This window comes from Carya illinoinensis, chromosome 8 (assembly GCF_018687715.1).
Source record: "Carya illinoinensis cultivar Pawnee chromosome 8, C.illinoinensisPawnee_v1, whole genome shotgun sequence".
Taxonomy (NCBI): domain Eukaryota; kingdom Viridiplantae; phylum Streptophyta; class Magnoliopsida; order Fagales; family Juglandaceae; genus Carya; species Carya illinoinensis.
This window is the reverse complement of record NC_056759.1, coordinates 28739568-28811656: the sequence shown is the minus strand read 5'-3', so window position 1 is coordinate 28811656 and position 72089 is coordinate 28739568. Positions and strand designations below refer to the sequence as shown.

General features: G+C 35.1%; 2 protein-coding genes and 1 long non-coding RNA gene across 6 annotated transcripts; 2 read left to right on the top strand and 1 right to left on the bottom strand.

Annotated features, from left to right (window-relative positions):
• The first annotated feature begins 21756 nt into the window (after nt 1–21756).
• On the top strand, nt 21757–22318 carry LOC122318980. The gene is made up of 2 exons (XR_006244964.1): nt 21757–21803; nt 22027–22318. It is a non-coding gene; the product is annotated as an uncharacterized LOC122318980 (long non-coding RNA).
• A 6037-nt stretch (nt 22319–28355) lies between these two features.
• On the top strand, nt 28356–31091 carry LOC122318979 (protein RTE1-HOMOLOG). Of its 2 annotated transcripts, none has more exons than XM_043136806.1 (3): nt 28356–28514; nt 29875–30152; nt 30512–31091. In XM_043136806.1, exons 2-3 carry the CDS (start codon nt 29883–29885, stop codon nt 30932–30934), a joined length of 693 nt encoding a protein of 230 aa, XP_042992740.1. In that variant the 5' UTR covers nt 28356–28514; nt 29875–29882; the 3' UTR covers nt 30935–31091. The 2 variants fall into 2 exon arrangements, with proteins under 2 accessions (XP_042992740.1, XP_042992738.1); XM_043136804.1 differs by having other exon boundaries at nt 28358–28514; nt 29866–30152.
• Nucleotides 31092–31357: 266 nt separating this feature from the next.
• LOC122318978 (protein WALLS ARE THIN 1-like) lies at nt 31358–34771 on the bottom strand. Of its 3 annotated transcripts, XM_043136802.1 has the most exons (8): nt 34648–34771; nt 33961–34436; nt 33526–33866; nt 33328–33390; nt 33131–33247; nt 32645–33044; nt 32322–32473; nt 31358–31994 (listed from the first exon to the last, which is right to left on the bottom strand). In XM_043136802.1, exons 3-8 carry the CDS (start codon nt 33711–33713, stop codon nt 31817–31819), a joined length of 1098 nt encoding a protein of 365 aa, XP_042992736.1. In that variant the 5' UTR covers nt 33714–33866; nt 33961–34436; nt 34648–34771; the 3' UTR covers nt 31358–31816. The 3 variants fall into 3 exon arrangements, with proteins under 3 accessions (XP_042992736.1, XP_042992735.1, XP_042992737.1); XM_043136801.1 differs by lacking the exon at nt 34648–34771 and having other exon boundaries at nt 33961–34593; XM_043136803.1 differs by lacking the exon at nt 34648–34771 and having other exon boundaries at nt 31851–31994; nt 32322–32487; nt 33961–34596.
• Between the last annotated feature and the right edge of the window lie 37318 nt (nt 34772–72089).

The window sequence follows — 72089 nt, the reverse complement described above, 5'->3', positions numbered from 1 at the left end:
TGTAGTGTACAAAATACAACTAAAACGAAGTAGTTTGGTCTTAAACCAAATGACATCGTTTTATGCATAATGTATGAAAAAAATATAAGTGGAGCAATGATGCTTGTTTTGAAACCAAACAACATTGTTTCGAAATTAGATCGTCTTCTTCCCTCCCATCTTTTTTCTCGATTCACTTTCTTTCATCCTCTCTCTCCTCTGCAACACTCTCTCTCTACTCTTTTAGACAACCATCACTATTAGGGTAACCAAGAATTGTTGAAGTTGATACAACTGGTATTTCTCCCCCCCCCCCTCCCCGTCCCCTCCCCACAATTAACTAGTATAGTTGGTTGCTCCATGTCATTTTTTCTCATTGATCGGCATCAATTTTGTCTAAAAACTACGTAGAATGAATCGATTTTTACCCCTAATAGTTGGAGTTTAAAAACACGGCTAATCGTACTCCATTCCCACCTGTGCGTGGAATTGAAGGTATTCTACAATTAAAGAACAAGGATACGTACCTATAATTCATCGTCTCTATTTTTAATTTACTCCATCGCTCGTTGCGTAGTCCAATCAGTTTAATGGGACTTTTGTACTCACCATCTCACTCGTTTTTGTATATTTGATTTATTTTAATGCTGGTTTGATTAGAAAAATGGGTTTGTTCTATAAATTATATATACAGAATAATTTTATTTATTATTCTTATACATTACACACTATATTTGTTTTAATTTTTTTTTATTTTTTCTATAACAAATATATAGTGTATAGATGATAAGTAAAACAACTCAATTAGTTTAATAAAAATAAAATAAAATAAAAATAATAAAAAATAATTTTTTAATATGTAAAATATGTAGTGTGGAATGATGAATAGCATCCCTTATATACATATATATATATATATATATTCTTTTATGTATTATAAAATATTATAAGAGTAATGTTAAGTATAAATTTTAAATAGGTAAATTTTGTATAAACATTTCATAAAAATTAGTGTATTCTTTTAAAAATAATAAGTTATTTTTAATACTATTCATAATAAGATATACTTTTTCAATAAAAAAAAATTGTACAAAATGTACTTATTTGAAGTTACTACGCATTATTACTGAGGTTATGAACTATTCGACTGTGCTCCGCACCCCAAAAAGAGTAATGATCATATGACCAGTTGATGAAGGGACCTTATAATTTATATAGTCTAGAAAAGAAAGGGAATAAAATTTTAGTTAAAGAGAGAATCAGATTCTGTCACTTGATTACAAAAAGTTGAAAGAGACAGAGAGGGAAATCGTGACAAAAGGGTTCCGCGTTAGGTCCAGGGTGATTCATGGCTTTAGGACTCAGGAGGCCGTTCGATACCCTAACAAGAAGACATAAAGGTCGATTGTGAAATTTCAATGTAATTCCCATCAACCTTTGGGGTCTTACATACAAAGACGTACAGCTAGGCTAGTTGTGCTACCTAACTATCAACTGTTAAATTCTTTCTCCTTTTCATAAATAAATGCTTTTACCTCTCAAAACTCATCAAATAAACTATCATTAAAACTAAATCCAAAGTCTTATTCTTTTTCTAATCATTGCATCAATTGTAATTGATGTTTGTTGAGAAACCTTATGTCTTCATGATCACCCTCTCCTATGTAACTACTCAACTCTTAAGGAATTGTTGCTGTTGCAATGAAAAAATATTAGATGGCGCGGTGACAATTTTCAAAATCGACTATTATACAAATAAGGTAAATATTACTTTCATAAAGAGATCACAACAAAATAAATTTACAAACTGATCATATGAGTTTATGTGATATTGATTGATATAGTCTATTTAAAGTTACTTTTTCTTTAAAGTAGATCTGATGTATCACATAAACTTATATGATCAATTTGTGAATTTATTTTTATGTAATTTATTTGTAATAAATAAAATATTTCTCTAAAAGTAAAAAAGAAAAAGAAAAAGAAAAGACTAGGCCAAAAATATTCTTTTGATTGTTGTCTTCTTATGGATGATTGTACCTATTGGATAACCGAAGGGAATAAGCAGCAACAATGCCAGATAGTTTCAATGCCACGTCTTGAATACCTTCTTCTTCTTCTTCTTCTTCTTCTTCTTCTTCTTCTTCTTCTTCTTCTTCTTTCCGAGAATTGCATGACCAAATCTTTATTAATTAGCAGGTGTGAAAAGAAAAATTATATTTATAAGTTGATATGATCAGTTTATACATCTTAAATGTCGGTGATTAGACATATTGCATATCACACTAGCAGTGTGGACGATGCATACCTCACATTAGCATGTAAGTACTAGAAAGACTCGTAAAGAAATGTATTTATGCATACCTCACATTAGCATGTAAGTACTATAAAGACTCGTAAAGAAATGTATTTGGAATAAGGTTAGACACCATACAAACACAATTCCAACAAAGAATCTGAGCAATGGGTGTGCATGACAAGCAAGGAAGAAAGCGAATTATAGGTGAGGTGAGCAATGAGAAGGCAAGCCAAGATCGAGGCAACAGGTTCGTAAGGCAAGCAATAGCTCAATGCAGTGGAAAAAGAGAGGAATACCAAACTGTTGCGGCAAGAAGAGGTATATGTTAAATATGATAAGACGTCTGAAGAGATGCATTAACGAGAAAATGCTTCTCCTGTGGTCATCGATGCAGAGTTTTTTATTTTTTTATAATTAATTAATTTATATTTTTATTTTTATTTTTATTTTAAAGGCATTTAAAGAGTTTAAAAAAGTGTCTAAAAAAATATAAAATAAAATAAAATAAAATAATTTTTTCTTCCTTTTAGATGACTCTCCCGATCAAAGAGTCATCTCATTCTCCAGGAATAGCGCCACCCATAACAAAATTGCTTGTAGCCTAATGCCAAACAACTTCACTAATGGTAGATGATTGACTGCACAATATCATTATTTGAGGTGATTTGCATAAAATGTAATTATTAAGTGTTATTTGAACAGTGAGTTGAGATAGGATGAATTGAGATAAAAGTTAAAAAGTGAATAAAATATTGTTAGAATATTCTTTTTTAATGTTATTATTATTATTTTAAAATTAAAAATTTGAATTATTTATTATATTTTATGCAAAAATTGAATTGTTTACGCCCATCATCCGATTCTTATATCTTGGTGCAATGGATCCCTGGAGTGCTTAGTCCATCTGTTATGCTAGACTTGATCACTCTCATGCTTAATTTCTCCCAACTTTTAATGGTAGTTACTACTGTTCTACAATGGTGAATGGGGGGGTGAAGAAGAACTATAAGCCATGGGGTCCAAGTGTACTGAATATATAGTATATAATGTATTTCCTTGTATAGAACAGAAAATAATATCAGTAGTACCAATCTTTATAAAAATAAAAGCACAACAAATTTCATGCGATATGCTGAGTAAGAAGAGTGGACATGAGTGATCGTGTATATGCATTCGTGACTTGAAAGAAACACATTGGTTTGTGAAATTACTGGAAACTGAACATATGAATCCCTTGAAACTGATGACAAGCATAAATGTCGAGATTATCTATTTCTAAGAGGCAATCAATGTGCAATTCATCTAAGTTGAGATGAAAACATCTCAACTCACTTTGTACGGAGAGTTTGTCCCGTATTTAGACGGTCAAGGTGAAATTATAAAGATGTTTTTAGATCCCAGTTTTTACATCACGACAAACTTTCACCTTTCTGTCAACTTTTTCTTGCTTTTTTAAAGGAAAGATAAATTCAAAGTAGCTTTTTCATGAAGGGATATTGACCGTCCAATATTTTTTTAACATTTTTAATTATTAAAAAAAATTAAAAAATATATAATTTTATTAATAATCACTTTCTTAATTTTTAAGTAAAAAAATATTCAAGAGGTAATTTTAAACGGTAACATTAAAGGGGCTAAGTAGCATTTTCTTTTTAAGAAATGAGAAAACACCATTCGTATTTTTGAACTCTTTCCCCTCACTCATCTCCGTGATCTATGAAGAGAGTTCCCAAACCTCTCATTTCTCTGTATGCCTGTGACGCCCCTCGACTCCCACATATAGAAATGTAGAAATCATGATGTCAGGATGCCGATAACGAGAGTCATGCACTCTAACGACAAGTGTAAAGCGTGTGCAAGTGCAACAAGTGTAAAAACAAAAGTTGCAGCGGATAAATTAAATTTAGTCAACTAAATACCAAAATTTTAAATACAAGTCTCCCAAAAATAAAATGCATTCGAAAGTTATACAGTAATCCGATAAAAATATAATACAAACCAAAGGTATACAGTAAAATAAGTAATAAATCCCCAAACCATGAAGAAGCAACCCCAGGTCACTCCTCTGGCAGAGCCAAACCCTCAGGCTTGACGTCCTCATCTGCATCAAAATCTATAATACTAAAAAATGATATTGCAGGATATTGAATACCACGTGAGAAATGAGTCTTAGTAAGTAATCAACCAAACAACCTATAAGATAAAAACATATTCAAACCACCAACATATATGCTGCACATGTTGAAATATGCATGAGCTCAAAACCATCATTTTTTCAAAATGATTATTTTTCAATGCACGCCAAAAATTCCATTTGGCAAAAAAAAAAAAAAAATCCATTAAAATATCAATCGTCATTTTTCTAGAAAATGGTCCAAGAAATAAACCACAATTTTTTCAAAAAATAGTCCATATATCCATTTATTAAAATCCGCCATTTTTTTTTTTCCAGAAAATGACTTATTATACAATTATCTTATATACACCATGATCTCCCTTATGGACCATTTGCATACCCTGACTCCCTTCATTACACTACAGGTAACGACTGTGCATATAACTTCGTAATGAGTGATGCCTAGTTTCACGCCCAGTGCGTTTGTGGCCAAGCATCTTCTAGCCCCCACCAGTAAAGGGGCCACAGAGTCGGCACCAGAGCGTTACCATCTCGTCCGATCCCATTGTCACCTAGCGACAATCCAGGGGACGTCACTCAGTGTATTACACTCTCGATTAACTAGAAGAGCTCCACCGAGATAATACCTCATCTCGACTTGAAATTGTGATACGAACACACCAAAAAATTCTTTCTCACATGAAAACCAAGTTTTTATTTACAATAGATGAGCATGCATGCAATAATACAATGAATAGTATGACATTAAACACAACAAATAACAACCTAAACACAATCCAATTTCACAGACAAATCCATTCTCCAATCCGATCCAACTCCCATACTTCTCAGATACAAGGCTTGACATAACCAACCAGACTGCAGAAAATCGTTAGTGCAAAAATATATTTAAATCTCATAAAATTCTTTGGAAAATCACTTATAGTGGTAGAATATAATTTTTGAAAAATCAATGAAGTGTTAAAAGTGGCGGCACAACAACGCAATAGTATATTTTGAATTTTGGTCGTGGGTCTAAAAATACCAAATTTTGAATAGGAACAAACGAATACTTGGCTGGTTAGGAAATGGTTTAAAGATGTTGGTGAAACCAAATAGTGGTGGTGGTTGACTATGGGTGACGACATGGGTGGCAGTTGGAGGCCAAAAAGCTCAAATTGAAAAGAGAGATGATGGGGCTTCAAATGTGGCAGATCGAGACTAAGGATGGGTGGGTTAGGTAGTTGGGGAGTAAACAGTGAGGTGGTGAAAAGATGGCGGCCAATGGTGGCCCCATGGCGGCGTTGGAACACAAGGACTGTGCAGCTTAAAGCCGTGCTCAGAGGCTAACGACAGCGCGAGAGGGGCAAAGTGTAACAGCCCGCTAGAAATTTAACGGTGAAATTTCTATTGGCTTTAGGAATCTCATGAAGACCCGATAAGTTTTCACTAATCTATTAATCGTATAGTTGATGTTATTACTCACTATGGTATCAGAAGTATGTTTTTGATTATTGGAGATAGTTAGAAAGTTTTAATAGGACACATGGAAAGATTTTAGCCACCTTACTCTTCCAAGTATACTATCCACTTTTGGAAAATAGCCTAAGCTGATTTTGTGGATATTATTGGATAAAAATAAAAATAAAAAGAAATATCTTAAGGTAATTTTCGTGAATATTATTGACTAAAAATATTTTGAGTTGATTTTTATAGATATTATTAGATAAAAATATCTTAAGTTGATTTTTTGTAGATATTATTGGATAGAATATTATGAGATAATCTTTTATAGATATTTTGGGTAGGAGAAAACTACACTCAACTCTCAACTCCAGCCTTATCATCTTCCTTATCTCGTTCATAAGTAGCTCCAGCCATCACCTACAAACTTATCTTCATTTACACGTTCCTTTAAAAGAATATCAAATACTTTCTCTCGGACAGCTTTTAGGAGTTCTTTTGTACGCCCATTTCGAAACTTTTGTAAGTGTTTTATCATAAAGTCTCCTTCATATAAGTTGTTCCTTTTTTAGTGTAGTTTACATGGATATCTTATTTTCCCCATTTGAAGATGATTTGGTCAGTCAAATATTATATAAACTATAGAAAGGTCATTCTAGGAGATAAACTGGAAAATATGTTATAGTTTGGAGTTTTTGACCAAGCTAATGGATAGATATTGGTCCGAAATTTTTATGGAGTATTGTTAACATGTATATGTGACTATTGGTTGAGGATTTTTGCATGATTAAAGGTTTTGATGAAAGATTTTCTTAGATTTAGAAACTTAGAAACTGGAAGAAGAAAAACAGTTTCTGTTTTGAAAAAGTTTAACTCTTTGGTGGTCTAAACCTATTCTAATGACTTTGATAATTTTATTGGAGGATCCTAAGCATCTTATATACATGTTATATTATTATTTTGAAAATATTTGATGTTAGGTTCAAAGATATGAAATTTTATGCAAAGAGATATTCAGATAAGCCAAAGTGTGGATATTCTTGACTAAATTTATGTTTTGGTTAATTTCTAACCATGTGATCTTGAATTAGAAGCTTATATATGTTTTAGGACATCTTTTTAAACCATGTGATGGTTTGGTTTGAAGATCATATATTTATAAGTCATAGATAAAGAGATTTATCAAAACTAGTTGAGGAAAAAGTTTCTGTTTTTGGACTAAGTGTAAAACCAAAAACTCCAAATGTTATTTTGTGATTTTGGTAACTTTAGTTTGATGATTTAAAGCATGGTTGATGTTAGGATGATATTATGAATATGTTAGAAGTAAGATTTGATTTTTTGAAATTCTTGGAGATGTTTTGATTTAAGGTCAAAACTTGTGATTCAAGTACTTGGATTTTTTTACAAAAAAAGTTTGGTGTTAATTATTAGCTTTTTCTAAATGGATGTTTTAAGTATGGTTTTGAACTTATGATTGGAAGATGTTTGTTGCAAAATTTTGGTTTAAGCATGAGTTTTGAAGTTGGAAGGAATTGCAACAAAAATCAAAGGAAATAGCCTATGGATGTTTCGGCCATAGTGTGTTTTTCATAGTTGTGTTTTGTTTTAAATTTTTCTGAGTTGATATTTATGTTTAGGATAAAATTTACATGAGGAATGTAAATTTTGGAAACTTCTGGAGTTAGTATGCAAAATCCTTAAGTTATGGATAAAACGGTCATTTTCCCACATGTAGAGAGTAAAATGAAAATTTTACTCTTTAAGTTAGTATTTTCCATATTTCAAATTATTAATGATTTAGTTCTAACTTTTAGAATCACTAATTATAGTTCCTCGTGATCGCACTTGAAGTTTTATAAGAAACGAGGAGATCGAGGTAAGTTAGCTTTTAACTTACTAGCAGTCTACTGTGTATGTGTGCTAAGTAAAGGAATTACAGTGTATGTATGTATGTTATCATATATGTCATGCCATGCCAAGTTATCACGTAATTGTCTATTATACAGAATTTATTCTGTCATCAATTTTTATCTGTTACATAATATATTCTGTCATGTATTACTGTACATTACAAGTATGTCATGTTAAATATGTTGTTTATTATATGTTATGCCATGTTACAAAATGTTTCTATCTCAAGTTGGTCATGTATTTCAAGTTATGTTCAAATCACGTTATGTTACGTCAGGGCTCCAGTCCTTTCGTATTCCAGTCACGGTTCATCTTAAGTACATTCAGTTTGTGTAGAATACATGGGGCCACAACAACTGTGGAGTATGTATTTAACTGCATTGTGATGTGTAGAATACATGGGGCCACAACAATTGTAGAGTATGTATTTACACGTAGAATACATGGGGCCACAACAACTATGGAGTATGTATTTTTCATGTTAAGTCAAGTTTGCATAGAATACATGAGGCCACAACAACTGTGGAGTATGTATTTACATGTAGAATACATGGGGCCACAACAACTATGGAGTATGTATTTTTCATGTTAATTCAAGTTTCAGAATAAGTTCATACTAAGTCAAATTTCAGATCAAGTTCATGTCAAGTCAAGTTCAGTTCATGTTTCAATTTAAGTTATGTCAATTATGCTATGTTGTACGCTAAGTTGTGTTTTAATTACTTATGAATTTGATTATGCATTTATGCTTTTACTGTCATCCATGCATCATTAGCATGTGTGGAAGTTTTTTGTTAACTTGCTGAGATTTGTAATCAAATCTCACTGTGGTAGTCCCAACCACCATTCCCCCTGAATGGTAAATCTTGTTACAGGACCTGAAAGAGGATCAGGAGCTGACCAACTAGACACAGTCGACTGAACGACGGTGCGTCGTTAATGTTAATATAGTAGTTAAATTATTACTTGTACGATGGAATTGCATCTCCAGTACTTTTGGATCATAACTATTTTGGACTAGTGTTGTGATCTTAGTTGTTCAATAGGTTTTTATGTATGAAGTATGTTTTAAGCATTTGGGATATTTTTAATTTGGTGCATAGTATTGCTAAAGAAAAAATTTATCCGCTGCGAATATTGCATATTGTTAGATGCATGTTAGGAACATTGCATCTTATATGTCATGAACGGAGGCAGGTAACCTTGTGTTGCATGTCTCGACGCTTCAAATGTCCGTTCGATCCCAAACAGAATTTGAAGGCGTCATACAAAGAATGGAGGAAGGGTGGTTGCCGACTAGTAGGGAAGAGAATGAGAGGGGCGGTGACAGAAGGGGGCGGCATGCGACGGGGTTGGTTGAGATAAATCGAAACACAAGGAAAAGGGGAGGGGAAGGGCTCGCACGAGGAGAAGGCAGGGGAGGAGAGAAAAAGAAATGAAAAGAAAGAAGAAAAATGAAGAAGAAAAAGAAAAAGGAGAAAAAGAAAAGAGGAAACGAAAAAAAAAAAAATGAGGTCCAGTCTTTTCAACCTGGATCTCAAAACTGATCCAACAAAAATGATTTCAAAAAGACAATTTAAATAAAATAATTTAAACACCGTAACTAAGTAAAATAAGATAGCAAAATCCAACATAAAAATAATTTAAAATAAAGAGTAATTTAAATAATAGACAATAATTAGTAATAAGAAAACACATTAAATTTAAATTTCACAGTTAGAAATCTTAAAATAATACCACGTAATTCATCTAAAATTTCAAACAAGAAAGTCTAAAATCTTAATAAATGAAATAATTATTTAATTAAAATACACGTAAATAAGGGATATCACAGTACCGATCAGTCCATCCAAGGCCAACTCTTAATAATGATATATTAAAATAAAAATTTCGATTTCTTTGAAATACAGCCCTCTATAAATTTTGTAAATACAAAAAATAATTGATTAATAAAAATTCAGTAATGTTAATTATGTGATTTGAAGATTTTTTGGTAGGTAATTAGTAATTACTATTACTTATTTATAAGTATATTTATAAATAAAACTCAATCATTATGAATACTATGCAATGATTGGTGAGACCTACAATTATTAAATCTTCAAAAAGTTAAAACTATCACATTCCACTTCCAAATCTAAACACACAAATTTTAAAAACTATCTCATCTCAACTCAACAATCTTATTACTATTTACAAATTATCTCAACTCACTATCTGAGCCTTCAACTCAATATACATGCAAACATTATAGCGCCAACAAAATTTTGAGATGCTGAACTATTAATCCTTTGAAAACAAATACACTTCAATGTTTTGATGACTAAACCTCCTTAATATGTTGTCCCGATCAGTATGTCCTTTGTGCCTTGCTCTCCCTCTCTGTGAGAAATACTTGGTCATAAACCCCCAATGAATGTATATTTATATCTGTCGACATTTAATAAAAGCCCGTTTGGCAACACAAACATATTTCAAGTATTCGCATATATTCAAATATTTCATTTCCAAACATTACTTACATACAAAATACTTTTTAATTTCAAATTTTTAACTTTTTCAGTTAATCATTACCTAATCATTACAATTTTTTCAAATTTAAAAAATATGCGCGTGTGTGCACTCACTCTCTCTCTCTCTCTCTCTCTCTCTCTCTCACACACACACACACACACACACACTGTGATAACCTGGTCTAAGCTAAATCCTTATTCTTATTAATTTTTTTTTTTTTGTTTTAATCCAAATAAACTTAAGCCTGATGATTTAAGGAGGTTAAGGGTGTGAGTTTGACTTAGGCCATGTTTTGTTGATGCAATAGGTGCCCAATCCCAAGGAAGAAGCCCAACACTTATTCATTTAGGCTCTTGTTGCATGAGAAACCATTAGGCTCCTAGGGAAAGGGAGTGTCATCTTTTCTAAGAAGCATCTGCCACTTGTACCTCATGCATAGAAGTCATAAAGCTTCTAAAAGAAGCCAAGTGAAAGAGAAAAGCCTTAGGATTTTGGCTCACCAAGGGAACACGCCAACCCTACCTCCTACCACGCCACTTGGCAACCGTGCAAATTCACACTATGAATTCATTGTATTTGAACTCAAAAGTGGAAGAAGGAAAGAAGAGAAGTGAATTTTGAAAAATGCAAGGGACACACGCTACCCTTATTATTTTTACCACATAGGAACACTATAACATCTACAAGAAAGCATAAAGTTTAAAAGGGTTGGTGCTGAAATAGCCCCTTGTGTGATAAATGAGGAGGACTAAAGGCCAATGAGGATGGAAAATAATATTGCTGCAGAGTAGTCATGGGGCCACACATGATTTTTAATAATCTTGCTGCACAAAAGTACTCATGATGGGGCCACATGACTTTTTACCATATGGTCAATGCAGATTGCATGGGACATGATCTCTTTTTGTCACATTATGCAGGCTCTAGGAATCCTATGGTATGTAAATGGACCAACATTTCGTCCTAAAATAATTAATTTTTATCTATAAAATAATGGTTTAATTACATGTTAGTGTTAGATTAAATGTATTAGTATACAAACTTCTAATCATAACAAGTTTAATGTCTCATTTACATGTGCACACGATGGATGTTTGCGAAAATGAACCATGTTCCATTAGCTTTGTTTATTATGATTTTCACTAGATCTGATATTTCTTATACGGCTAAATGATAATTCGGTAGTTAAAGATGCACTAATAATTATACCTGTATCATAAGATTACGACTATTATTTTAATATAAAAAAATTTATTTATTATTTATTTTTTCATCATTTTATGATATAATATTAGATTATTGGTTTATAAGTAAAATATAATTATCTAATGTAATAATATAATAAGTATAACCCCGATGAGTGTAGAAGGAAGTTAGCTCATATGATTATCATGGACAAGCTGCCTTTTCAGTTTGTGGAGGGTAAAAGGTTTCAAGAATTTGTCTAAGAGTTAGAACCGAGATTTGTACTTCCTTCTCGTCACACTGTGGCAAAGGATATTAAGAAGATGTACATCCGTGATAAAGATGTTTTGAGGGGCCAATTGGCGGGTTTGGTAGTTTGCCTACCTACTGATACTTGGACTTCTATCCAAAATATGAATTACATGTCATTGACTGTACATTTTGTTGATGCTGATTGGGTTCTGCATAAAAAGATTATTAAATTTTGTCAAATAACTGATCATAAGGGTGAGACGATTGGGAAGGCCTTGGAGGCTGCAATAAAGGAGTGAGGGTTGGAAAATGTTTTGTTTGTGTCAGTTGATAATGCGTCGTCTAATGATGTCGCCTTGGGATATCTAAAGAATTATCTTAAAGATGCAAATAAGACATTCTTGGATGATGAATATTTGCATGTTAGATGTGCTGCACATATTTTGAATTTAATTGTGACTGAGGGGTTGAAAGATGTTGATGACTCGGTTGTACGAGTTAGAATGGCTGTGAAATGGGTGAGGTCTTCTCCTTCTAGATTGGAGAAATTCAAAGTTGCTGCAAAGGCTGCAGGCATAACATCGAATAAGGGTTTTTGTACTGATGTTCCTACCAGATGGAACTCAACCTTCTTGATGTTGGAGGCGGCCCAAGAATATAAGGTAACCTTTCAATTATTGGGTGATGAAGACATCCAATATGTCAAATACTTTGATGAGCATGGGGGATCACGAAAGCCTAATGATGATGATTGGGTGGTAGTTTATACTTTCGTCGATTTTTTTGGATTATTTTATGATGTCACATTGAATATATCTAGTTTTTTGTACCCTACATCCCATGAGTTTTATCAACAAATATGTAGGGTAAAAGAATAATTAGAAAATATGCGTAGGGGTTCCAATGAAAGGATGAGGGGGATGACAGTAACCATGATGCTAAAATATGACAAGTATTAGAGAGATTTGACTAGAATGAATATTTTCTTATATGTGGCTGTTATTCTTGATTCCTGTCTGAAAGTTTCAGGCTTGTTATATGGGTTGGGACTTGTTCACGATCAGGTATGGACTGAACTTATTGGTGAATTGGCCCGAGATACCCTAAAAAAATTGTATGATGAGTTTAATGCAATTAAAGGTCGTACTACATCGAAAACACATACACCGACCCCAACGCCTTCTACAGACACCTTGACCGGGCCTCCTACAAAAAAGTGCTAAATGTCGTGGATTAAGACCTTCGCACAGAATCTCACACTAGTCTATCAATCTACGGAGATCGTTTCTGAGTTAGACAACTATTTGTCAGCAGATATGGTCCAAGATAATTATGATAATTTCGATATATTAGGATGGTGGAAGAATACCTCAAAGAAATATCCCATCATTTTTTAGATTGCCCGCTGTATTTTGGCCGTCCCTATTAGCACCGTTGCCTTAGAGTCAGCCTTTAGTACCGGATGTTGTATATTGGATCCTTTCTATAGTTCATTATCTCCTACAACTGTAGAAGCATTGATATGCACACAGAGTTGGATGATAGGAAAGGATATTCATGTTCCAGATATTTTAGATTTTAAAGAGACCGATGAGGGTGGTGATCAGTCTGGATTTGGACCACCTGGTAATTGTTTTTTATTTTATTATTTTAATTTATTTATATTCATTTCCATTTCATCGTTATTAATTTTAATATTAATTTTTGTAATAACACATGAGACGTCTAGCACCTCTGCAACATAAAAATGTGCTCAAGCCCGGGCCGCCCCAACTGTCACACCCCTTGACTCAAAGACAAGTCACAGCTGACAAACCTCTTTAGAATATTTAATTTTTAATTATTTGTTCATATTTTGTATTCAATGATTTGTAATGCTGATACAATGTCCATTGGACACTTTTATGTTTGTAATTTTGTAATTGTTTAGTCTTTCAATTTTGTAATAGCTTAGTTATTATTATTAGTTTATTACGTATTAGACTCTTAGACTAGTAACTTTTATTAGCCATAAAATCAATTACCATTCATAACACTTTTTTTTTAATTTGGTTTTTAATTTTTTTTTACTTATAATTTTATGGGCTGAAAAATGAAAATGGCCTACAAGCTTTTTTTTGGGTCAAAAATACAACTTTATGGGTCATTTTTGACCAATTGTTGATGTTTTTGAGCCCACTTCTGGGCCATTTTTGGCCCAGAAAATGGCCCAGAAGGGGATGCGGGAGGGCGGACAAATTGCCCTCCCACACCGTACCCCGTCATGTGGGACGGGGAAAAATTTCCCCATCCGCCCCATGCGGGGGCGGGGGGCAGGGGGGTTTCTACCCCGCACCGTATGGTGCGGGTAGCACCCCTATAAAAAAGTGTTTGAAAAAAATATAAAATAAAATAAAATAATTTTTTTTTGCCTACTACGTGACTCTCTCGATCACCTCACTTTGTGGGAAGTGCACCACCAATAACAAAATTGCTTGTAGCATAGAGCCAAACAACTTCAAAATGATACATGATTGACCGCACAATATTAGTATTTGATGTGCTCCGCATAAAATGTAATTATTAAGTGTTGTTTGGACAATGAGTTAAAATTATATTAATTGGGATGAAAGTTAAAAATTAAATAAAATATTATTTTTTAATATTATTATTATTTTAAAAAAATTGAAATATTTATTATATTTTGTGTAAAAATTGAAGTGTTTGCTACCATCATCCGATTGTTAAGCATCATCCAATTGTTATGCATCTTGGTGCAATGGATCCCTTACTGGAATGCTCAGTCCATCTGTTATGCTGGACTTTATCACTGATCTCATGCTTAATTTCTCCCAACATTTAATGGTAGTCATTACTGTTCTACAATGGTGAATGGGGAGTGAAGAAGAACAATAAGCCATGGGGTCCAAGCGTACTGAATTTATAATATATAATGTATTTCCCTGTATAGAACAGAAAATAATATCAGTAGCACCAGTCTTTATAAAAATAAAAGCACAACAAATTTCATGCGATATATTGAGTAAGAAGAGTGGACATGAGTGATTGTGTATATGCAGATGGTACCTATGCATTCGTGGCTTGGAATAAACACATTGGTTTGTGAAATTACTGGAAATTGAACATATTAATACCATGAAACTAATGACAAGCATAAATGTCAAGGTTATCTATTGCTTATAAAAGGCAATCAATCTGCAATTCAGCTTAAGTTTGGATACATAATTGAGATCAAAACATCTCAACTCACTTTGTACGGAGAGTTCGTCCCCGTATTCAAACGGTCAAGGTGAAATTATAAAGATGTTTTTAGATCCCAGTTTTCACATCACGACAAACTTTCACCTTACTGTCAACTTCTTGCTTTTTCAAAGTTAATATAAATTCAAAGTAGCTTTTTTATGAAGGGATATTGACCGTCCAATATTTTTTTAATATTTTTAATCATTAAAAGAAATTAAAAAATATACAATTTTATTAATATTCACTTTTTTAATTATTAAGTAAAAAAATATTCGAGAGGTAACTTTAAATGGTAACATTAAAGGGACTAAGTAGTATTTTCTTTTTAGGAAATGAGAAAACACCATTCATATTTTTGAACCCTTTCCCCTCACTCATCTCAGTGATCTATGAAAAGAGTTCCCAAACCTCACATTTCTCTATGTGCCTTGACGTCCCCCCACATATAGAAATGTGGAAATCATGATGTCGAGATGCCGATAACGAGAGTCATGCACCCTAACGTAGGGGTGTCAAATCGTGTTAACGGGTCGTGTTCGTGTCGTATCAAAGTATGTATATTATACTATATAGCTCAACCATAACCCGACCCGTTAAGCTTATCGTGTCAAAATCTCAAATCCTAACACGACCCGTTAATATAACGGGTCGTGTCATGTCAACCCGTTTTGACCTATTAGTGAATGTTATGAAATAGATTAACATGATAATATACGACCCGTTTCAAACTATTTATGTAAATGGATTGAATATACCCAAATTAACTAGTTTGAACTGATTAAATTTATCATAATTTTATATAAAATTTAAAATCACAATATTTATAAAAATTATAAAGCTAATTACAAGTCTAAAATTAGAATCTAAACAATAAAAATATTGAAATTGAAATTCTAACAATTTTACTTTTAGGTATAAGGGTATAATTGTAATTTTAACTTTCTTAACGTGTCATAACGGGTTGACCCGTTAACAACCCGTTAAGCATTCATGTCTTAACGGGTCAACCCATTTTTACCCGAACCCATTAAGACTAAACCCTAATCCGCTATTATCATGTCGTGTTCATGTTGGGTTAACGGGTCTTGTAACATATTGCCACCCCTACCCTAATGACAAGTGCAAAGTGTGTGTAAGTGTAACAAGTGTAAAAACAAAGGTTGCAACGGATAAATTAAATTTAGTCGACTAAGTACCAAAATTTTAAATACAAGTCTCCCAAAATAAAATGCATTCGAAAGTTATACAACAAATTGATAAAAATATAATACAAACCAAAGGTATACAGTAAAATAAGTAACAAATCCCCAAACCATGAAGAAGCAACCCCAAGTCACTCCTTTGGCAGAGCCAAAGTCTCAGGATTGACATATTCATCTGCATCAAAATCTATGGTACTAAAAAATAGTATCGCATGGTATTAAATACCACGTGAGAAATGAGTCTTAGTAAGTAATCAACCAAATAACCTACAAGATAAAAACATATTCAAACCACTAACATATATGCATACACATGCTGAAATATACATGAGCTCAAAACCATCATTTTTCTAAAATGATTATTTTTCAATGCACGCCAAAAATCCCATTTGTTCAAAAAACAAATCCATTAAAATATCAATCGTCATTTTTCTAAAAAATGGTCCAAGAAATAAACTACAATTTTTCCAAAAAATGGTCCACATATCCATTTATTAAAATCCGTTATTTTTTCAAAAAATGACTTACTATACAATTATTTTATATGCACTATGATCTCCCTTATGGATCATCTGCATACCCTGACTCCCTTTGTCACACCATGGGTAACGACTGTGCATGTAATTTCGTAATGAGCGATGCCCAGTTTCACGCCCAGTGCGTTCATGGCCAAGCATCCTCTAGCCCCCGCCAGTAGTGGGGCCACTGAGTCGACATGAGGGCGTTACCATCTCATCCGATTTCCTTGTCACCCAGCAACATCCAGGGGATGTCACTCAGTGTATTACACTCCCAATTAACTAGAATAGCTCCACCGAGATAATACCCCATCTCGACTTAGGGTTGTGATACGAACGCACCCAAAAATTCTTTCTCACATGAAAACCAAGTTTTTATTTACAACAGATGAGCATGCATGCAATAATACAATGAATAGGATGACATTAAACACAACAGATAACAACCTAAACACAATCCAATTTCACAGACAAATCCATCCTCCAATCCGATCCAACCCCCATACTCCTTGGACACAAGGCCTGACATAACCAACAAGACTGCAGAAAATCGTTAGTGCAAAAATATATTTAAATCTCATAAAATTCTTTGAAAAATCACTTACAGTGATAAAATATAATTTTCAAAGAATCTATGAGGTGTTAAAGGTGGCGGCACAACAACACAATAGTATATTTTGAATTATGGTCGTGGGTCTAAAAATACCAAATTTTGAATGTGGACAAACGAATACTTGGGCTGGCTAGGAAATGGTTTAAAGATGTTGGTGAAACAAATAGTGGTGGTGGTTGACTGTGGGTGGTGGCATGGGTGGCAGTTGGAGGCCAAAAAGTTCAAATTGGAAAATGAGATGATGGGGCTTCAAATGTGGCAAATCGGGGCTAAGGATGGGTGGATTAGGTAGTTGGGGAGTAGACAATGAGGTGGTGAAAAGATGGCGGTGTCTGAACACAAGGACCGCGCAGCTTGAAGCCGTGCTCAGAGGCTAACGGCAGTGCGAGAGGGGCTGAGAATGGAGGGAGGGTGGTCACCGGCCGGTGGGGAAGAGAATGGGAGGGACGGTAACAGAAGGGGGTGGTACATGACAGGGTTGAAAGAGATAAATTGAAACACGAGGAAAAGGGTAGGGGAAGGGCTCGCACGAGGTGAAGGCAGGGGAGGAAAGAAAAAGAAATGAAAATAAAAAAGAAAAATGAAGAAGAAAAAGAAAAAGGAGAAAAAGAAAAGAGAAAACGAAAAAAGAAAAGAAATAAATGAGGTCCAGTCTTTTCAACCTGGATCTCAAAACTGATCCAACAAAAATGATTTCAAAAAGACAATTTAAATAAAATAATTTAAACACTGTAACTAAGTAAATAAGATAGCAAAATCCAACAATAAAAATAATTTAAAATAAAGAGTAATTTAAATAATAGACAATAATTAATAACAAGAAAACACATTAAATTTAAATTACACAGTTAGAAGTCTTAAAATAATACCACGTAATTAATCTAAAATTTAAAACAAGAAAGTCTAAAATCTTGATAAATGAAATAATTAGTTAATTAAAATACACGTAAATAAAGGATATCACAGTACTGATCAGTCCATCCAAGGCCAACTCTCTATAATGATATATTAAAATAAAAATTTCGATTTCTTAGAAATACAACCCTCTATAAATTTTGTAAATACAAAAAATAATTGATTAATAAAAATTCAGTAATGTTAATTATGTGATTTGAAGATTTTTTGGTAGGTAATTAGTAATTACTATTACTTATTTATAAGTATATTTTTAAATAAAACTCAATCATTATGAATACTATGCAATGATTGGTGAGACCTACAACTATTAAATCTTCAAAAAGTTAAAACTATCACATTCCACTTCCAAATCCAAACACACAAATTTTAAAAACCATCTAATCTCAATTTAACAATTTTATTACTATTTACAAATTATCCCAACTCACTATCTAAGCCTTCAACTCAATATACATGCAAACATTATAGCGCCAACAAAATTTTGAGATGCTGAACTATTAATCCTCTGAAAAAAAAAAAAATACACTTCCATGTATTGATGACTAAACCTCCTTAATGTGTTGTCCATTTCAATATGTCCTTTGTGCCTTGCTCTCCCTCTCTGTGAGAAATACTTGGTCATAGACCCCCAATGAATGTATATTTATATCTATCGACATTTAATAAGCCCGTTTGACAACACAAACATATTTCAAGTATTCTCATATATTCAAATATTTCATTTCCAAACATTACTCAAATACAAAATATTTTTTAATTTCAAATTTTTAACTTTTTTAATTAATCATTATCTAATCATTACAACTTTTTCAAACTTAAAAAATACGCACGTGCGTGCACTCACACACACACACACACACAGTGATAACCTGGTCTAAGCTAAATCCTTATTCTTATTAAATTTATTTTCTGTTTTAATCCAAATAAACTTAAGCCTAATGATTTAAGGAGGTTAAGGGTGTGAGTTTGACTTAGGCCATGTTTTGTTGATGCAATAAGTGCCCAATCCCAAGGAAGAAGCCCAATACTTATTCATTTCAGCTCTTGTTGCATGAGAAACCATTAGGCTCCTAGGGAAAGGGAGTGTCATCTTTTCTAAGAAGCATCTGCCACTTGTACCTCATGCATAGAAGTCATAAAGCTTCTAGAAGAAGCCAAGCGAAAGAAAAAAGCCTTAGGATTTTGGCTCACCAAGGGAACACACCAACCCTACCTCCTACCACGCCACTTGGCAACCATGCAAATTCACGCTATGAATTCATTGTATTTGGACTCAAAAGTGGAAGAAGGAAGGAAGAGAAGTGGATTTTGAAAAATGCAAGGGACACACACTACCCTCATTATTTTTACCACGTGGCATTCATGCATAGGAACACTATAACATCTACAAGAAAGCAATCATAAGGAGAGTTCAGTTTTCTAAGAGGCACGACACTTAGCAAGCATGCAAAATAGGTAATGAAGTCTTTAGAAGGCCCTAGGGTTTCGGCCATGTGATGTACACGTCAATCATGTGTAGCTTGTAGAACAATCTTTGAGGATTTTAGGAATGCTAAGAGCCACACGCCCACTCCATGACATTGGCAACCATGCATTGCTTAACCTGAGGTTCATTGCAACTAGACACAAAGAGGAATAGAAAAAAGGCTTAAGAATTCGGTAAGGGAGGCACCACATGTCCTCCATGCAAGGGAGACCCTTAGGTTCCCAAGGGAAAGCAATAATGAGGAAGAAGATGAAGGGGCATTCGACTAGGCTAGAAGAAGAACCCACTTGGCTCCTATCCAAGGGGTTTCTAAAGACTTTTCATTTTTTTCATAAATTAGGAGAGAGAATAAGTGGGGAACACAGAGAATTTATAAGATGGGCATTGAATGATTGGCACCCCTTACCCATGCTAAAGGAAACCAAGAATCATTTTGCTTCACTTCAAATTTTTTTTCCCTACCCTCTCCTCTCTATCTTGCCTACACTAGAAGAAGAAACTAAACAAAATTTTTCTTCCATCCAAACACCTATTTCGTGCAAGCAAGAATTCGAGATTCAAGATTACTTTGTGGGAAAGGATTGCACGGTAAGAACTCTAAAGCTTCTATAAAATTTCCTTCTCATGAACATGCATACACTTGTGAGGGTTTGGGTCAAGAGATTCAGCCTAAAGGAGTGGAAAAATAAGTGTTTTGGCCTTGTTATGAAGTCCCATGAGACAAATGAGATATTTCATTCGACCACAAGAAGGCAACCATGCATAACCTTGTTTGGCATGGTTTGTCTAGAATTTTCTTTCCAAAGAACTCAAGCTTGATGGCGAGATGGGAAAAAAGGAGTGGAGATATTTGGTCATTAAGGTTTTGTCGAGTGAGAACACCCTTCTCTTACACTCACAATACACACTTGTGATCTTCAAACCATATATATATAACTTATAAAAGTAACAAGAAGAGCTTGTAGCCGATTAGGGTTAAGAGTAGGGCCGCAAATGAACAGAGCCGCTCGTGAACAATTCGAGATCGATTCGTATAAATTCGACTCGGACTCGGTTCATTTAATAAATGAATTGTTCATGAACATTAATATTGGCTCGAATATTAAACGAGCAAAACTCGTATAATCTCGACTCAATTCGGTTTTGGCTCGTGAACAATATTCGTATAAACTCGATTCAACTCGTTTTGAGCTCATCACAGTACTCGTAATATTTATACATATATATATTAATATATATTTACATATATACTTACATGTATTCTTTTATTATATATATTTTATACTTATACATATATTATTTTTTATACTTTATATATATGTTAAGTAATATATATATAAAATAATATATGTTGTTAGTTTAAGTTTATGTATAAGTAACATGTTTTAGTATTTTACAATAATAATGTATTATTGTAATTAAATGTTTATAATAATAAACAACTCTAATTGATTGCGACACTTTCTTAACTAATCATATTTTGATTATTTGGCTATATTTAATATTATATTAAGGATAATTGAATACTTTAATATTAAATTAATAGCTTTATTATGTAATTTTTTAAATGACTTTAATGTATTAGGCATTCTTGATGCCATATGCATTTTTATTTATTTCACTATTAGTAGTGACTAGTAGTGAAATTTTTTAATTTTTTAATTTTTTTCTTAGTGATTAAAAATAATAAAAAAATACTTGACAAAAATAAAAATTTTAATTACATTTTAGTTTATAATTCATGACTCTATAGAAAAATAAAATAGTACAATCTGAAATATATTAGAATATTTTTCCTTTTCCTTTTAGACTGTTTAGCACCTAGCGGGTTTAGTTTGTTTATTTCCCTTATTTTGAATTTTGGTTATTTGCACGGCGCTGTTCTCCAGCAGCTCCTTGGTGGGACGTTTACGGCTTGAGAAGATGGATAGCCGTCGAGCTTCTCAGAAGTCAGACTGCAAAGCGAGAAAGCGTGCCATCTACAGACTTGAAATGTTCCAAACTTGCACGGTTCCAAACTCCAGTTCCTCAGCTCATCAAGCAAGCACGGTTCCAGTTCCAGTTCCTCTGTTTCTTCGGTAGTTTTTGGATTGGTAAGAGGTATTGCTCTGTTTTAAGATGAAGGCTGAAGCTAACACAGTTACACAAACATCTTTGTGTGATAGTGCTCTGTTTTAAGATGAAGCTCACACGTAGGATGCTCTGTTTGGATTTCCTCTTTTCCCTTTATATTTCTTCCTCATTAATCTGATTTCCAGTGAAATATATCTAAGGAAAACAAAAGCAGAGGGTTTTGAAGCAGCAAATTCATCTTCTTTTGTAGATTGAGTGATCTTCTTCTTATTCTTTTCATCATCAACCGGAGCCAAAGCCAAGAGCCAAATCGTCTTAGAGGTAGAGCTTTTCTGATGGTGGCTGTTGGGCTTTGAAGAAGTAGAGCTTTCTTGTGGGGGCTACTGAGCTGCATACTTCACAAGTTTGAGAATGGCATAAGGAGATTTTTTTTTTTTTAACTCATCCATTGTTATGCGTTGGCAAATTAAGAAGGTTCATAGATGTCTGATCTTTCTTAAGTTAACAAATTTCCATTTTGTTTTAAGATTCTTAAGTTGGTATTTGATAATTCTTATAGTTTTACCTTTTCCATAATGATAAAACATTTGGATTTGCTTCTGCTGTTGTGAAGTTGGGGGGGAGATCTGGAACATTGGCTCGAGCGAAGTGTCAAGCGAAGGTCTGCCGACACATTCTATCTGAGTTCACTCAAGCTTAATGTCGAGCGCGTGTCGAGCGTTCAACTCTGCCTGAGTTCGCTCGAGCTCAGTGTCGAGCGATTAAATCGCTCGACACTCGCTCGACACTGAGCTCGAGCGAACTCAGGCAGAGTTGAACGCTCGACACGCGCTCGACACTTCGCTCGAGCGAACTCAAGCAGAGTTGAATGCTCGACACTGCGCTCGAGCGAACTCAGACAGAGTTGAACGCTCGACACGCGCTCGACACTGCGCTCGAGCGCCCTATTGAGCAAAGACATCTGTTTTTATTTTTATTTTTATTTTTTTACTCTAGCTATTTGTAGCTACATTTTCTTCTTAAAAAAATATTAATCTGCAATATTTGTGTCTAACATTGCCACTACTTGTCTAAAATTTTTTGTTTAGACATGTCTGAACAAGTACCAACTGTTGAATGCTCATCTGCAAGTCCACTGGTAGAGATTGAAGTTGATAGTATTACTGGTAGAGAAGAATTTAATGCTATAAAGTGTGATAGTAATGATGGGAATAATGAAGTTGATGGTATTATTGGTGGAGAAGAAAACCCAAGTGCCCCTATAGATCCCCAAAAATATGCATACCAAAGGAAGCCTAGGAAGAAAACTTCTGCAGTTTGGAAAGATTTTAAAATAGTGGAGAAGAATGGTGTCAAGAAAGCTGAGTGTAACTTTTGCAAAGATCTCTTGTCTATTTCTTCATCAGGTTCTACAACTCACTTTCATAGGCACTTGACTAGTTGTCTTCCACACATAGCTGCTTCTAAGAGACAAAAGGTTTTGACTATTGACATGAAGGATTCTGAATGTGTGAATCTTGTAAAAAATTTCTCGTATGATATGGAAAAGGTAAGAGAACTAGCTTCTCACATGATACTTTATCATGAGTATCCTTTTTCCATGATGGAACATGTGGTGTTTAATAAATTTATGAGAGCTAATACTCCTTATTGGCAAAAAATAAGTCGTACTACAGCTAGAAATGATTGTCAATCCACTTATGAGATTGAGAAAAAGAAGTTGAAGACAATATTGAGAGGTGTGAATAAAGTCAGTATAACAACCGACATGTGGACTTCAGGTCAAAAGATCTTATATATGGTTATTACCTGTCATTTTGTTGATCCTGATTGGCATTTACAAAAAAGAGTCTTAAATTTTTGTAATGTCCCACCACCACACAACGGGGTTATTATTGCTGATGCTCTTCAAAAGTGTTTCATTGATTGGGGAATTGAGAACAAAGTATCTACAATAACAATGGACAATGCTAGATATAATGATGTAGCTTTAAGGGTTCTCAAAGATGTTTTCAGTTTGAAAAAGAAGTTATCTATCGGGGGGCAGCTTTTTCATGTGCGTTGTTGTGCACATATAACAAATTTATTGGTCAAAGATGGACTAAGTAAGATTGGTGAAATTGTCGACTGTGTTCGAGAAGGGGTGAAGTACTTGGTTGCATCAGAAGCTCGTATCAAGCAGTTTAATGATATTGCAAAACAATTGCAATTACCAAGCAAGAAACTTTTTTTGGATGTTCCTACCAGATGGAATAGCACTTATCTAATGCTAGCTGCAGCCTTAGAGTTTAGGGAAGTCTTTCCGAGATATGGAGATAGAGATCAAGGCTTTAATTATGTTCCAAGTGTTGAGGATTGGACCAAAGTGGAAAATGTCTGTCAAATTTTGGCAGTTTTTAATGAGGTTACAAACATTATCTCAGGAACTGAATATCCAATTGCTAACTTATTCCTTCCTGAGGTATGGAGAATAAAAGAGGTGTTGAACAAGAAGTCTCTTGACCTAAATGATTACATACGGGCAATGGTTGTGAAGATGAATACAAAATTTGATAAATATTGAGGGGAATGTAATTTGCTTATGGCAGTGGCTGCTGTTTTGGATCCAAGGTTCAAGATGATGCTAGTTCAATTTTGTTTTCCAGTAATTTATTCAGAACCCGAAGCCACTAAAAACATAGACACCATCTTGAGAATCTTATATGAGCTGTATGATGAGTATGCTGAAGATTATAATTTAGCTAATGTGGAGTCGAGTGGACATGAAAATGCTCGAGACATAGGTTCTTCTTGTAGTGGCTCTATCAATGTTGTGGGGAAGAATGTGATGAGTGGCAAGTCTATATTTGAATCATTCGTTAGAAGGAATGATACCATTCGTCCAGTGAAATCTGATTTGGATGTTTATTTAGAGGAAGGTGTCTATATTTGTAGTGAGGATTCAAATTTACATTTTGATGCCTTGGAGTGGTGGAAGGTTAATTATCTAAAATACCGCATTTTATCTAAGATGGCACGTGATATTTTGTCAATTCCAATTACTACAGTTGCTTCAGAATCCACATTTAGTGCTGGTGGTAGAGTAATTGATCCTTATCGCGCATCAATGTCTGTTGAAACAGTAGAAATGTTATTATGTGGGGCTGACTGGGTTCGGGTACTTCATGGTTTGAAAAAATCATCGAATGTAAGTATAATTTTATTTAATAATTTTTTATTGCCATCTATAACTTGTCTTAACTTATTGAGAACTTGTCTTAACTAATTTTTTCTTTTATTTTCTAGAGAGAAGAACCAACTTATGAGGAGATTTTACTGCCTTGATGGGGAATCAAGTGACAAGTTGTATATTTTTGCCTTTTAGTATAATGCTATTTATTTTTGAATTGTTATTTTGTTATATCATGTTGCTAATTATATCGTGTGTGTTTTGCATTATAGGTTGATGGTGATTGGCATTTGGCTAGTTTTTAATCTCTTTTTCTTTTTGTGAATTGATCTAGTAGAAATACTACAAGGAACAATGATAGAACATGTTATTTAAGACAAAAGTTGTAATTATTTTTGTGGATCAAACTTATTGACTCATTGGAGGTTGGAGGCTTGAAGCTGTCCAACTAGACAAGGTTGGGAATTTGGGATTTTTTGGAAGCTTGGATCTAGGTGATTTCATTAATTGAATATCTGACTTACTTGAATTGTAGCCCTAGTTTTTTGTAAAAGTATAATTGTGTTGAATGGAGAAATATGGATAATTATAAGAAGGTATTTTGTAGTGTTTCTTTTTGTACTTGGTGATCAAAGAAATGGAATTTATTATTTGATAGAGATTTGTAAACAAAGGTAAGTGGGCTTGTTTTTTAATATTTCGTCTAATTTTTAGTCAGATTTCTGAATGTATGCCATGGAGGCTTTGATATTTTTCTATCAATCTACTAATTTATTTATAATAATTTTTTGTTTATTATTATTTGTCAAGCTCTAAAGCTACTAAGAACTAAGTCATTGAATTGTGTTATATTTGTAATGGGCATTATTTGTAAGTTTGTAAGCTTTTGAAGCTACTTAGTTTATTCTTTTAGTAAATTTGCTCGAAATTGTAACTGTAATTAGTGATTTATCATTTGAAGTTATAATTTATTATTTTTGTAAGTTTGCTAGATTTTGTAATTGTAATTAGTGATCTACCATTTTAAATTGTAATTTATTGTGATACGATATCTTATATGTTGGAATTATTATTTTACCTATTTGTAAGTTTTAATTATATTGTGGTAAGTGATGAATCATTGATTTATGTCTAATAACTATTAAGAACTCAATTTAATATATATTATCATAATTCTAGTTAAAGTTCATTAGGAGAAATAATCTCATTTTTACTTCAGCCAACAAAAATAAAAAACAAAAAATTGTGGGTCTGATTTAAATCGAGCTCGAGTCGAGCTACTCGAGCTCGTATCAACTCGAGTATTTTTTGTACTCGAGTTCGAATCGAGTTCGATCAGAATTTTCACTAGACGAGTCGAGCTCGATCAGAAATTCTCAATCTTTTTCGAGCTCGAGTCGAGTTCGAGTAGATATATATGCTAAACGAGCTCTTGACCCCCTGTTCGAATTCGACTCGATTCGGTTCGTTTGCAACCCTAGTTAAGAACATAAAACCCAGTACACACCACCCCAAGTTTGGTTTAATGTTTGAATCCAAAATCTAATCGTTTGAAAACATACAATATCATCTTGCTTGATCATTGACACTTTCTTTACATCAGGATATTTGTAAGTTAGTCTCTAACTTACTCTTAGATAATATAGTTATGTTTATGTATAAACTCTACATCTTGATTGTTTAAATTGGATTATGGAATTGCTACTTGTTATATGCCATGATTCATATCTCTTATGTGCATGCTGTGCTCAAATGTTTGTCTCATGTTTTTGGGTTGTGCATTAAAAAAATAGTTTTGTCACGACTCGAATGCTAGGATAGGAGAATATCCTAGTAGAACTCTTATGTCCACTCTAAAGTGATTAAATCAGAGTGGTGACCCTTGGGTTAATAAAGTATAGTCAACGAACTTTGAATGAGTTATTTTTAAAAGATTCTAGAGCAAAGTAGCTCCACCTAATGCTGGTGGGTGCAATAAATTGATAATGTGGTGAAGGCGAATTGAGAACTGTGTGAATTGCGAACTACTGTATCATATGGTCTCCAACGTACTCACACCCGGTCAAGAGAGTCGGCAAGGTGATATGGTAACTAGCAGGGGAGCTCACTGTTCCTAGGGGTAGCCGTGAGGTCTCCACCCACATTGTTATATGACTTAATGATTACAAGTGATTAATATGAAATGAATTGCGATATTTTGTTACATGGTCATTTCGTTACCTTGTTACATGATTACAAGGTTAAAGATTTTGAAAAAGAATACGTATAAGAAAGAAGTAAGTTTTTCATTCAAGTTCACATCAATGCTCATGCATTTATATTCATGGTTTACCTTATACATGCTTATGTTGTCTTCTTATATGTTATTGATTTAACTTGCTAAGATTTATTAAAATCTCATCGTGGTGGTTTCTACTACCATTCTCTTTGGAATAATAGAAGTTGTGACATAAATAGATGATAATAATGGAAAAATACGAATGTGAGGTTCCCCTAAAGGTTAAGGTTGCTCTGAAGAGCCCCGAGTGCTTTATGGTGAGAACTTTATATGTGAAGTATTGAAGCTTTTTTAGGGCTGACAAAAGATTTTGAACAAGGACAAGGGCAAATAGAACCCCTTTTTTCCAATTCATGTTAAGAAACAATATAGACTTTCATTAGGATGGTTGATATCAAGGATTGTGGTTTAAACCCTCTATTTTGTATTGGAGGATATTTTGAACAAGTATTTTGGGATTAATGTTACTTTCACGAACGAAAGGTGTATCGAATAAAGGGTTGCAAGATATTTTGCAAATAAAAGCAAGTAGAGTGAAGTTGTGTACAATGATGTAGTGAATAAAAGTTGTATACAAATATAAGGACAAAAGTACAATAGAGGGATGGAGCATAAAAGGTGGAAAGAGAGATACTAAAATATCTTTAGATGGATGAATGGTGCAATATTGACTATTTACATAATCCAATATAGTTTATTTATTTTGCATTTTTATGAAAAATGACTAACAACGTGACAAAACATGTTCTCTATTGGATTATGTAAAATACATATGAGCTAAAATGTTTCTCTATATTTAACATGCACTATTTATTTATGTAAATATATATATATATATATATTTTATTTAGTGATTAAGAAAATATTTTTAAATGATTTTATGAATTTTTTTTAAATTATTTTAAAATATAAAAAAATATATGAAAAAGCAAGAAAAAAATTGTGACTGTAGCATCATCTTTTAAGATTGATTAGGGAAATAGAATACTCAAAATCCTATTGATTTTAAGTAGCAATTCAAATTCAAACATCTCAGTATTCGTGATGGTAAAATAGAATATTCTTTGCATAATTTTACAACAACAAAAAATTTATAAAAAAAAAGGTTGGAAGAAAGAAACAGCACTTTCCATCAATCACCAAGACGTGCAAAACAATCTTGTGGTTTTGGTGGATTATAATACTTCCCTCACCACACAGAGAGCCCATAACTATTGGACCGGAGCAAAGGCTCGTCTTTTCCAACGTCTAGCCCTCCCCACTTCAACCTCCAAGGGAGAAGTTTCAACGGGTAAGCCGAGACCGATTATTCTCTGCTCTCTCCTCTTCCTCTCTTACTTCTTGTTTGTATTTTCTCTTTACATGTATATATGCATTCCCATTTTACAGGATTTAGGATATCTGATTGAAAGAAACCCAAATGGGTATCCAAATTAGGCCAAAAGCTAGGTTTCCTTTCTTCTTTTGATTTCTTTTGGGGTTCCGATTAGATACAGTGACTGCTTTTTTTTTTTTTTTTTTTTTTTTTTGGGGACTGTTAATATTTTTATGAGATTTGTTTCTTGTATTTATAGTTTGGTATAATGGGTCAGCTTAAGATTGTGTCTCTGATCCGATTTAGAAAGGATTTGTTAACTTAATCCTTAATCTTGTTGCATACAGATATGTGGGTGCTTGGATACCAGTGACCTTTATTCTTTAATCAACTTCTATACGTAGAGGTTTACCTATGTACGTAAAATTCTAGGTGCGATGTAAGGGAAATTTGGGATTGATAAATTTTTGAGTACTTCCCCTTGAGGATTCTTTTTCAAAGTGAGGAGGGCGGTGGACGGTTGGTTTATTGGATCTAGGCTTTAGTTGAGACTTGAGAGTGGCCAAAATGTGTCGATTTGAATATTGTTAAGGTGATACGTGGAAGAACCAAATTTATTAGCTTTATTACCAGACATCACGAGCAAGCTGAGAGGTCATGCAAAATGGATGTGATTGTTCATATTCCTTATGATAAATGCAACTGAAACAATTCTTTGCATTTTTTTATATTTGCTAGGAACATGTATGAGATTATTTAAAGTCAAATAAATGTGTAAAATACAGAGAAGAATTCCAGGAAAGTTCTGGGCACTGATTTTGAATTTCTTTGGTCTCCAGAAATCTTGCTTCGGCTAGTGATATTTTCTTTATCTTTTCTTTAATCTTTATGGATGAATTAGTTAATCTTTATGGATGAATCAGTTAATTCTGCTGACATACATGCCTGGTTGGGACGGTAAGGATTCTTTTTCTTAATGGTTGAAAAGATTTTAGGAGGTTGCAGCCTCGTTTTGCCATTTTTTGAAGAACTGAAGGTCCATAAAGCAGTTACAGATATATATGGTTGAGGAATCATTTTGAAATACCTTATCTTTTTACTTCCCCCTTTTGTATTGGTAAGTTACACAAGCATCCAATACGTCTTGAAATCTGACCCTTCACCCCATTTGGAGGAAGAAGCATCATTTAGCTTGAGTTCATTGGCTGTTTTACAAACTTTAGGTGTGGCAAAACCTAAGTTTTAAAATTAGGTGTTTTTTTTTTTCTTCACCTAAGTTTGTGGTTGTCTAGAAATCGCTAGTATTTATTGTGTTGAGGCAATTCAGATTGTGCAGCTTTGGCAATGGAAGCAAATACGGACACTGAGCATGTGATGACAATTGAGGGAAGGGTTTCACCAACTATGCAAATTGATCCAAGAAGAGCTCGGTTTCCATGCTGCATCGTGTGGACGCCCCTTCCTATAATTTCATGGCTGGTTCCTTTCATTGGCCACATTGGCATATGCAGAGAGGATGGAGTAATCTTGGACTTTGCAGGGCCCAATTTTGTGTGTGTGGACAACTTTGCATTTGGAGCAGTGACCCGCTACCTCCAAATTAGCAAAGAAAAGGTATGTATTGGTTTTCCCATCTTAATTAATGGTCTTTCTTCTTTGTCATCATCTTTTCTAGAACAGCTGCTAACACCAGTATTGTACCCTGCTGGTAACATGGCCTCTTTTTTTTTTTTTGGTTTTTTTTTTCCTTTTTTGGGGGGGTGGGGGGGGGGGGGGGGGTGTGGGGGTCGAGTGTGGGGAATTTTCATTGCACAAAAGCATGGAAATTACTGCAAGACCCTTTTTTACCATGATTTGTGCATTTTGCTGGAAATTATATAAGCTGGCTGTTTGTGACAATCCTAGAAAGTAGTGAGGATGCTTTATCAGTCAATTCCTGTTCATTAATCGCTCTTTAAAATGCTTGCAATCAGTGTTGCATCTCTCCCGATCCGTCCTCATACGATAGTGAGAATGGATACAAGCAGGATACACCTGGACAAGACGGATTGACTTGGGATGATGCTCTACAAAAGAGCACTCAGGAATTCCAACATCGATCGTACAATCTCTTTACTTGTAATTGCCACTCTTTTGTAGCAAACAACCTAAACAGGTTGGGCTTTCATTCGGGTGGGTGGAATGTGGTGAACCTCGCCACTCTCATTTTCCTCAAGGGTCACTGGGTGAGTACAGCCTCCATGGTGCGATCTATTTTACCATTTGCTATTGTATTCACCCTCGGGCTCGCATTTGGAGGATCAACCTTCCTAACTTACTTGGCCTTTTTCACCTGCATTCTTGTTGGTTGGTTTCTGCTCGGTACTTACTTTTTTAAGAATTTGATTCAGTTGTAGAATTTCTGTTGTTGGAATATTTGATGTGTACAAACTGCAGTTCCAACAATTTTCTTTTAATTTCCATGTTGTATATGCAAAATTGCAAGAGAATACTTCCGACCGCTTGGACATCTTAGATAAGTAGCATTAATATTTTTTTAACCTTTTGAACCAATATTTCTTTGAGGACAACTTTACTTTTCCATCTTAGATCACGAAGCATAGGGCTAACATATTTAGCTGCTTATTGTCCTATGCTTTTACATGACAAATCAAAAGCTATAAATTCTCTTATTGTCCTAGGAGAATGATGGTAGTATCAGTACCATTCATTGAATTAAGATTTGAAGATAGGGTTGAAGCTTGTCTGAAAACTTGATGGTTTCAACACCAGCTTACAAGATATTTGGATCGAAAGACAATTTTCCACAAAACCGAAAATGTTTGTTATGCAAGCATGCCATTTGCGACTAGATGCGTTCATTTTGTCAAATCTAAAAGGTGAAGAAGTCTGTGCTATCATGAGGAGATATCAGTAACCCAGTTTTTCAATTATTTTTGAAATCTCTATATGGACGGATTATTGCCTTTGCAGCAAGCATAGTCGCCTTAATAAGCTACAAGAATCCTAGAAAAGTGTCTATTGAGATAGACCGTTTTCACCTTAATACGCCGCTACAAATACCTGACAAAGCTAACATGTTTATTTTTCTCACTCTCTCAAAGAACTACAAAAAACTCTTAAATCTTTGAAGATGAGACAACCAATCAATAACATCTGTAACTGTTTGAAATGAGCGGACCACTACTGTTCTCTTTCTCTTGGTTCGAAGAACAGGTTCTCTTGCTGTTGCTGTTTTAGGTCCATGCTGAAAAGTGTAAAGAAAGTTGTCACCATTTTCACTCTGAAAAGGAAGTAATTAATGGTTGGATGAGAGAAGGACTACTAGGGCATTTTCTCTTTTTATTCTCAGGCGTAGAGGGAATTACAGCCTTTTGCGTTGCGAACTTGCTCTCTTCACTTTTTCCCCACACAACAAGGTATAGTCCAGCCACAATCAACACTGCTCCAATGACCCTGAACAGTAAAACAAAGAACATTAACATTTTACAATTTGTAAGGGAAAGTCACATAACTTTCCAGTCTGATAATAATATAATGATAATAATCCCACATGATAGCCAAGAAGGGAATATTACAATCAATATGCCCGAGTCACCGAATATTTTACCGAAAATTGTTCACGAGAGACCATATGCCTGAATAATGTTTCATTAATATATTATGATATTAACTTTCCCTTGTTTGACTTTAGGAGGTGATAATATATATTTTTGCAGAAAATGTTTCCAGGATTAAAAAAAAAAAGAATGATTTGATAGGGCAATGAGAGTCGAGACACACCCTCCCAAGTAGAATTCTTCTCCTAAAACAACAGTGGCCATTACAGCTACAAGCAAGGTTTGTACAGGTAGATAGACTGAAACAAATACTGGTCCTGCCTTGTCAACGACCCAAGTTTGTACTGCAAATCCCATTGCTGAAGCCACCAGTCCCTGCAACCAAAAATCTGCTTTCTCATTCCCTTAGGAAATTATTAGGAGAAGAGAAAAAAGAAAAAATAAAATAAAATAAAAGCTCAACCGAAAGTCTGATGATCCTGAATTGATTTAGATCATAAGCTTCAAAAATTAAGAAATACGAGGTTCTGATTTTAAATTACTGACCGTATAGCAAATACTGAAAAAAGCACTGGAGTGAACTTGCCAGGCTTGAGAGTCTTTCTCAAAGTATGCTGCAATTGCCAGAAACTGCAAAACACTGAAGAAGCAAGAATATGAGGTGGCCGAAAGCCGAGCCGGATATTTCTTCAAGAGGGGTGCTTGTAAAACAATCCAACTGGACCAACATAGGCAGTGAACAATGAGATAGACGCAACCCAAGGTCCAGTTCTCCCCCTCGTCATCTCCTAAAGAATGCAAAACTCGTGATTGGTGTAAATGCGAATTTGGTGTATAAATGGCTGGCCCCTTGTAAAGGGTAATGAGTGAAGCTCCAGCAACAGAAGCAAGAGTTCCAAGCACCTTAGCTCTACCATCTTTCCTGTTCAAGTGCACTTGCTCTATTCTGCAACACAATCACAAACGTAAAAACCAATACCCAATAGTTTTATATTGGTGGATGATAACGCTTATATTTAGATAATTGCTTGCCTGAGTAGCGCAGCTATGAGAAAGGTTACAGCAGGAACGATGTTCTCTGTAGCAGAAGCAAAGGTAGGTGAAGTTTTGTCCAAACCCAGAAGATAGGATCCGTGATTGCATGTTATCCTGTGGGTACCAAAAAGCAAAATTATATAGCAAACTTCTCAATTCATATATATAGAGGATTTCTCCTTTAAAGATCATACCCAATAAATCCGAGGAGGAATAATTCTATCAAAATTGAAGTGGTTAATGGTGGCCTGTCATTCCTACATGGACAACGAAGAACAGACAATCCAATTAAAAAGGAACCCAAAAAAGTATTTAAACATTCATGCAGCTGAGAAACGACAACATTTATGGTGAAGTACTTCACATCTGTTGTATAAACCTTGGCTGCTTACTTTTCTGAAAAATATGCAAAGGGAGCCAGAACAAACAGTGCGATAGCATTCCGATAAAGAGGGAAAACTATCTTGCTTATTCCCATATCAAGTGCAGATCTCAAGATGATATGGTTCCCAGCATAACCTAACTGCCAGAGAGTCATGACCAAGTGCAGCTTGGCACGTTCAGGCACCATAGGCATCATTTTGGGGGCAGAGCTCCTGCCTCCTGTAACTTTGCTGCCTTTGCTTTGCCCCTTGGAGTTAAAGCGACCACAAAGGTTGCTTTCGGAGGTTTCTCACAAAGAGATGTATCCACCAATGGTTTATGGCAGAGCAGAGAGTGGGAGCTCAAAGATCTGTGATACAAATATAAATATTAAAAACAAGAAGACAAAAAGATTCCTGATATAATCACTGTCTTTGATCCCTTATTCTGAGTGTAGAACTTACCAAAATTGTTTTACAAAATTTGAGTCGGCTTTATAAATGCAGTACAATCATCTCCTTCAATTATACCTGAACTGGCTTCATCCTTATATATACTAACTTCTTTTGTTCATTGAACTTACCAGCATTAAAGTAAATTACTAGTTTTTTAAGCTAACAAACAAAGAAAATTGAACCAAAACTGAATATTATAAAATATAATTGCTTTGGATGACATTTACGTTTAGATATCTGCTATTAAATTTGAGACTTTGTGCCAAAACCAGCAGGAGTAAGAAGGAAGAGCATATATTAACAGAGGCAATTTCCCCATTTAAGGTGTCAGTATCAAATTAGCTATAATTTCAAAAGTGTAATGCTGGAAAGAAAATAGCTATTGATGAATCCCCACTGAGTGAATTTCCAATCAGAGACATCTTCTACTCTTGGTGGGTGGAGTGGCTCTTCCTTTAATTCCTGGGGTATATTCCTTGTGCAAACTATGAAGCAAGGAGAGAAAAAATAATAGATCAGCAAAGAAACATGACCATCATAACACGTTATAGCCAACAAACAAAAGGGAAATAAAAAATCCCTAATCCCTTTTGGAAGTTTCCACTTCAACGGAGATTTTAAAAGAGAAACAACAAAGAGTGAACTCTGAGTGTAGCAAGTATCAAGGATGAGGATGCAATTTTAAAAAGTACTAACCATGTGAGTCAGTAGTGACCAAGCGATTCAATAGCTATCAAACGTTAACTGGCAACCACGTTGAATTAAATTATTGATTTGTTTGAGTTGTGGAAGATGACAATGGCAGGAAAAGGAAAGCAACTTCCAATGCTAATTTTAGCATAAAAGACATCTTGTGAAGTTATATTAATAAGGCAAGAATTTTGATTATGTCTCTAATATGATCACGTAAACAAACCTGTAATATTGACAGGGACAAGATAAATCATTTAGATGTGGCAAAGCGAGTGCATCTGTTAGAATATTATAAGCCTATCTATATGCTGAGATCTCAGATAGAGTTAGATGCATCAACTCGTTTACTCATAGGCTTTCTTTTAAGATAAATGTTTTAACCATAAAAAGATTTCACAAAAGTAAATTCATAAATTGATGTGACTTATTTTTATTGTAAAGTAGATCTAACGTATTATGTGAAGTCACACCATCAATTTGTAAATATACTTTTGTGAAATCCTTTAGTGATTGTAACATTCTCTTTTTTTAATCCACTTAGGCTGTTTATCGTGGTATATAGATCTCAGAAAGTTAACAAGCAGTTGAAAAAGAAAATCCTCAAACTGAATCACGTTGCAAAAAGTTATTCTTTTTTATTATTTTGAACTTTTAAAGACGAGCTTTATTTGCCTTTACAACTTTCAACTGCAATGTGGTACAAAGCTTTGATCACTAGCAGTTTGGGGTAATTGATGAAGTCTATTGCTGTACCGAATAAGGAATCCCGGATCAAATTTCTAACTACAATTCATGATATGATTGATGATTTGCTTGGGACTAAGTTTGCCACCAAATCGGATTTGCGAGCTGATCTTATGAAATGATAAGTTTTGTAACACCCCCTTCCATTGAGCTAGGGATGTCACGTATTTACATAAATGAAGTCAGGTAAGAGATTTCCTAATTTAACAACATAAATATTTATTTCATAAAAAGAATTATTAAATAAACATGTATTAAAAAAAAGTATAATCAAAGTCTTCAAATAACTAAATTGGAAAATTTATGTCATAAAACTAACTAAAAAACCTAGAACTAAATCTTATCAGTCCGCTTCATCTATGTCTGGCCCACCTACTCGTACTCATCATCATTCTCATATGGGTGGTTAAAAACATGAAATAAAATTAAAATGAATTGAAAACTCAGTAACAAACCCATCACAATGTAACATAATATATATACATAAGATTTTTTATAAAATATTTCATGCAAGGGTTAAATCATGACATTTAACACCTATGATTATTGCATGTATGATTTGTCTTGAATCATCTTACTCATATAACGGGCCAACATTCTTAACCCTGTGTGCAAAAGTTCTACACCGGCCCTACATCCCATGGCCACAAGGAGAACCACTGATAATATTTTGGCATATTATAGTGGACCATGCACTACAACAAATTCTGGTTTTTGCCACAAATTTTTTTCCCGCAGAAGAAAAATTGCAGCTAATACGTATGTTTTCTCACAAAATTCACTTCTCCATAAATATCAATTGCATTTTATCAATAAAATTCGGTATTTTCGGCAACAAATATTCACCGAAGAATTTTTTGTCACAATAAGTCAAAATCTTCACGTTTTGGCTTTGTTGTAACGACATTTAGTCATCACGGAATGTGGTTCCCATTAATAAATGACTGAATCCTTTTGTGACAAATAAAAGTCGTCATTATAGTCGACTTATATAAATAGCCCCTACTTAGCGCCCGAGGGTCCTTTTCCCTCCCTTCTCTTCAGTCACGCGACCTTCTTCTAACTGGAAATTTTTCAGCTCCATATTTTGGGTGAAACTCACACCCTAGCTTCGAATCTGCCTACTTCTCATCCCTAGATTGTAAATGCAAGCCGTAATAGTTTAGGTGATGAACTAACAACCACTGAATCTCGGTCGATGGTGACGGCACAATCCAGCTTTTTGATTGATTTTGCTACCCTCGATTCGCAGTAGTATCTGCAGATTTTAAGGGTTTTAGCTGTCTCTGCTAGAAACCATCCCTTCCCCTTCACTGATCCTTCCAAAAATCTCCTGTATGTTGCGGGACCATTTATTATGACCTATCAACAAATCATCCATGGAAGCTATGGCCAGGTAAAGAAGTTTTCATTTCTTGGTTTTTTCTTGCCCCTGATATGCTATAAGTCTCTGTTTGTTCAGCTTTAATTTGTACACATATTAGCTTTTGGCTGGGTGATATTTCTTTCTAGTTTTAAATCACACGATCGTATATCATGGCATTTTATATACTTGAGAAATCCGAAATAGGCAATAGTCTGGGACACGGCATGAGTTAGAAGCTTTTATAACTGTGTTTTTGTGAGTTGTTGTCGTTGTAGCACTGATTATTGCTTGAAATGCTGAGTGAATATCCGGTTTTGAGCTATTTTTCAGCGTTCTAAAAACAAGTCTCTGTTTTTCTCTCCTTCTTCACCGGCATGTCTGTTTTCATTTCTTCAATTTTTTGTCTTGGCTTTAGAATTTTGGTTCCTGCAATTTACAGGGTGGATATCTTGATCAAACCTAAACCCTCTGTATATATTGTAAAAAATGATGCCTTGACTTCTTTCCGATCAAATCTTTAATCTTAGTGGTCTGTTATGGGGGTTTGTCCATTTTGTTTCCTAAGTTACAGTTTGCCTTTGGGAGATTAAAACTGGACTATTTATATTACATGTACCTTTATTGGTTCACTAATAGTCCTCGACAATTCTAGTTTTGGATATATATTTAACTAACATGTCAGTTATAACGACATATGGTACTGTTTTATTGTTCTATGTACCTCATGAAGTTTTCCATTTGATTGGTTGCAGAGTAGCGTGCAAGGGTTCGACATCGATATCCTCGGTTCCAATTCATTATACCCTTTGTGCTTGCTTGGGCTCTTGCCTCCATCATCGACATCTGTGTGGTTACATTCTTTCAAAACATCCTAGTTTAAGTGATATAATAGACCAAATAATATGTTGCACCTTGGTTTTAATTATCTTCAGTTGCTTCATTGATGTTTAATAATTGCAATGGATTTTCTGTTAGCATTTACATAATGAACTTAGTACTTCTATAAATATATTGCTGCTGTGATTGATAGGATGGTAGCCGAGTTTATGTAAATACTCTTTTATAGCTGAAAGTAATTTCATTGAGCGGACAAAATTTATTTATCCGTGTCATTTTCACAATTTGGTTAACCTATAGTTCGTATTAAGCTACTCCTTCAATTAAACTTCGATAGTGATGTGCATTTGAATGGACTATCACCATTTACTCTGCCTTTCTTTTGTTAATATGTCTGAAGTCGTGGTTTTGGTTGCCAATTGGCAATTTAGGCACTCTCATTTGTGAAATTAGCCTTTTGGATCCCATATAATTTAGTCTGACGACAGCCTCTGGTATATCCCTCATTTTGTGGATTTGCCTCTCCTTCACATGTAGCTATAAAACACCATTTGCACACATAGACCTGACAGCATTACATGTTGGATATGTCATGGTAACTTATGGGGCAACGACTTCTAAACCTCCAACTTACTTCAGACTTGGCCAATGATGGAGTGTTGAATGTGTAATGTTAATTCAACTTCCATGAAATGGTTTAATCTCTTGATTATTTTAATGAAGAGATAAAATAATGACTTCCAAGTTTATACTTTTTTTTTTTTCCTAATGCATTTGTGGAGCCTAACCCATTCTTCAAGTTTATATGCACATCTGCATACACACTAAAGGCTAGCCCTTTTTGCCTATTTTAAGTGCATGCTATTTAATATCGTAGACCTACTATGACAAGTTATTTTTCCCCTGTTGGCTGTTTTATTTTTCTTGAATTCTTTAGCCTTCTAATCTTTCAAAATGAGTGTTCCATCCCACTCAAACAGCCAGTTAGAGGAAATGTTGGATTCATTTAGAGCAACAATGTCAATCATTGTATAGAAACTTCAGAATTGATTGACTAGTTTAACTACTAATTTATTTAACTAAATTATTAAGTAATATGGTCAGTCTATTTGTAACATATTAAACAAATATTTTACAAATAGGCATGCAACTTGGACACTCTTTTTATTATTATTTAGACTTTAAGATAGGTAGTCCAATCTTGACAAATCTATCTAGATGTCCATGTTCTACATCTAGATTTGTTAACATTCCACTTGCTAATGGAATCTGTATATCATCATCTACCAAATTAAACTCTACTCATCACTTCTCAATAAATTAGAAGTCTTCCCCTATTTGCATACCATGCTATTTAGTTGAAGGCTAATATGTAATTGTTTACAATCCTTATAATGCTAATAGTCCTCTTGTATTCTAAACACCTATATTTAGTCAAAGGAGAGCCATCATTGATATGACTGACTGAATGAAGTTGGAAGTTTTATTCTCTCCCTTTGACGCAGTATTTGCCTATATAGAAAGTGCACCTCAAAGTTATGATTAACAGTATGCAATTAAGATAAGCATTTAAATCACAAGCTACTGTTTTCTGACTCACTCAAAAATGAGTAGCACTAATACTATCCCAAGTGCAGGAGGATATCGTGTAATAATTAGGAATAAATTCCTAAATCGTCTCCTCAGGGAAAGTTACTTAGAAATCAAACTCGTTGAAAAAGGTGAAAAACTTCACAAAGAGAAAATAAAATGATGGTATGTGCAATGGATGGAAAAGGGTACTAGTTATGAACTAGATTCATGTCTTTTGATTTTGATTTTCGGATTGGAATGTAAAGGACTAATAGATTAAACTCAGAAGTTAATAAAATTAAATTAAGCATTAAACTAAATTAGAAAGTAATTGACAAAACATGAACTGAAAATTGAAAATGCCCAAAACCAAGATTCTAGAATTCATTTTTTGTAATTAAATCACAAATTCTTAAAATAACACATAACAATTGTAATCACTATTAAATGAAAACTTAAAGATGTGCGAAAAATAAATAACACGAAATAAGTAAACAGAAAATAAATTACCCTAACTTCTAAGCTAAACAAATCTCAAAAGTATTCCATAAATTTTAAACTGAAGTTAAATAAAATAGAGAACGAAAAGTCTAAACGAAAACTTCCTTTCACTATTCAATTGAAATTCAAAACAACAAGGAAACAACTTCTCACATATGACTCTTGAAAATTAATCTCTAAACCTTTAATAAAAACTTTAGAACAATTCCTCTACTCCCCACGTATGATGTTTCAGAAAAATCAAAAACAAAAACAAAAGCTTAAAACCAAACCTTTCTTGCAATAAATTAAGGTAACACAATTAATTAAAACTTCTAAAACAATTTATTTTATTGCATGAAACAAAATAGCACACTTGATTAAAACTTCTAAAATAATTTCTTTTTGTTGCATGAAACAAAATAGCACACTTAATTAAAATTTCTAAAACAATTTCTTTTATTGCATGAAACAAACTAGTAATGAAACAAACTAGTAATGAAATAAACTAGCACACTTAATGGAAATTAAGGTATTACACTTAATGAAATACAATTCTAGAACAAATCTTAATACACTAAAAAAATGCTAAAACAACAAAGCTTTGAAGCTAAAAGGAGAAACAAAATTTCCGAAAACAACAAGGAGCTAATTCTTTCAAGTACATAGCAGAAAATTGTGTGTATTGAGTTGTGTTTGTCTAAGTTTTAGTTCTGTCTTTATAAGCTTCGGATTGCACCCTTTTATAGCCGAACATCTTGGCTGGTTGCATCTCCATTCAATTGGTTTCACAGTTCAATCTTGTATTCACACCTTAAGTCAGCCACCTTTTGCATTCACACCTTAATTGGTTTCACATTTCAATCTTGCATTCACACCTTAATTTCGGCCACTTCTTGTTGCATTCACACTCAATTTGTTTCACAATTCAGCCGCCTCTTGTATTTCTCTTAATTGCCGTGTCTTGCATTGCATTCTTCCTCTCTTATTTTATTCAATTGGTTTACTAATTCAAACCAAACAACCAAGTCTTCATGCCTAACTTCTTGCCTAACTTCTTGCAAATTCATATACGGTTTCTTCATTGCCTCCCAGCCGACTTCTTCAATCTGTTTTCTTCAATTTCAGCACACAACACTCACCCACCTACTGCTTCTAGTCGGTCCAAACTCCCTCACAATTCATTCCCCCTTTAATCACCTCTCTCTTGCACCTCACTTACATCCAATCGACCTACACACCTCCAGAAAAATAATTCCAGTCGACTTTAGCATTGGCCTACACGTCTCCCTTCAACTCCACACATCATGCACTTTAATTTCAGCACATGTCAAGCCTCTCTCTTCTCTTTTCATCCAGCAATATATTTATATATTAAGTTGGCACCAAACTTCTCCCAATCACAATTCACAGCTGACTTCTCTTGTTGAATATGGCACTCTACTTCAAGCATTTCGGTGGACAGCAGTTGGTGGACAGCAGTTGGTGGACAGCAGCAGCATTTGATGACTTCTTCTCCTTCATTTCGGTGGACAGCAGCAGCCCTCTTCTTCCAATCCATCACATGTTCCTCACCTTAATTTAGCTGCACCAACCGATGTATGTTAAGCAAAACAAGCAGCCCAATTAATGTATAATTTAGGTGGGTTGGAAATGAGTTGGTGGATTTATTTGAGTGTGAAAAGGGGTGATTGGTGTAGCCGTGTATGAGGTTAGATTGAGTTGGGATTGTTTGAATGGTGGGAAAGCTCAAGACAAAGTATGAACAAGGCATGAACATAATGAACCATGGTATGCATGAAAAATGGAGATTAAAAAAAAAAAGAAAACACTCAACAACAAAATAACACAAATGAAAAATTAGCTTGAGCAACTTCCATTCAAAGATAGCAAGAAGTGCTTCTATCTTTTGAGGTTCATGGATTGAACCCAAAAGATGGAAAGATAGCTCAAGAAACTTTATGAATATGAAGAACAAGAAAAACAATGGTACAAACGCAAATGATAATGGAAAGCAAGAAAAATTATGGACTAGAATGCACAGTAATCAATAGTTGGTAGAATTCAAGCAGAAATTCATGCTTTTAATCAATTAAAATCACAACTTTGATTTATTCATTTTAACCATTTTTCTATTTAAAACCAATAATAATGTCATGATGAATTTAAAATATATTGGTTTTAAATAGCTAAAATATACAATATTTCAGCTCAATCACACCCCCCAACTAGCTTTTTGCTAATCCTTGAGCAAAATAGTGAAAATTAATTGAGATGAATATTGTATAAAGATCGAAATCTAAACAAAAACAATCGAACACAATTCTGAATTCTCACAAAAATGGCATGTTACTACTCAACCCCGAAGGGTTATACCCACCAAGACTATCTCAACAATCTTTCACATAGAATTAAGGCAAACATCTCAGGACTCAAATGTGTGTGTGGAGTTAAATTGGTTGTGTGTTCCTCATTACTAGCCATGATTTGTCATAGGATTTTTCAACCTTAAGATTTAATCATTGCTGATTCTAACTACCTCAAAACCCAAGGGACTAGCAGTTTTCACGCCAGCTCTGTTTTTAAAGGTTGGATACTCAACCCCCAAAGTCTTGGGTAACTGTTTCTAGCCCTTTTTACTTAGGAAAGTTCACTAAGTCGCCTTTATTCATTTTCTCTTTTTTTTTTTTTTTCAATCCTTTCTTTTTTTCTTTTCTTTTCTTTTCTTTTTTCTTTTTGGCATGGCTCGGTAGTCCTACAGTTTACTTCTCCAGTATTAAATCAATGAATGGTAAATAAGGAACACTATAAGCGTAAGCATGTGCAAAATGTCCTTCAAACTTTGCTTTTCGTTCTACAAAAATTTTATCAAGTTTTATCTCAATAACTATAACATCCTGGTGTTTCAAGCCACATATCAACATAATATGATGCATCAAAAATCATGCTCTATGTTTAAGCTTGAAAATAAATCTTCACAAATGATCCCGCTCAACTACTCCACCAAGATGCTCAAATTTCACAAATTTTTTTTATTATTATTATTATTTTTTATATATATATGTGCACAAATGCTACCCCCCAACTAGTGAGAGACATAGTCCTCAATGAATCGAACGAAAGAAAACAAAGTGCACAGAACTAAGCAAGCAAAACAAACAATCAACATGAAATATAAAATCAAAGCAAACGAACAAATAAAAACAAAGCAAGTAAAGAAAACTGTAAAGAAGGAAAAACAACTTAAAACACTTCCCTGGGATCTTGCACAAGCAAGATCTCATCATGTGGATCAAAGACATTCAGAAATGACTTTAGACGTTGTCCGTTGACAGTGAAGCTATTACCATTCTTTGGATTGACAATGTCTACCGCGCCATGAGGATGAACGGTCTTTACAATGTACGGCCCACTCCATCGGGATTTCAACTTTCCAGGAAAAATATGCAAGCGAGAGTTGTAAAGAAGAACTTCCTGGCCAAGTGTGAAATGCTTTGGATGAATTTTCTGATCATGCAGAATTTTCATGCGCTCCTTTGCCATTTGCGTGTTGTCATAAGCATTCCGATGAGCTTCATCTAATTCATTGATCTGTAATTTTCTCAGCCCTGAAGCTTTATCAAGTGACATGTTAACATGTTTTATGGCCCAAAGAGCTCGATGCTGAATGTCAACAGGTAAATGACAAGCTTTACCATAAACTAATCGATAGGGAGACATCCCTAGATTTGTTTTAAAAGCTGTCCTATAAGCCCACAAAGCATCAAGAAGCTTAATCAACCAATCTTTCCTATTAGGATTTACTGTTTTATCCAGAATGATTTTTATTTCTCTGTTTGCCAATTCAGTTTGCTCATTTGTTTGAGGGTGATAAGGGGTAAAAACTCTGTGTGTGATACCATATTTCTTCACAAGTGTAGAAAATGGTTTATTGCAAAAATGAGAACCCCCATCACTAATGATAACCTTGGGCATGCCAAATCGAGCAAACAAAGATTGTAAAAATTTTAGTACAACATGATGGTCATTGGTTTTGCAAGCGATGGCCTCAACCCACTTTGAAACATAGTCCACAGCCAATAAAATATATGTGTTTCCAAAGGAAACCGGAAAAGGTCCCATGAAGTCTATTCCCCAACAATCAAAGATTTCTAAAGTAAGAATGGGTGAAAGGGGCATCATGTTTCTTTTGTTAATGGCTCCCAACTTTTGACAAGACTCACATGCTTTACAAAAATTGTAAGCATCCTTAAACATGGAAGGCCAATAAAAACCGCTTTGCAAAATTTTTGCCATTGTTTTATTTGCTGAAAAATGACAACCACATGCACCCGTATGACAAAATCTCAATACTGAAGAAAACTCATCATTAGGAATGCATCTCTGAATCAATTGATCCGAACAATACTTGAAAAAATAAGGGTCATCAAAGTAGAAATGTTTTACCTCAGATAGAAACCGACGCTTATCTTGGGTTGACCATTCAGAAGGCATTCGCTCAGTCACCAGATAATTGACTATATCAGCATACCAGGGAGGTTTATCAACCATAAACAGATGCTCATCCGGAAAACTATCATCAAGAGGAAGGCTGACATTTGAAGAAGGAGATGATGACAATCTAGAGAGGTGGTCAGCTACCACATTTTCAACTCCTTTTTTATCCTTAATGTTGATGTTGAACTCTTGAAGTAATAGAATCTAACGAATCAAGCGTGGTTTTGCATCTTTCTTAGCCAACAAATACTTAAGAGCAGAGTGGTCAGTGAAAATAGTAACAGGAGAACCAAGAATATAAGCCCGGAATTTATCAAGTGCAAAAACCACTGCAAGCAATTCTTTTTCAGTAGTGGTATAATTTTTCTGGGCATCATTCAAGGTTCTACTGGCATAATAAATCACAAAAGGTCTATTATCCACTTGCTACCCCAAAACAGCTCCTAAGGCATAGTCACTAGCATTTGTCATAATCTCAAAGGGAAGGTCCCAATGCGGAGGTTGCACAATAGGGGCAGTGGTAAGCGACTTTTTCAAGGTATCAAAAGCTTTTTGGCACTCATCACTCCAAACAAATTCAATATCATTTTGTAAAAGAGTGCACAGAGGTTTTGCAATGGAACTAATTGAATAAACCGCCTATAAAAGCCAGCATGACCAAGAAAAGAACGAATATCCCTAACTGTCCTAGGGATAGGAAGTTTAGATATTAATTCAATTTTTGCCTTGTCAACCTTTATACCCTCAGAAGAAACAATATGCCCTAATACAATGCCCTGAGTAACCATAAATTGGCATTTCTCCCAATTAAGTAAAAGATTTTTTTCCTCACATATATGGAGAATACGTGCCAAAATATGCAAACAACTCTCAAAGGATTTTCCAAAAATAGAGAAATCATCCATGAATATTTCACAAATATCATCAATCATGTCAGAAAAAATACTCATCATGCATCTCTGAAAAGTAGCTGGAGCATTACACAAACCAAAAGGCATTCTAGTAAAAGCAAAAGTGCCAAAAGGACAGGTGAAAGTGGTTTTCTCCTGATCCTCAGGTGCTACAGCAATTTGATAATAACCAGAATAGCCATCCAATAAACAATAATATGCATTACCAGCTACTCTTTCCAAAATTTGATCCAAGAATGGTAAAGGGAAATGATCCTTCCTACTGGCTGAATTAAGTTTTCTATAATCAATGCACATTCTCCAGCCAGTAACCATTCTAGTTGGAATCAACTCATTTTTATCATTTTTTATGACAATCAAACCAGATTTCTTTGGTACCACTTGAGTTGGACTTACCCACTTGCTGTCTGAGATGGGGTAAATGATTCCCACTGCGAGTAGTTTAAGCACTTCCTCTTTCACGACTTCCTTCATGGTAGGATTGAGCCTACGTTGAGCATCACGAACCGGTCTAGCATCGTCCTCAAGATGGATTCTGTGGGTACATACAGCTGCATCAATGCCTTTGATGTCTGCTATTGTCCAACCAATTGCACCTCGATGCTTTCTTAATACTTCAATCAACTGGGCTTCATCCTTCTGATTTAGCTTTGAGGAAATCACCACAGGAAAAGTTCCTTCTTCAGGTCCAAGAAACGCATACTTTAAATCTTGAGGAAGCGGTTTCAGTTCCAACTGAGGAACTTCTTCCTCTGAAGATCTAAGCATGTCTGGTGGTGGTAGAGCTTCGAACTGGGGTTTCCATCTTGCTCCCGCAAATTGTACTTCAAGTGGTAAAGATGAATCTGCAAAACAATCAAAAAAATCAAAGTCATCTTCATCGATATGATCAATTTTCTCGTCAAGTAAAAATTCAGGTGTCTGAAAAATATAATCATCATCAGAGAAGGGAGAAGTTGAGCAAATAAAATATGTTGATGTCAAACTCTCCATAGCATTCAAATCACTTGTGTCATCAAAATGTGCCGGTATTTTGCAAGCGTTAAAAACGTTCAACTCAAGTGCCATGTTCCCAAAGGTAAGCTTCAAAACTCCACTTCTGCAATTGATCAAAGCATTTGATGTAGCTAGAAATGGTCTTCCTAGGATGACAGGAGCTTGGTAAATAGTGGAGACCGGCTGCTGTATGTCAAGAACCACAAAATCTACTGGGTAGTAGAATTTGTCCACCTGGACCAACACGTCCTCTACAATACCCTTCGGTACCTTAACTGATCTGTCAGTTAACTGTAGCATGATGGAGGTCTTTTTCAGCTCACCCAATCCCAACTGCTCATATACTGAGAACGGTAGCAAGTTCACACTACTCCCCAAATCAAGTAAAGCTCTCCCAATGCGTGATTCACCAATCATAATGGAGATGTTGGGAGAGCCGGGACCTCCAAACTTCTGAGGAGTCTCGCTCAATATCAATGCACTAACTTGCTCCGTTAGGAAAGCTTTCTTCTTCACATTCAGCTTCCTCTTCACCGTGCACAAGTCCTTCAAAAATTTTGCATATGAAGGCACTTGTTGTATGGCATCCAAGAGTGGAATATTGATTTTCACTTGCTTGAAAATCTCTTGAATTTTCGTGTGATACTTGTTCTTTTTGCCAGCTGCCAATCTTTGAGGATAGGGTACCACAGGTTGGTATCCCTTACTAGTTTCAGCATCTGCACTCACAGGCTTCTTCTGTTCTGGTCTCGTTACTTCTGGTTCTTTTTCAGCTTCATCCATCTCTGCTGCATCTTTAGGCATAGGAGCAATTACCTCTGTGTCTATGGTCATCTCAGGTCGGGGAACTTCCTTCCCACTTCTCAAAGTAAGAACAGCTTTTGCTGTCTCAATAACGTCTCCTGAGACATTATTCACTTGATGTTGTTGTTGTCTGTATACTTGAGGATTAGGCTGAGGCTGTGCAGGAAATTTCCCTTTCTCTAGGGTGCTAAAGGTTGTGCTCATCTTATTAACAATGCCACGTAACTCATTTATGGCCTGAGTATTTTGATTATTTGTGGTGGCCTGAATCTGCATGAATTGCTGGAGTGTATTGGCCATCTGAGTCATACTGTCATCTAGAGTCTTCTTTGCACATGATGAAGGCTGAGGACTTTGTGCAGCTATATGAGGTTGAAATCCAGGAGGAGCTACATAAGGATAGTTCTGAGGATTCTAATATGGCGGATACTGGTGCTGAGGAGCACCTTGATTAAATGGCTGCTGCTGAGGTGGTGGGGACCGACCAGGCTGATCATTTCTCCATGAGAAATTTGGGTGATTTCTCCAACCCAGATTATATGTGTTGGAGAAAGGCTGATTCTGTGCTCTATTAACCCAGTTAGCTGATTGCATTGGCTCAGACCCACTTTCTTGAAATACTGGCATAATCGGACAGTCTTGGGTCTTATGGTTTGAATCAGCACATATAGAACATGCCTCTGCTACTTTCGCAGCCTTTACCTTTTCCATTTCCATGACCTCCATTCTTCTAGTCAATGCAGTTATTCAGGCTTGAACATTAGTGTCTCCTTTAAGCTCATATCTGCCCCCTCCAGAAATAGCCCTCAGTGGCGGTGCTGTTAATGGAACTCGATCAGTACGAGTGTTCCACTGTTGTGCGCTCTCAGCAAGGTAATCGAAAAATGATAGTGCTTCATCAGGTTCTTTGCTGAAGAACTCCCCATTGCACATTGTCTGAACAAATTGCTTGCATTCCGGAGTGAGACCAGTGTAAAAATAGCTCACCAGCCTCCAGGATTCAAAACCATGATGTGGACAAATGATCACCAAATCTTTAAATTTTTCCCAACTAGCCTGAAAGGTCTCATCAGGTCTCTGATTGAACTGGTTGATTTGTTCCTGCAAAAATTGAGTTCTCTGAAAAGGAAAAAATTTCTGTAAGAATTCACGCTGCATGTCAGACCAACTAGAAATGGAATTAGGTCTCAAAGAGTTAAACCAAATCTTCGCTTTATCCTTTAAAGAGAAAGGAAATAAACGAAGTCTAATGAATTCATCAGTAACAGCCCTAGTGATAAAAGTAGCACAAGCCAGCTCAAAATCTGTCAAGTGCTGGTAAGGACTCTCAGAATCCATCCCGTGGAACTGAGGTATCACTGACATCATGCCATGCTTGATAGAGAAATTTGGTGCATTTTCAGGTAAAATTATGCATGAAGGTGTAGTGGTACGAGTGGGTTGCAAATAGTCCTTAAGAGTGCGTTGTGCAGGTGCAGCCATGTTTTCTAATTCAATTTCAATTTCGTTACCTGGTTCACTCAAAGAAAAGACAGACGAGCTATCTATCTCCAAGCTATGTATACTACTCTCAACACTCAATGTGACTCTAAGCAACCTATTTGAAGTGTCTCTCACCCATGACATGAAACATCTGTTTAGAGAAGCAAAATAATAATAATAATAATAATAACAAGTTTAAATTCAAGTTAAAATACAGTCCCCGGCAACGGCGCCAAAAACTTGACTCACTCAAAAATGAGTAGCACTAATGCTATCCCAAGTGCAGGAGTATGTCGTGTAATAATTAGGAATAAATTCCTAGATCGTCTCCTCAGGGAAAGTTACTTAGAAATCAAACTCGTTGAAAAATGTGAAAAACTTCACAAAGAGAAAATAAAATGATGGTATGTGCAATGGATGGAAAAGGGTACTAGTCATGGACTAGATTCATGTCTTTTGATTTTGATTTTCGGATTGGAATGTAAAGGACTAATAGATTAAACTCAGAAATTAATAAAATTAAATTAAGCATTAAACTAAATTAGAAAGTAATTGACAAAACATGAACTGAAAATTGAAAATGCCCAAAACCAAGATTCTAGAATTCATTTTTTGTAATTAAATCACAAATTCTCAAAATAACACATAACAATTGTAATCACTATTAAATGAAAACTTAAAGATGTGCGAAAAATAAATAATACGAAATAAGTGAACAGAAAATAAATTACCCTAACTTCTAAGCTAAACAAATCTCAAAAGTATTCCATAAATTTTAAACTGAAGTTAAATAAAATAGAGAATGAAAAGTCTAAACGAAAACTTCCTTTCACTATTCAATTGAAATTCAAAACAACAAGGAAACAACTTCTCACATATGACTCTTGAAAATTAATCTCTAAACCTTTAATAAAAACTTTAGAACAATTCCTCTACTCCCCACGTATGATGTTTCAGAAAAATCAAAAACACAAACAAAAGCTTAAAACCAAACCTTTCTTGCAAAAGATTAAGGTAACACAATTAATTAAAACTTCTAAAACAATTTATTTTATTGCATGAAACAAAATAGCACACTTGATTAAAACTTCTAAAATAATTTCTTTTTGTTGCATGAAACAAAATAGCACACTTAATTAAAATTTCTAAAATAATTTCTTTTATTGCATGAAACAAACTAGTAATGAAACAAACTAGCACACTTAATGGAAATTAAGGTATTACACTTAATGAAATACAACTCTAGAACAAATCTTAATACACTAAAAAAATGCTAAAACAACAAAACTTTGAAGCTAAAAGGAGAAACAAAATTTCCGAAAACAATAAGGAGCTAATTCTTTCAAGTACATAGCAGAAAATTGTGTGTATTGAGTTGAGTTTGTCTAAGTTTTATTTCTGTCTTTGTAAGCTTCGGATTGCACCCTTTTATAACTGAACATCTTGGCTAGTTGCATCTCCATTCAATTGGTTTCACACTTCAATCTTGTATTCACACCTTAATTCAGCCACCTTTTTCATTCACACCTTAATTGGTTTCACATTTCAATCTTGCATTCACACCTTAATTTCGGCCACTTCTTGTTGCATTCACACTCAATTTGTTTCACAATTCAGCCGCCTCTTGCATTTCTCTTAATTGCCGTGTCTTGCATTGCATTCCTCCTCTCTTATTTTATTCAATTGGTTTACTAATTCAAACCAAACAACCAAGTCTTCATGCCTAACTTCTTGCCTAACTTCTTGCCTAACTTCTTGCAAATTCATATACGGTTTCTTCATTGCCTCCCAACCGACTTCTTCAATCTGTTTTCTTCAATTTCAGCACACAACACTCACCCACCTACTGCTTCTAGTCGGTCCAAACTCCCTCACAATTCATTCCCCCTTTAATCACCTCTCTCCTACACCTCACTTACATCCAACCGACCTACACACCTCCAGAAAAATAATTCCAGCCGACTTTAGCATTGGCCTACACGTCTCCCTTCAACTCCACACATCATGCACTTTAATTTTAGCACATGTCAAACCTCTCTGTTCTCTTTTCATCCAGCAATATATTTATATATTAAGTTGGCACCAAACTTCTCACAATCACAATTCAAAGCTGACTTCTCTTGTTGAATATGGCACTCTACTTCAAGCATTTCGGTGGACAACAATTGGTGGATAGCAGTTGGTGGACAGCAGCAGCATTTGATGACTTCTTCTCCTTCATTTCGGTGGACAACAGCAGCCCTCTTCTTCCAATCCATCACATGTTCCTCACCTTAATTTAGCTGCACCAACCGATGTAAGTTAAGCCAAACAAGCAGCCCAATTAATGTATAATTTAGGTGGGTTGGAAATGAGTTGGTGGATTTATTTGAGTGTGAAAAGGGGTGATTGGTGTAGCCGTGTATGAGGTTAGATTGAGTTGGGATTGTTTGAATGGTGGGAAAGCTCAAGACAAAGTATGAACAAGGCATGAACATAATGAACCATGGTATGCATGAAAAATGGAGATTACAAAAAAAGAAAACACTCAACAACAAAATAACACAAATGAAAAATTAGCTTGAGCAACTTCCATTCAAAGATGGCAAGAAGTGCTTCTATCTTTTGAGGTTCATGGATTGAACCCAAAAGATGGAAAGATAGCTCAAGAAACTTTATGAACATGAAGAACAAGAAAAACAATGGTACAAACGCAAATGATAATGGAAAGCAAGAAAAATTATGGACTAGAATGCACAGTAATCAATAGTTGGTAGAATTCAAGCAGAAATTCATGCTTTTAATCAATTAAAATCACAACTTTGATTTATTCATTTTAACCATTTTTCCATTTAAAACCAATAATAATGTCATGATGAATTTAAAATACATTGGTTTTAAATAGCTAAAATATACAATATTTCAGCTCAATCATTTTCCTATAGATTAGATATTTATATATCCATAACATTAGCCTAATTAAATAAAATGATTACCAAGTTATACCTGGTATGTTGGACCTTGACATGAAGTAACACTCCATGTGAAGGCTATATTAGAAACATAGCCTTCCCAATCTTGTTTTTTACCGCAAAATATAAAGCTTGCACTGCTTTGGACAATTTCAGAATACCCATTTTGCCAATACTATTCCTTTGAAAAATGGGTATAGCTGCTACTCTGCCTGTATGCGATTTCACATATGTTTAGTATCATCATGAACTGCTTCCCCATTTGGTTTATGGACTGATTTAGCTTTCAGCAATATGACATCCCAGAACTGCAACCTATATTTTTTCTGCTGTGCAAACAACCCACAATACACATGACCAACAGAGACAAATCGTTGTTAACATTGTAGTCACTCATTGTTTGTTCATCTCTCCCATAAATACATTTCTGTCACTCAACATCTAATAGTGCTTCCATTATACAATAGGTAGCCTAGAAACTCGGTTCACCATATAGGTACTAGTAGAATATTCGAGTATTGTTTGGTTTATGGGGTCACCTAACTCATTTTCTAGAATGCTAGTTTTGGATGCATATCCTTTCAGGATTTCACTTATCTACTTCTAGTTTTAATATAACTCATCAATGTAGCAGAGTTAAACTGCCTTTATACCTACTTCTATTGTACTAAACTGTTTGGAATAATTGGATGTTGTGTCATTTATATAGAAGTGGAATAGCTGCTGCAATACCAAGACAAGCACCCAGTGGGTGTATGCCCCTTCTTGAGACTGATTTTAGGTATGAATATTCATGGAGTTGTGGTTTTTTGTGTTGTTTCCAAGTGCTTGTATGTTTGCTGTGATAACTGACACATACAATCATACAACTATGTTTTCCATTAGTCTTTTTCACATTTGTTATGACAAATGTTGAACAGTAAACCACACCTTTGGAGCTACTCCTACCAAATCTGTATGGGTTTTAAAAAAATATACATGTGTCTTGGCTGGAAGCCTAAATTGATGAGTTGTATATTGATAAATCATGAATTACAAGGAGGACTGGGCATGGTCATTTGGAGATATGCTAATATGCAGCAGCTTATATTAGTCTGAACTATGTAGTGCCATTATCCCTTTGAATAATAGTTATTTATATAGTTATGTACCCATATATATATATATATATATTTATATATATCTGGCAAACCTTTCCATTCGATAATAGTTGCCCTTCATTGGGTTGGGCCAATCCCACTTGAATTGGGCTCTATCTTGTTGGTGTGGGGCTTTAATATTTCCAGCTTCATGAACAATAATGAGATTTTGAAACCAATCTATACTTAACATGCACGACTCAACTAATCTAGGACTGAATTTAATAATTATCCTCATTAAATAATTATTTGAGTGCTGCAAAAGTAGAATATATGCAAAACAGTAGCCAGGAAGTGTGAGTTTCCGATGCACTTTATCACACAATTGCCAGAATTTTTTTTGGATAAAGAACATTATTCCGCAGTCTGCAGTTGCAGCGCCTTTACAAAGACTAGATGTTTTGTCCCTAGGGTAGGATAATCATATGCAATACAGATCAGGGATTGCCTCTATCCATTTGCATTCATTTTCTGATCTGTAATATAATTCTCAATAGAGTGGAGTTCACAGTTACACCTCTCTATTTTAAAACTTAGCTTTACCAAGCAGGTCTAGTTAAGCAGCTCCTTTTAATGTCTTCAATCAACAAGCCATACCACTATGACGTAAACACACCATTTGCCAACAACTTTAATTATCTCCTGTTTGTGTGGCTGTACCCTCAAATGTTCTAAGTTAAAGCCTTCATCAATTAGTAACTTGGTCTTTGAATACATTTGACGGGTTACTAATTGCTAAACTGAGCATTATATTTCCTACCTAATATCCAATTTTGTCAACATGGATATTACTTATTTGGCTCAGTTCATATATAGAACCGAGCCTGGGATTCGCTTACGGCCCACTTTTCCCTACATTTGCTTCTTACCTTGTTGGATATCAAGGTAGCAAGCAGATTGTTGATGTCATAATAGTATATGTTCATATTTTGCTAAGTTTCTAACAAAATATTGTTATCCACACTAATAATCCGAATTCATTTATGGACTTCTACCTTCTTACACGCAAGCCAGTGCGTGCCTCAGAATCTTATTATTAACTTTAAAATTGTTTCCTCCACAATGTAAACTGCAATTTTGTAGCAAGTTAAAAAATATTCAGTAATGTCCAAACTGATTGAATCCATATGTGGCTCAGTTTTGTTGTTGTCTTCCCCCCCTTTTTGAATGGGCAATTACATCTAATAGTTTGTCATGCATGCAACAATTCATCTCCTGATTTATCCTAATCCCTCATCGGTTGCTATTGGGTTTGATATCTCCTCTTTAGTCTCCAGTTTGTTTAATGTTTTGTTTTTGTTTTAAAGTTTTTCATATGAATTTCCTTTATGAGCTTTTGTTTTTGGTTTGCCGATGTACTTGTACATTCTTATTCTTGTCTATAACGATGTTTGCTTCCACCATAACTTTCCTTCATGAGAATGCTTTCTCTGCTAGAATATAGAGGGTCATTCCCACCTGCTGACCCTCAAACTGGAGAATTAATATTGAGAACATCAAGCGTGTTCTCTCGCGTACGTGCTGAAAATTATACCTAGCAAAAATGTTACAAATCTTGCTCTGTCCTATTGTAGAACATCTGACCGCTTCCATATGCAGCTACTGTTCTAATACAAACCCAACCCCTCTAACTTCCCAGTACCTATACCCATATGGTATTAGGTTTTAGAAAATTAATGCACTTTTTGGTGACTCCCACTCTCCAGCCAAAAAAAAAAAAACACAAATGCAAAGCTGAACTTTTCCCATGCCTGCTATTAGTTACACCCATTGTTATATACGAGCAACAACAAGAGTTGGAGTGAAGCATGTTGAAACTAAAGTCAAGCATCTGAATTCTCACAACCCACCTGCTTCCCCTTATCGTAGTTTATATATTCTATGATAAACTACTGCTGATGACCAGCCTTACACATAGTTATAGATTATATTTGAAATGTTTAGGTTCAAATAACAAATTCTTGACACAAACTGACCCTTCCATTTTGTGTCTATGCTCTTTGATGAATCCCATTGGTTTTTTTGCTCATTTGTGCTTATGTGCACATGTATGTCATACTATTGTGGTTTAACCTTTTGTGTTTGCCTTTTGGTTTTTTTCTTGCTAGCTTGCATATTAAACACATGTAGGGCTTGTATTTGTGTAGAAGATTATATGATTCAGGCATTTTCATTCATCACAGATAGGTTAGTGTGTGCCGAGAAGTAAACTTATTTCTCGGTCGTCATCCACCCATGCAACTTCCCTCCGTAACATTTTTTTCTTACTGTTCTACTTGGCTGAAAGTTGTTTTACCCATTTATATTTATCAGGGACATAATGGTATCTGGACTTGAAAAGGCAACTTCATCTTAAATTCCCTCAAGAATATTTTGATTAGGTTGTTTAGCTGTTACTAAGACTTGAATGGATAAATCTTGGATGCATATTGAAAATAGATTACGGTCCCATGATTATGCCAAAGGAGTTAATCATTTCTTATCCATGAGTCAATCTAATGTGCCAGCCAGTGACGCCATTAGGTGTCCCTGTCGGATATGTTGAAATAATTTTTTCCAACCATTTACTGTTGCAAGGGATTAATAGAAGTTATACTCAATAGATATTTCATGAAGAAGATAATCTCTTTCATCTTAATCAGGTAGATGATGAGGATGATGGAGATGATTTTGGTGAGTACATTGATGACGTTGACGAGATGTTAGATGACATCCGAGTAGGATCCTTCGTGGAAGAGGCAACCGGTTTAACTGCTGGTGGCAGTGACGATGACTATGAAGAACCCAACGTTGTGACTTCAAGACACCATTCATTTGAACAATACGTAGAGGATGCACGGCGTCCACTCTATCCATCGTGTACCAACTACTCAAAGCTATCATTTATGGTGAAGTTGCTTCACATCAAGACTATCGGAGGTTGGAATGTGAAGTCATTTAACATGGTGCTAAAGCTATTGAAATCTGCCTTCCTGAATGATCTCTTGCCTGAAGACTATAATGATGCACGTTAGCTAGAGCTTGGGTTGGGATTTAGTTACACCAAAATCCATGTATGCCCAAATGACTGTATGTTATTTAGGAAAGATGAGTGCTCTACATGCAAGGCATCTAGGTGGGTCTCAATGACAAGTAAATACCGGGTACCTCAGAAAGTGATGCGTTATTTTCCATTGAAGCCTAGACTGCAATGACTTTATATGTCGAAGAAGATAGCACAAGCGATGCGATGGCATAAATTGGTGTATTGATGATTCGAGTTGTATGAGGCATCCAGTTGATTCCAAAGTGTGGAAAGATTTTGACAAGAAACATGATTGGTTTGCCAAAGATGCTCGTAATGTACGTCTTGGACTTGCGAGTGACGGATTCAACCCCTTCAATAACATGAGCAAGCCCTATAGTATATGGCCAGTCATTCTTCTGCCTTACAACTTGCCACCTTGGTCTTGCATGAAAGACCCATACTTTCTACTGACATGTTTGATACCTGGTCCTAAATCACCAAGAAATGATATCGATGTCTTCCTGCGTCCTTTAATTGATGAATTGAAAGAGTTATGGGAGGTTGGTATTGAGACATATGATGCATTCAGTTCTGAAGTTTTCCGATTACATGCATCCTTACTCTAGACTATAAATGATTTTCCTGCATATGCCAATCTTTCTGGGTGGAGCACCAAGGGTAAGTTGGCATGTCCTGTATGCCAAGTAGGTACTGATTCTATGTGGTTGTCCTATAGGCGTAAACATTGTTATATGGGCCACCGTCGATGGTTGGCCCCGGACCACCCTTGGAGAAAGAATAAACGTGCTTTCAATGGTGCCACTAAGGTTGAAGGTCACCCTGCAAAACTTAGTTCCCAAGCAGTTCTTGAATCATTACGCATGGTCTCCAACGTGGAATTTGGAAAAAGTTTGCGGAAGAGGAAACGGGCACCACAAGAATTAAACTGGACAAAGAAAAACATCTTTTTCGATCTACCATACTGGCAAGACGTGGAATTGAGGCATAACCTAGACGTAATGCATATTGAGAAAAACATCTGTGATAGTGTATTGGGCACCTTGCTGAGTATTGATGGAAAGAGTAAGGACACTGCAAATGCGCGCAAGGATTTGGAACAGCTCAGACTGAGGAAGGAATTACACTTATGTCCAGATGGTGATCATTGCCGAATAAGTCTTGCATGTTACACACTCAACCATAATGAGAGAATATCCTTTTGTGAGTAAATGTCACAAGTTACATTTCCAGATGGCTTCGCCTCTAATATTGCTCGGTGTGTGAATATTCGTGAAAGAAAAATTATGGGAATGAAAAGTCATGACTGCCACATTTTTCTCCAACGGTTGCTTCCGGTCGTGATTGGTGGTTTTTTGCGGCCCGACATCCAACTAGCTTTGACCGGGCTAAGTACTTTTTTCAAAGAATTGTGTGCTCGAACATTGACTTTTGAATCATTGCATCGGCTTCAGGTAGATATTCCTATCATCCTATGTAAACCTGAGATGATATTCCCACCTGCATTTTTTGATATAATGGTGCACCTCGCTATTCATTTACTGGACGAGGCATTACTTGCTGGACCAGTGCAAAACAGGTGGATGTATCCTTTTGAGAGGTACTTGGGGAAGTTCAAGCGATATGTCCGAAACAAAGCCCGCCCTGAGGGTTCAATTGCTGAAGCATACGTTCATGTTGAGTGTTTGACGTTTTGCTCAATGCATTTCAATGACATTGAGACTAGATATCAACGAGTTGAAAGAAACTCAGACATCCCAAAACAGCCTAATGAAGAATCTTTCTCTATACTCTCACAAAAGGTACGTCCGCTCGAGGCGGCCAACATTCACATGCTATCCGAGAAACCATTTTCAAGAGCCCATTGGTATGTTCTCAATAGTTGTGACAAGATCGAGCATTACCTCGAGTAAGTCATTAAGACTCATTGTAAAAGGTCCAGAGTACTGATCGGATACAGATTACACCGTGTACTGATACAACTACATTTTACAGTGATCATTATAACATGATTACAAGGGAAGTCACAACCAACAATGCGCGCAGGCACCAAGCTCAATTCCCTGGGTGGTTCAAGAAACATGTACGTATTTCTCTAAATTCATACAACCTTCTCGAAACGTACCCTGGTTGGTGTGCATGCAATTTGAATCCGACATAAAAGATGTTGTCCACTAGTAACCTGTGGTTTAAAATTTAGTTAATGTTCTCAAAATTGTACTAAGCCACATGTTTACATACCTTTCAATATGTTGTATAAGTGTTCTACCTATTGTATAATTTTATTGGTTTTGTCTTTTGATTGGAATATAGATTCGTGAGAAGCGTGCGATGGATCCAACAAGTGTACCGTATGAAATATATGCACTTGCATGTGGTCCTGACAAGTGGGTTGCGTCGTACGCTAGTTGCATAATGAATGGAATTAGGTTCCAGACAAAGGATCGAGAGAGGCACCGACGAACTCAAAATAGTGGCTTGGTGGTCCGTGGTGAACATCAATCAAATCCCATTGACTTCTATGGGGTTTTGAAGGATATTATAGAATTAAGATATATGGGTTGGCGTAAGGTCTATTTGTTTCAATGTGATTGGTGGGATGTTGGTGATAAGCAAAGAGGGATTCGCGTTGGTGACCATCTAACAAGACTTAATACATCTAGAATGTGGTATAAAGATGAGCCTTTTGCTCTAACCTGTCAAGCCCAGCAGGTGTTTTACTTAAAATATATTAGTGTGGCTGGCAGTTGGTATGTGCTCCATAAGATAACAAATAGGAATGTATACAACATTCCTTTAGTTGTGTCGATGGACGATGTTGATGATGGTGTAGAGTCTGGTGAAGATGACGCTTTCTAGGAAGATGAAACCATTGCTAGAAACATGCCGCATGCCCAATGTAGTGATCCAGCCTTGGTGAATCCATTGAACAGGGTAGATGAAGAACCATTACTGATTGACCCTTCCACCATATTAGAACATCAACCATCTGCTTTACATGACCAGGAGGCATACCTTGAGGATGATGGCGTTGATGATGAGTTGGGATCCGACGATGCCGATTCTAATAGCGAGGGAAGCGATGAAGACAGTATTGCATTTGCCGATGATGCAACCTCAGACTCAGAAGATGGTATGTCCTAACTTATCAAGTTTCTATATGGTATTGGCACAATGCATGTTCTCATTCTTTAGTGATTATGACGTAAAAAATACATTATTTTTACCCACAATGCCCAATTAATTACACAAAACCGTTACCCACAATGCCCAATTAATTACACAAAACCTCAACCCCGTGTTTATTGGATAACTAATGTAGTTATCCAAATCCTTTTCCCAATTGGTTCCTTCTTGACATGACGCTCTCTTTTGAGTTGAAGTGTTTATTAAAGACTATAAATTCATAAAAGGATAAATTTATGTGGTTTGAAATAATCGTGAGTGTTGAATTTGCAGTTTGATATCTATGTGGCAAGCCATCCACAACCAACTAGAGTCAGTAACCATTACCGGAGAAGCAAGGACATCAGTTGCTGGATTTTGTGCGCATCCTTCCAGTGGTCAACCTCTTACTCATGTATAGAGCTGTATCTTATTTGTTAGTTTCAGATGAAGGGTGTTGTACCAAAGACATTCCCCAAAGGTTTGGCACCACCTTCATTTTGTAAGAATTACCATCTATGCATACATAGTGTATGGGAGGTTTGTGCATAAATTGGCCAATATTATGTTGCTCCACTTTCTGTGGTTAAGAAAATGTTTTAAATGTGATAGTCTCAAGGGGTCTATCTGTTCCAGTTGTTAGGCAAGGTATCGGTTAAAATAATTCATCTGATTTAGCATACTCAAAATAGTTATACCTGATCATTTACTTATGTTAGGAATATATTAATGAAAACATAGCGTGGTTCAGATGCTACCTAAACTGGAATGAAGATATGCATTTTAATATTGTTATCTAGGGGGAGACATTCCCTAAAATTTGGTTTTAGGGTCACTTATTCAGATGCACTATATTGGTTCTAAGGCTATTTAAGTGAAAACATAGCATTGATATTTCTACACTATGTACTTAAAAAAAATGGAGAATTGAAGGATTTTATATTATTAATAAAAAAATATTCATAAAAAATATATTTGTACACTATGTGTGAGCATGAATGATTTGGAAAATGACTTAATCTCTATGCATTCCAGAAACACAGAAAACAACACAACATCTTGCCAGCTTTCACATCAGATAATGGAAATAGGATTGCTGCACACAATGCTATTACTTGCTGCTTTGTCAAGGTTATATAGGGCAATTACTTTGTGCTGAACGAGGTTGGTAGGGCCTTAAGTAGTATAAGTCTTCAGCTTGTACTATTTATTCACATTTGTACTTTTAAGCTTGCAAGTTGTTTGATGCGATTCTAATAAGTTGAAGATGGGAGGACAGGTATCAAGGAATTCAACTAAAACAAAAATGCATTTTATGTCATCTGGTTGATGTGATTTCCAGCTCCCTAGCATGCTTCAATGAATCTAAATTCATACAGCATGAGAGTTATACATGAAGTCCGATTGAACATCCATATCAATCCTCCAATAGGTATACATTAATGCACTGCCACGAGGTATTTCTTATCAATCCAATAAACTCCAGCCAAAGTAAATGGGATAAGTTAAATTAAAGATTATATTAATTGGCTAAACATTTGTAGGTGCCGTAAAATGTTATTATTATAATTTGATAATGGTCTTATAATCTGCCACCTGGGCAGCAGAATTGATAGAGTACTTGACTTACATGAAGCCTACAAAGTAGCAAGCACGTGGTTCTAAGCTACTCGGCTTATGTACAAAACCATAATGCACTAATATCACTTATTCACCTCAGTGCAGAATAGAAAAGAAATGTGATCATGTATCAAACTTTAAATTGAATGACAATATCTTCAGTGCAAATATCTACCTGACATAACGGTTTAAGAAAATATATGTGTTGTTTCAATGCCTATCGAAGGAGTGATTTAGATGGATAAATCAATCTAAACATGCAGCAAAAAATGGAGTACCATTTTGTCCTAAATTCTATATGTATGGTGTAGCTATGATGAAATGCCAAAAATATTAATATCCTAGTTAAGGTTTGCAACGAGGACCAGTTCACATAAAGAGGGTTTGATAACTTTGGTTATATAACTGTAGATTATATTGGAACACATGTACTAAAGGCTCACACATATAGCCATTATAAGCTGACACCTATAACTGAGCAATAATCTGCCACTTGTATATAAGCTGGCACTTACATGTTGTAGGAAATATTTCCCACCTGCCACTTCTATATAAGCTGCACCTATATTGCTCTATCTCTATATAATATGCCACATGTATGCTGGGATTGACAATGAGTATTCTCAATAAAAAATAAACTGATTAAAAAACTAAACATTGCAGAAAGATGAGCCGACCATAATTAGACCCTTGTGATAATCATATGCAGACCAAGATAATCAAATAATTGGTTTTACACACAGAGCAAGTTACCAGCATACTAGATGATGTTATATTAGTCTAAAAGGCAGATAGGGATGATGCATTTAAAAAAAAATGACAAAAAAAGTGGGCGGGAAGAGTTCAGAAAAGTGGCGGGGATAAGAGTGTTTAGTTGTCTAATCATATGCAGTAATCTCCTGATTTATCCTGCCAACACCTAGGAGCCCGTAAAATATTGATTGAAAAAGTGAATGGCTAACTTCTTGTTTCTCATTGCTCACATAACAGAGAAGTTTGCTGAATGTTTCTGAGAGAGGAGCAAAACCAATCAATATATTAGCCAAGTTATATCTGAAGTTCAGAAGTCTTCCTACATCACTCAGCATTGGTTTCCACTGACACTTGTGATCCATCCAAGCAGAGAGAGGAGCAGATCTAACAAGCCTTCATCCACAAAGTTAGGGGTTTAACTGGGTGTGCCTCCTCTTAGGGTCCTCTCCTTTTCCTCTCAGATGTTCATATGTTAAACCTCTAACTGTTATTTTTCCCTCATTTTGCATGATTTTTGGTAAGTTGCATGCATGATTGAGAGTAATGCATGCAACTGACACATACAAGTAAATGGGATATAGTGTTTAAAACACCATTTCTTATGAAGAACCATTCCTGGTTTTTAGCATTGCTGCACATTTTTTCTCCCTGTTGTCAGCTCTAGACTAGAAACATGGCGAGATTTTGTATGGCTAGATTGATGTGAAGGGGCACTGTTCTCAATCTCCTGCCTCTCTCAATCTCCAGCCTCTGTTTGAGTTTTTCAAGATTTTTTCCACCACTATGTTTTTTTTTTTATTACACTAGGCTGAAGTTAATGTCAGATTACTGCTGTCACTTTCATTTCTCTCTCTGTAGATAGTAAATACATTTGATGCAAATGTAATGCATGCTTCTTAAACTAGGGTTATATGGTAGGTGCATATTGTGAACACATTTATACACTAAGCAAGCCTTTTTTAGCACTTTTACTTTGGTTGTTCTTAGATCTTGATTTGGGAACTCAAAAACCTTTTTTTTTTCCTTGCAGAAAGTAGTGGGACAGGGGAAACTGCTATAAAAATCCATATCTCAAATCATTTATACTTAGTGTTTGTTCTAACCCTAGGCTATGCATGGATATTACCCTAGGGTTAAACATGTTTCAGACTACTTTGATGCAGTACTAAACTTTGCTAAATGTGCTAATTATAATGCATGCATGTTTAAATCTTGCTGTTGTTTCTTCCTGAGATCATATTCATGCGTGGAATGCATAGCCCCTTTGACGTGTTTATACCTAGAGGGAGTACTGCTCTGACTCTCATTTCTCTGTCTAATTTTTTCTTACATTCAGTAATATGATACTTACAAGCATAGTTATGGGCAGCATCTGATAACTCTATCTGAGTTAGAGTTAATAGAGTACACTTAAAGTAATGCATGTTTCTTACTCTAGGGTAGGATAAAAGTTTCAATAATTTCAAAAAATCTCAACATCCAGCAAATTGTCCTCATATGCTGAAAAAGTTGTTTGATGCTGATTTTTCATGCTTGCATATATAGATTGGAATGGGCATTATATTGTGTAAGATCCGTGGATCCATGACTAGATTGTGGCATGAACTCTCATTTGTCAGCTGTACGATTATTTACAGTCAGCCTTGGTGAATGTAAGTAATGCAAGCTGGAAGCCACGAATCTTCAATTAATTACATAGTTTAAATATTGTCAACACAAATCTCTAAAAAAAAGATTAGTCATTTTTTCCCTTACAATATATTGAGTGGATTACATACAGCTTTTGTGGCAGTTTGTAAGTATGGGGTACAGACCCATACTCTCAAATATTGTGCGCCTTTGTGCTATCTAATGTAGTGAGGGTGTACTGCAATAAACTGGTGACTACTTCTCAATGCCAGAATTTGTTTTCACATGAAGGATGTAAGTAATGCAATGGTCTTACCCTAGGGTTCTAATAGTTTTAATATTGTGAAGCCAACTTCAATATGATGCATTAGATAGAAGTAGTAAAATTTTCACTATTTACTATATGCAAGGCTGGATGTTTGACTTGGCTTGTGTGTGGGTGTATTTGTAGGATTGAAATTTCAACAAATAAGACAATGGTGAGATGGGTAAGAGGAAGGCTCCCTGGAAGATATGGATGCGGGGGGCATACTTCACGGCTTCCTCATGGGCCACCACTGCTGCGTGATACGGAAGCAAAATGTGTATTTGGTGATTCCACTCAACCTCCAACTGTGGTTGTAGAGGAGGCCAGGGAGGAAGCAAATCATGATGACAGGATTGTTACTAATGCACGTAAGCCTTCTAACTAATGCACATAAGGCCTATATTGGGTTTGTTTTACTTAAGATGAAAAAAGCTTTCAACTGGTGTTAACTTTAATGTTTTCTAAATGGATAGAAGGAATTGATGCACCTTCCCAAAAACATGCTCGAGGACCAGCAAAAGACACATTGTTTGAGAGAGTCAAAAAATTTGGGTCAATACCCCTGATTATTAAGGATGGACAAAGAGGTCCATCATGCGAAAATTACAACATATTTTCTGGACAGGTGACCACGATCGTGAGACTCATGCCAACATGATCCATGCAAGCTAGAAGGTTGTGCCAAAAGAGGAGAAAGAAGAGCTATTCGACCGTGTTAAGGTAACTTGTGCAATAGTGAAGAGTTTGAGGAGTTAATATGTTTTTTTGTAAATCTGGTCAGTCTTTTTCAGTGATGTTGTCATAGACACATTGAGTATGCTTCTGTGTGTTAGTGAAATGCTTTGACTGTTTGAGCTTAATGTAGGCTGATTTTAAATTGGATTGGACACGAAGTTCGAATCTTGAGTGTGTGACGAGTGCAGTTGCCAGAAAATACAATGCATTTTACTATTTATTGCGAAAGCAATACCTAAGGTATGGGTCAAAAGAAGCGGCACTCTCTGGCGGGACATCGTGGGTGGAGAAGCCCGTATGGGAACACCTATGTAGAATGTGGTCAAGCGAAGATTTCGAGGTAAATCTTGATATCTACACTAGAACAAGTCAGTTTCCTGATTTAGCAAATTGGAAAACATTTGTTATATATTCTAAGGTTGTTTAGATGACACATAATAAAATGACTCAAGTTCTTGGCTGCTAGTGTGGTTTGTTAAATGTGCAAAAGTGAGTTGGTGGAAGTTATTTCTGTCAAAGTAGGATACTGGTTGGGTTAAAGCAAATAAAGATGATTTTAGTTTGGGATGGTACATATTACGTAGAGAATACTAGATGTATGCATGCTAGAGTGGTAGATAGACAAGTTTACACAATACTTTAAAATTAAATGTGTTACAACTTGCAAATCTCTTAAAACAAAGTACCAAAAAGAGAGGAGTGTGCTCCACAAAAAATAGAGTTAGCATGCAATCTGATTTCGGACAAGACACATACTAGATATTTGTTGGTATGTGTATAGCTCAATCTTGTGTAATATGTCAAGTGACACTAATTATGCATGGTTGTTATTTACACTGTTTTTTGTCAAAAATTGTACTAAATTGTGTGAAATTAAATCCGAATAATCATGTAGAACATCAAATACAGTTACATTTCAGTTGAAATGCTTGAAAATATTGTAGTTGACAGTAGTGTGGAAGGAAGTAATAGATTAAATGTAATGCCAACCAAAGGTTACAAAACTTATGTAAGGTTGTTTTTAACCTTACATAAGGTATAAAACAGTGCATATTTTATATATGGCATCCAGAATAGTCATGTAGAACAGCCTTTATATAATTAGGTTTCAGTTATCTACCTTTGCTTGTTCATATTGTAGTTGACAGGGGTGTTAGGGGAAGTAATAGATTAAATGTAGTGCCATTACAGGTTACACCCAAGTTTAAAAAAATTCGTATGAAAAGCCCACAAATAATATAAATACTTCCTAGGTTTATTTTTTAGAGATAAACAGCTACTAGTAATTTTCCTTGCTACTGCAGAATCTGAATGTATTATTAAAAATACACCTCATAATGTTTTGCTTGTCAATACCCCACAGAAAATATTAAAGAGAAACCACAAAAATAGGCAGAAACAAAATGTGAACTATGTAGGAGGGAGAAAGCCATTCGTACGAATATTGGAGGAAATGGTTAGTCTAGAAGAATTTCAGCAAATCATCTAACACCACATATGCTTTTTTATCCACCCTAACTTATTAACTGGAAATTTTGTTGATGGGTCTAGAATGAGGAAGACTCGTACTTGATACAGTTTTACAAAGACGTGCATTGGTCAAGAAAGAAGGGCTGCTTTATAAGTGGCCAAGCAGAACAGAACTACGTACGTCAATTCTAGTTCCAGTTGAGTTCATTTTCTGATGTTAAAACAGGTATTCAATCTAAAGTTAATGGTGTTTTCCTATCTATGGATGTAGACACTAATGTTGGAGCGATTGGATGAGACTGAGGTGAATACAAAAAACAACAATGAGAAGTGCAATGCAGCTTTCAAGGAGGTTTTAGGACATAGACTTGGCTATGCAACAGGACTTGGACACTCGGTTATACCTGAACCTTCGATAGCTTTGTGCAAAAATAGGGACTATGTTAAGATTGTTGAAGAGAATGAAAGGAACAAGGATGAAGCTGATTTGTACAAGAGCCAGTTAGAGGTACAAAGAGATGAGTTGCTAGTTTCAAGAGTCAATTTAAAGACTACGAGAAATCGATGAACAATCATGTAGCTGACCTGGAATGCAATCGAAGAGAGTCTCATCAGAAGACTCGCATGGATGCCTAGGCATCCTGGTTTTACCCCTTTTTTGGTTGCCCAGCTTTTGATTTTTGGGAAGTCCTAGTACAACTGTAAAAGTAAGGTTAACATTTTAGGAGTAAAGTCTTTTGGTCCTTTTTGTTGTGCACCTATATGGATGTGGCGTCAGTGTTTGGTTGGTGTTTATATTAACAGTCAGCTAGTAAAATATTGACAATGGGAATACTTGCCGCCATGCATTCTACCTGAAAAGCTACACGTAAGGTATGCAATTTCCACACTCTTCTTACATGTTGTAAATGATTTCTTGGGAAAAATTAGACATATTTTGCCTCCATCCATATACACATTTCTCAGAATGGTCAGTTATGGTTTTGCTTGGATATACACTCAAACTGTCCATGGTACAGAAGATAACAAAATGTAATAGTTTGCATGATTGTAGAAAATATACAAAAGATGCTACTGGTGGCTGAGAGTATGTAGACTTTAATGATGGGATAGAGTAGTTAGTAAGTTATCAAGAATGAATTGTTTGGTCTCTTCTATCTATCCTGTTAGGGTAGGAAGAAATAGATAGGTAAAACTATTGGACCTGAAAGATACTATTTATTCAATATATGTTTTTGTGTACCTTCATTATATTGCTGACACTCTTGATATATCCTTGCTTTAGGATTAACATAAATATATTGCATGAGTTGGATATTTAGCCGTATCAAGTTATTATTTTTGAGTGGAGTCAATTGCATGATCAAGGTTATGATAGTTTGTAAGTGTCATACTATTGTCATTCTGGGGCTAATTTATGAGCTCACTAGCTTATTGGAACTAACTCTTGCCACAAAAATGGATTGGCATGACTATATGCCAGGATATATGTGCTGGGAGTATGTAGCCTGGCAGCAGCAGGAGCTTTGAAGGAAATGTTGAAACGAAAACAGCATGAGGCCACCCTTGCCATCTGTGTGGACTATTGGAGGTTTGATGCTATATTTTTTTTTTTTTTAGTGAAGATCCCCACTGATAGCTTTGATCAGGGAAGAGATTAGAAACCAATCAATATATGTTATTGATATGTCATGGAATTTGTTTTGGGACATAGAAATGGGACTCATAGAACTTGTATATTGGCTGGGCATGTCAGCTTGAATAGGATGTCATGGTTGGCATCATCATGTAATTAATGAGACTAGAATTGATGATTATGTGATATGTTACCAAGTGATCATGTGCACATTGTGGTTTATGTTGGCTGGATATTAACTAACTGAACAGGGTGCATTTGGATGGAAATTGTATGGATATGGAAAACTAAGTGATATAAGTAATAGATGAGGATCTTTACTGGGCGATTGTTTGATACATTTGCCATGGGAATCACATTCTGATATGTATGTTTGATTTAACTTTAATAATATGGAAAGGTACAGCGGCTCAGGTGAAAATCAACCAGTTGGTGTATAAAACTTCCCATGCATGTTCTCTATTTTGGTTTTATACTGCTGGGCGCACAAATGTTGGAAATAATAGCATGCTAACTTCGGTATTTTTGGTTGCAACATGCATGGGAAGCATTTATATATTTTATATACTTATTGAGCATTAATTTATGGATCAAGTTATGGTTTAGGTCATGTGTTGAATATAATTATATAAATTATAGATCATATATGGGGCATGCAGTTGTGTATCGGTTGACAAATGGTAAGGTATATATAGGAAATTAAAGTACGTAGGTTGAAAAGCAATTAATTAGGTTGAAAAGCAATTAATTAAGTTGCATCGCCTAAATAATGTCCAATTAATTTATATAGCATGTTGGGTTTTATGGGAAATAATTATTTCTGGCAACAATGTATCATCAGCACGCTTCAATTTCAGCCAATATAATGTACGTAGCTAGTCCTGTTCGGTTTATATATATGTGTGTGTGTGTGTGTGTGTGTGTGTGTGTGTGTGTGTGTGTGTGCATGATTGGTTTGCCTACATTGAGCTATCTCCAAGAAAATAATGGCCAATAATAGTTATTATTGGTACTTGGTTTATTGCCAACAAGTGGTTAGTCTGGAGAATATAGGTAGCCAAAAAAAGGCAAACTAGATGAGCCAACATTCTTGCCAATACAAACTGTTTTTCCCAGAAAACTTAATTGCCAATACAAACCTATTACATAGATTTGTAGTTGTGCCAAAAGACGCAAAATTGTCAGTCTGAACTTTTCGAAACTTATAGTAATTGAGTTATATTGGCAAATCAAAGTTGCCAATATATCTATATTTTGTCAGCATAAGTTCTCAATAAAATATAGTTGCTACAATATATATCTGTAGTCTTTAATCAATAGCCAAGTTATCAATTGAGGACATAGCATATTAGTGGCCAACCTGATTTCTGGGAATTGAGTTAAATGCTTGAGGTTGGGAGGTTATGTTTGCCTTATTTGTGACAATATAAATGACTTATGGCAACGACGTAGTTTGCCAAGATATGTAGGCATTTTCGTCAAAAGTTCATATTGCCAAAAGTAGTGGCTAAATTGGCAATTTATTATCTGCAAACTTGTGGCAATACTTTTCTGTGGTTTTATGGTCATTTGTAGCAAAAGTTACAATATTTGCCGCCATAAGTTTTCGCGGAAATAAGCAGAATTTGTTGTAGTGATGCTTGAGTCTGTGACTTGCACGTTCACCCATGAATTGCATTGGTACCATGCATCTGAATGGTCATCTGGTTAATCTTATCTTTATCTTACGCTTGATTTTATGAAAACTTACGTGTATTATGCAACATGAGATGCATGACATATATAATATGTACATAACTATTATATGCAAAATTAAAGATGTTAATGTGTTATCATAAATAACGTGCTTACATATATCATGACATGCGTGGCATATAAACATTAGTTTCTAAATAACTAACATTAATAATAATATATCTAACTATCTAACGTGTGCTAATTCTAATTTTATGATCAATCTACTTATTTCATTGGAATATGTTCGAAATTTCACTACATAACTCGCCACCTGTACAAGTATTGTACGTCACTAAATATTCTAGAAAAAACGTGTTAGAATATTCTATTCAATTAATTCCATGCTATATTATAGAAACTGATTTAAATTTCTTATGATTAACATAATTATTCAATTTTACTAGAAATCTAATAAATACTAATATTACTTAAATACTCGTAACGTATTTTATCTTCAAATTATAACTTAGTAAAATAATTATATCAAAATCTATCAAAGTAAACCGTAGAAATTTGTTTCACAAAATAAACATCATATTTTAAGTGTTCAAAACAAGAATTTGTTCTTATGATGAGATGGCACCATTAAACTAAGAACACAATGTGGAAAGGAGGAGGGAGATTGGTCATGGTCTTAATGGAACAGTATGAGAATGACGAGATGCTTCCAACCGGCTAATTCTGTGTAGTCTACGTGGTGATACAATGAGAGAAGGTTATTGAGGTTGGAATCAAGATGGATCTTTGGAGATACAGTGAGAGACCTCCATGGCTTGATCGTGTAATGGATTGGGAGGTGTGCACGAGTTTCGTTGCTATATCCTTTGTTGCTGCTAGCAATGCTATCTCATGGTTTGGAGTACTTTGCTTTGAGTTGCTTAAAGCAAAGGCTGTTTGGATGTGCAATAGTGGCTTGTGTCAGGTTGGTTGCTCCTGTTTTCGGTTGCTCTGGACTACCCATAGTAAGAGAGTTTCACGATGACGCAAGCAGGTGTAATGCCGTGAACATGAGGGAAGGGCTTAGATTTGTCATGGGAGATGTTGGTGCAGGCTTACAGTGCTGAGAATGGTTTGTGCATGTGCGTAAGTGATGCAAGTGTGAGGTGTTAAAAATATATTAATGCCATTGTGAGATGTAGAAGAATCGTATGAAGAGTTTTGTGCATTCTATGAAGAAAACTTTTCGGTTTTTCAAGAGTGATTTTGAATTTCTCAAAGTTCTCTTTTAATTTTTCAAGAGTGTCCTTTTATTTTTTCAAGAGTAATTTTATGGTCATTAAGTACAATGAATCTTATCGACCTATATATTAGTTGATGCATTGTAATCTAATTTCAAGATAGTGAAAAACAAAATTTCTCTTAGACAAATATCACTCTATCTCATTTCATATGCTAACATAGTGGTATCAAGAGCTAGGTTCAAATCAAAAGTGGTTGGGCATGAAGATTTGCAGTGGGAAAAGAAGCTTTGAAGAAGATAACAACAATGACAATTACAAACAATCAAAAAATGGGAGCCTAACAACCACAATTTCTTATTTCTAATGGAGAAATTATGGTTTTTGATATATGAAGATGAGAAATATTTTTCTTTCATACGCATACGATCTTTTGAAATATGTAGAAGATGAGTACGAAGAACCAGTGGATGTCACAACTTTAATAGATGCTCAAAAGTAATAATCAAATGAGCATACAAAGAAAGATGCAAAACCTTAACCTTGATTCAACAAGGTGTTACTGAGATAATCTTCCCAAGAATTATCAATACAATCAAAGTAAAGGAGATTCTTCAAAATGAGTATAAAAACACATTGAATGTAAGAAGTATAAAACTTCAATTTTTGAGAAGAGATTTTGAAAATATATGAAACTGAGTTGTTGAAAGATTATTTTTCTAGACTTATGAAAGTTGTGAATCAAATGAAGATATGGAGAAAATATTTCATATTAAAAAATTGTTGAGAAAATATTAATTAGTTTGCCGAAAAAGTTTGATCTCATTGTTGATGTTATTGAAGAAATCAAAGAAATTGATAAGTTGAATTTTGAAGAGTTGATGGGTTCAATTAAAACATTTGAGCAAAGATTGAGTAGACACTCCGAAAAATCAATTGAAAGTGTCTTTCAATCTAAACTCAATGTAAATTCAAAAGGTCAAGAAACAGACTCATTTAAAAGTGAGTCCTCTAGAGGTGGAAGACATGGAAGAGAGAGAAAGAAATGGAAAAGGAAGAGGAATGAGTAATTTTCAGAGAATTCAAAATATAGAGCCCACTAAACAAAAATGTAAAATTTGTAAAAATAGTCATGTTGATAGAGATTATTGATTCCGAGGAAAATCTCAATGCCATAGTTGTAAAAAGTTTGGACATATTAAAAAAGTTTGTCGTTTAAAAAACAAGAAGTAAGTAAATTTTTCCGAAGAACAAGAAAGCGAAACTTGTTTTATGCTTATTAAGCGGCATCGAAGCATAATAATGATGCGTGGTTTCTTAATAGTGGGTGAATCAATCACATGAACATAGACGAAAATATTTTTGTTAAGATTGATACTTCTTCAAATTCCCAAGTCAAGATAGGAAATGTTTCCCTAGTTCAAGCAAAAGGAAAATGTACAATTGCTATAGAGACATAGAAGGGCACAAAGTACATTCAGGACATATTGCTAGCTTCAGATTTAGAGCAAAACTTATGAAGTTTTGGGCAACTTATAGAGCATGAGTACTCTCTTCACTTTGAATGAGGTTTTTGCAAGATTTATGACAAATGGGGGAGAAAACAAGTTGTAGCAACAATCAAGATGGAGAATAATAGAAGCTTTCATTTCACTTTTCCATATTAAAAAAATATGGCCTTAAAGAAGGATGTGTTTGATGAGTTATGGTTTTGGCATAAAAGACTTGAACATTTGAATTTTCAAAGTTTGTAGACTCTTTAATAAAAGAACATGGTGTATGGGTTACCAACTATACAAAACGTAGGGGTGCTACTTGCACCATATGATGTGGGGTAGACCCCCCCTTCCCTCGCCCCTGCCCTCACTAGGCCTGCACACCGATCCATCCAACCCATAATTTGGGTCCGACCCGGCCCAGCCTGCCAGGGAAGCCCCATCAACTTGATCCGACTCCAAACCTTAACTATCGGATTGGGTCTAACCCGTTGTCCTTGCTCTGCATTAATCCTCCTTTCCCCTCTTTGTCTCCTCCGATTTCTTTTTATTCAAAATTCTCTCCCAAATCTCAATCGAATGTCTAAAGGTTTGGTTTACTACATCACCAAATCTTACTCATAAATCACTTCTACAAACTCTGCCTCTCCCAAACGGTAGTAATCGACAATATAAATATCGAGAAGCAGCAAAACATTTTTCATTCATTTTATCGAACATCAAAGGCTCAAAGAAAACAAACAAAGAAGGTGAAAGAGTTGAAGAGTGTGAAGCCAACCCAGATCAGAAAAAGCTAGAGGAGCGAATATACAACATAAAAATAAAAAAGAAGCAGTCAAGTTTTTTAATCTGCGACCATGGCGGACGAGGTTGCTCAGTGGTTTTCCAAGACACCCAGAAGCTGTGAGGAGGAGA

Bases quoted from the DNA above. Each gene is read 5' to 3' on its own strand.
- LOC122318978 (XM_043136802.1), bottom strand. From the start codon at position 33,713: ATGATGCCTATGGTGCCTGAACGTGCCAAGCTGCACTTGGTCATGACT. The intron at 33,248-33,327 runs GTATGATCTTTA...TGGTACCCACAG, and splicing joins TTCCTCCTCGGATTTATTGG to GATAACATGCAATCACGGAT. The intron at 33,045-33,130 runs GCAAGCAATTAT...ATTGTGTTGCAG, and splicing joins CTCATAGCTGCGCTACTCAG to AATAGAGCAAGTGCACTTGA.
- LOC122318979 (XM_043136806.1), top strand. From the start codon at position 29,883: ATGGAAGCAAATACGGACACTGAGCATGTGATGACAATTGAGGGAAGG. The intron at 30,153-30,511 runs GTATGTATTGGT...GCTTGCAATCAG, and splicing joins TCCAAATTAGCAAAGAAAAG to TGTTGCATCTCTCCCGATCC.